This window comes from Camellia sinensis, chromosome 13 (assembly GCF_055761805.1).
Source record: "Camellia sinensis isolate YWXY chromosome 13, ASM5576180v1, whole genome shotgun sequence".
Lineage (NCBI taxonomy): Eukaryota > Viridiplantae > Streptophyta > Magnoliopsida > Ericales > Theaceae > Camellia > Camellia sinensis.
This window is the reverse complement of record NC_138973.1, coordinates 20,157,528-20,229,616: the sequence shown is the minus strand read 5'-3', so window position 1 is coordinate 20,229,616 and position 72,089 is coordinate 20,157,528. Positions and strand designations below refer to the sequence as shown.

The 72,089-nt window shown below is 36.6% G+C and overlaps 3 protein-coding genes and 1 long non-coding RNA gene across 4 annotated transcripts; 2 read left to right on the top strand and 2 right to left on the bottom strand.

Annotated features, from left to right (window-relative positions):
• Nucleotides 1-32,345: 32,345 nt before the first annotated feature.
• On the top strand, nucleotides 32,346-43,494 carry ASP3 (aspartate aminotransferase 3). The gene is made up of 12 exons (XM_028269008.2): nucleotides 32,346-32,895; nucleotides 34,146-34,217; nucleotides 34,759-34,820; nucleotides 34,898-34,981; nucleotides 36,056-36,155; nucleotides 36,253-36,373; nucleotides 36,901-37,064; nucleotides 37,207-37,344; nucleotides 37,983-38,104; nucleotides 38,530-38,624; nucleotides 42,799-42,919; nucleotides 43,210-43,494. The coding sequence occupies exons 1-12, from the start codon at nucleotides 32,698-32,700 to the stop codon at nucleotides 43,289-43,291; spliced, it is 1,359 nt and encodes a 452-aa protein (XP_028124809.2). The 5' UTR covers nucleotides 32,346-32,697; the 3' UTR covers nucleotides 43,292-43,494.
• A 3,407-nt stretch (nucleotides 43,495-46,901) lies between these two features.
• LOC145806042 (putative disease resistance protein At3g14460) lies at nucleotides 46,902-49,173 on the bottom strand. Its single transcript, XM_082901681.1, has 2 exons — nucleotides 47,157-49,173; nucleotides 46,902-47,037 (listed from the first exon to the last, which is right to left on the bottom strand). The coding sequence occupies exon 1, from the start codon at nucleotides 49,128-49,130 to the stop codon at nucleotides 47,187-47,189; it is 1,944 nt and encodes a 647-aa protein (XP_082757807.1). The 5' UTR covers nucleotides 49,131-49,173; the 3' UTR covers nucleotides 46,902-47,037; nucleotides 47,157-47,186.
• A 763-nt stretch (nucleotides 49,174-49,936) lies between these two features.
• Nucleotides 49,937-57,254, bottom strand: LOC114321792 (putative disease resistance protein RGA3). The gene is made up of 3 exons (XM_082900329.1): nucleotides 56,751-57,254; nucleotides 52,653-53,770; nucleotides 49,937-50,111 (listed from the first exon to the last, which is right to left on the bottom strand). The coding sequence occupies exons 1-3, from the start codon at nucleotides 57,027-57,029 to the stop codon at nucleotides 49,937-49,939; spliced, it is 1,572 nt and encodes a 523-aa protein (XP_082756455.1). The 5' UTR covers nucleotides 57,030-57,254.
• A 1,635-nt stretch (nucleotides 57,255-58,889) lies between these two features.
• LOC145806043 (uncharacterized) lies at nucleotides 58,890-61,578 on the top strand. The gene is made up of 2 exons (XR_014348472.1): nucleotides 58,890-59,274; nucleotides 61,148-61,578. It is a non-coding gene; the product is annotated as an uncharacterized LOC145806043 (long non-coding RNA).
• The last annotated feature ends 10,511 nt before the right edge of the window (nucleotides 61,579-72,089 follow it).

Here is a 72,089-nt window from a genome sequence, read left to right as displayed (position 1 = left end):
AGTCTTATTTTGAGCTCCTCTTCATGTTTGATTAAGGATACTTTTCTGTTTGAGGTCTCTTACATCCTTGTATGCTTTATCTCTCTTTTAGGGCTTATTTTGCATAATATATTAACCTTATTTGTGAGCATTTTTGGACCTCGGCTTAAACTGAAGAAAGTCTTTTTTTGACCTCCTCTTTAAGTTTGATTATGTCACTTTTCTGTTTGGAGTCATCTTCTTCCTTGCATGCTTCACTTCCTCATGCTTTGAGCCATGCATTTGAGCATTTGCATTGGTCTTGTTTTGACATCTTGGCCACTGAAATCCAGTGGATTTTTAGTGGCCTTGATGTGTCTTTGAGCTCCAAAATCATAGAGGAGTGACCTTCTCACCCATCATTCTCTTTACTAGCATGGTTGGCCTTCCAAAGGGACCCTATTTTGCATACATTGAAGTCATGTTTCAGGCCTCATTCTGAGGGTTTTAAGGTCTGCCTAAGCTCTATCAAGAGCCCATTTTGCTATATTTTATGTCTATGATGCATGTATAGAGCAATCCCATTTAAGGCCTTTCAAAGGGGCCTTTCTTTGCATGTTCCCGAGACTGATTACAGGGCCTATTTGGTAGGTTTTAGGGCTGTCATAACTCATTTCCAGAGGTGGTTTTTCCATGTTACATGTCTATCTTGTATGTGCTTAATAACCCCTTGTATGGCCCTCTAAAGGAACTCATCATTTTTGCATGCATTGGTTGCATTTCAGTGGTTATTTGGGCATATTTTGACATGTTTTATTTACTGTTTTTGGCTGGTTTGATGAGTTCTCATACGCTTCATATACATGCCATGTAAACCATGCTTGCTAGCCAAATTTGCATGCTATTTTAGTCCATCATGTTAGCACTTTTTGGCCATGCTTTAAACTAGAAATGTGTATTTTTTGGGACTGCCTTGGCTCTGTCTTTGTACCTCATGGCCAAATAATGCTTGCTTTGCATAGTTATAATTCAATACATGTGCCTAGCTTTGAGTTTCGGGGCTTATTTCATGCATCGGGTGCCTTATTTCCATGTTTCGGGATCATTTAGCATCATGTTTCAGTGCTGGAGATTACATGTTTGTATGCCATCTTTCATCCCTTGCCATGCTTTGGTAGAGTGGCATTTTATGCCTTAGGTTCGGTCCTCGGTATGCGTGCACGTGTACACGCATTTCAGTTGTCTCTTTTCCATCTAATGGCCACCGATGTGAGTGTAGCTAAGGTCCACTCATGTTGGTGTAAGTCTATCATGCATTGTGCATGTCATTTCAGTCCATAGCATTGCGTATGCTAGGTTGCATTTTAGAGCATTGTATATGCCATGTTACATCACGCGCATTGTGTATGCCATTTTAGTACATAGCATTGCGTATGCTAGGTTGCATGTTAGTCACATTGTGCATGCCATCCCATTTGCATGGTGCTTGGAATAGGGTTTAGTCCAAGCACGGGAAACGAGGAGCGCTTCGTACTCCAAGTAACGAAACGTGCCTCGATTCCCGGTCCCCGACGTTCTTGATTATCTATGATAGAATTGTTGACTTCATATGTTCATACTTGCATTCATGTCTTATTAAAACGTGCAATTCGGTCTCTCGGCCATCATGCATTGAGATGTGTGATTAGTGGCTCGAGAATCGAGGGCCACACTCCCTAGAGCTTGTGCAAGGACGGGAAGGAGTGGTTGCGCACACATATGTTGAAAATACATTACTTTCTCTCCTTCTTGCCTTTGTTGCAGAAAAACCAGAGTCCAAGGGCAGAAAGTGGTCGGCCGACCAGGTTTTCTGGTAGGCCGACTACCTTTTTTGGTTTTCACCATGAAGGGTGGTCGGCAGGGGGTTTCCTAGCCAATACCTGGTCGGTGGCTTTCCCAAGGTGGAGTTTCAGCCTCCTGGAGCTTTGTGTAAGTTCCTGAAATCAGCTGCAAACAACGGTGAGACAAGGCATCGCGATGGAATTTACCGACAAAACGCATCGAGCATGCATGCATCCATTACCGTCCAAAACAGAGCCGGGGCAGTCCATTTGCATGCCAGTTTATAGCTTACTTAGCTAATTTGTTAGTTAGTTAGTGGATGTGTAATAATTAGCTGTATTATTATTCAAACTGTATTATTTATTCGGACCCTCTGAGCGAGGGCGCAATTGTAATAAGTGTGCATGCGTGTGATGTATGTCTTCCAACCTCACGTCTTTCTCCCTTTTATTTACCAGCTTATGATGGTTAGATTAGGGCATGTTTCAATTAGCCTACAGTATGATAGTGTCACGACCCAAACCTGGCCCTACGGGTTTAGCACCGTAACCGGCCAGTAATCCGAGATTACCGAAGGCCTGCTTAACAGTAATACAGTAAAACAGAGTACAGGGCCTGGCGGAAGCCAATACAGTAAATAAACAATGTCCAATGAGCTGTGACAGTCTGTATGCAAAAAGGACTTTTCATACATATACACGTAAACAGTACAGAACAGTATGTACAATATTTACATTCATTCAGAATAGGGACTCAACCCCTTATAGAGCAGTACAGTACAGTGCTATCAGTCTATACAGTTCACAAAACAGATACAGAGACAGAAGGGGGAAATAAAAGACCCCTAAGCCATAGCATGGCAGGCTCGGAACCTCGCAGTGAGGCACATAGGTTGGCTTGACAAAACAGGAGTCTACTCCGACGCTTCTAGCCGCGTTCTGGTGCCTGTACACCTACATATATATATGAGCAGTGAGCCAGAGCCCAGTGAATAACACAATGCGTAAAGGGGTTAAGAATGAATGTCCTTACAGTAATGAAAACAGTTCATTAAATCAGTATTTCAGTCGTTCAGTCAATACAGTCACATGTGGTACATCCATTAGCATAACAGTACAGTAAACAGTAGGTCTTAAAGACCGAACAGTACATGATGGCCATCAATCAGTAACAGTAGTGGTTCCAATGAGGGAATCGACAGAGACCTCTGTAACAGTAACAGTAAACAGTAGATGCCAAGGATGCCACAATACAGTTCAATATACAGGACATACATTCATTCAATTAACAGTACTCAATTCAGAAACAGTACAATTCAGTTGTTCAGAAAATAATCATTTTTGAACATATCTTTACACAATCGTTACTCACAGAGTTCTGGGCAACAGTAAGCTAGAGCGCATCCTCTCGGAAAGCCAACCCTACACAGTTAACAGATTGAACACACACTAAGCTACACAGTTGGGAAAGATAATAACTTAACCCCTAATATGCCTCGGTGTGTTCTACATCTATATCCTCAACAAGATGTCTTAAACTAGGCCTAAGAATGCCTAGAACGGGGATGAGGATGCAAGGATGTAATCAGAAAACAGCTTCAGGATTTTCAGAAAAACAGAGTCCCGCTCGAGCGCAGGTTTACCCGCTCAAGCGGACATGCAACAAAGGTACACGCTCGAGCGGAAAATACCCCGCTCGAGCGTACTGCAAAAGTACTGGATGGGTGAAATCTCTGCTCGACGGACGCTCGACGCCCGCTCGAGCTTGAGACACATGACTCCGCTCGAGCGCCCAATCCTCCGCTCGAGCGGACCGTAAAACAGTGCAGAGATACTGGATGCTCGGATTCCACGCTCGAGCGTCATTTTCCCCGCTCGAGCGGGAGTGCAAAATCTGGAAATTCCAGATTGCCCCTCCAAGCTCAAACTCAAGTTTAAATGCATCAAAACCGATCCTCTTGGGCCCATTTTCTGGAAAACTCTTATAAACTCATAGTTAAACATGATTCAAAACTCAATTTGAGAAATCAAAGCCCAAGGGTGTTTAATTCAAACCCAATTTCAAATCAATTTCATGAATATGAAGAACATGCAAACATGCATGAATTCAAACCAATTCAAAGCTTCAATTTCATGCTCTAGTGAGCCAAATCTTTCAAAAACATGATGAGTTCATGGTCTTTTGTAAAAATATGAGCATGCATGTACAATTTTATGAAAGACAACTTCAAAACTTCAAAATAAAGGCATGCATACATGAACTAGGCTCCAATTCAACATATATGGGCCAAAACAAGGCTCAAATCACTAGAGGCTCAAGAACTAAGCATGAACAAGTTCAAATACATTAATAGAAGGTTAAATTCTTATACCTAAGTCTTGAATTCTAGGCAAGGAAGCTCAATTATGCAAATTTATACTTCAATCCCTTCAATTTCCAAGCAAATCTACAAGTGAACTCAATTCTCACTCTCACTCTCTCTATGGTCGGTTGAGCTCTCAAAGTGTGGCTGATGAAATGTGTTAATTGAATGTATACAAGTCTCCAAAGGTGTAAGGTAGTGGCCACTAAGTGGTGAGATTGTAAATAAGTCCAACTCTGTGCAATTATCAATATTTAATCTAATTTAATCATACCTAACCAGTTTTCAGATAATTATACCATAAAATCACATAAATTACGATGGTCACAAATCATCAATCAATTTCGGATTCGGCCGCCGATAAGGCCTTCAATTAGCAGTTTAACACAAAGGCGCGAACAGATAATCAATTAACCCAACAGATAGAATTACAATTAAACAGGTATACTTAGTCAATTCGGTTTCAATTTCAGTCAGTCAGTTCAGTAGTTTAATCAGATCAATCATCAGTCATAATCAGTTCAGTTTAACGGTAATCAGTGGTTATTCGGTAAACAGCGACGAGGGTTGTTACAGATAGCATGTTTGCATTCATTCATCTGTCTAGCATGCACTGGACTCGGCGCATCATGCTAACTGCATTTGTATTTCAATTCCAAATTAAATACGCGTTAGCTATAGTATCATCATATGCCATGTTTAGAATAGCCGAGCCTATTATAGTTGCATTTTTGCATGTGTTGCATTAGGCATTTCTGTATAGTTAGGATCATGCATGGATTTCTAACATAGCTTCTGTTTTGGCTTAGAGTACTCGGTAAGTACTTATGCTTTAGCATCCTTGCATGCGTGTGAGTGACTGCCATGATAGCATGCTTACCATGAGGCTAATTGCTTATGTGATATACCTGCCTGAATGCCTGTGGGTGAAGGTTGGATTATCTGAATTGGAATAATGCGTTGACTGTGAGTTTTAAGCCCACTAGATAGTGGTAAAACCATGTTTTCTAAGCCCACCCGAGGGTGCCAAAATCTGCATTTTTAGCCTACTTGCGAATAGCAAACCGTTTTAAAAAACAAACAAGAAATGTTTTGTTCCAATTCAGGGGACCCAGTCTATACTTATATGTTGTGCGCATCACATAGTAAATCTAGGCTAATAATCGGAATAAGAACGCATAATGTTTTCAAAACTAGATATCATGGTTAGTAGAGGCCGATCTTTGATCGGGCGAGCGGGGGTGCTCACGAAGTGACCTTCCCCAATCGTACCCAAGTTCCCGAGCCGAGGCAACTTTGGTGATGATGAACACGTGGCCTTAGGCATTGAGTCAGGGTTTCCTAAATTTTTCAAAATAAAATATTTAAGTGGCGACTCTGTCTCTGACAAAGCAGTTCATGTTTGGCACTTCTTTCAAAAAAATCTGTTTTCAAAAATGATTTGCCGAATTTGGACTCTTTGATGATTCATCGGTCTTGCATTGCACTCTGCGAGATTAGATATTGGACCGTGACTTTGAGTCCTGAACTGTAGTGAGCCCAATGAACAAAACGGGGGGATTTCCTCCCGGGACGTTCGGGGACGTCTACAGTTTCTGGCGACTCTGCTGGGGAGTTAGAGAACTTGACTCGAACTCATGATATCTTGTTTTGATTACACTTATGTGTTTCTTTGCATTGCATTTTGCATTGGTGCGCCTAGGACACCGTGTTTGCCGTATGCTATTCCTGAACGGTTTGCCGGAGGCTTACTTCGAGAAGCGTGCCATAAGGCTGACCAGTTGCGGGCTCTGCCACGACGGGAACACAAATTTCGGTTTTTACCAGGGCACCCTTTTGACCATTCGACCTAGTGCATATTCGAAATCCATAGTGACCATTCCAAGATAGGACAGGTTGCTTACCTGATTATAGGTTGTTTGAAACCGCTGCGTGCGTAGTGAAACCCTAGCTCCTGACAAAATATGACAGGGAAACCCTACCCCAACATAGGGGTGTTTTGGCTCTCACTTGTTTGTTATGTGCTTTTAAAGTGCGTCTCTACAGGAATGCATGTATCAGTTTGCAAGTTTGGGCATCCGGCCTGCGGGCACCAATATCGGTATTTTGGGAATCAGTTATCTGCGGGTATCAGATTCAGTTTTGGGACAGTAATTTGGGGAACAGTGATCAGTGGTCGAATACAGTTATTTAGCTATGTATTGATTGGGTTGAGATGCTGCCTGTTTTCTCTTTCAGTTCAGAGATTCAGTTCAGAGCAACCAGTGTTCTCCTTTGCTGGGGCAAGGCAGGAAAAGACTCACCGGTTCATCAGATCCGTCAGTCACCAATCACCTCACCTCCGTTCAGTTCAGCGGATTTATGATGACACAAAATTTAGAGGAAATTGTGGTTATGGCAGCCGCATTCGATTAAGGAATCATCTTGCAGGGTGAAATCGACGCTGAAATACCACACCTGCCCAGGTCGCCTGCCGCGCGCCCGATTCGGGAACCCCAGTTGTTTCAAGCTCGTGAACCCACAACATTTGAGTTGATGGGAATGGTTGGTGACCTTCAGAGGTCTGTGGCTGATCTCGCCTATGGGATGTCGGCTTCACCACTAACTACACCGTATGCCGGGAATTTCATACCACAGGAGCCCCCACTGCTGGGGCGAATTGTGATCGAGCTCAGTCAACCTGAAGTTGTCTCCAACTCTGACAATGACATGCCGACAACAAGGCTCCACTCTGACCAAGTAACCCAAACCTTTTGCCAAGCTGAGGCTAATGGAAAGAACAAGATGAAGGTGGACATTGATCCCTATGAACAACTCCAGCAAGCTGTTGAGGCTCTGAAAGCCAGGGGGTTGAATAAGCAGCAAATACTTGAGGTTGTGGCTAAGACTGTAGATGACGTCTTTCCCACTCAGGCCGAGAGCAGTTCAGGCTGGGGGGAAAATCAGGATAGGGAGCGTCGCACCAGAACTTTTCCTGCCAATCCTAACCCTGCACCTGGAAAAGATCGGAGAGCTAAGGCAGCACCTGTCGATCCTTTTTCAAGTGCGTCCAGCAAAAGCACGCAGACCTCGAAGTATCTGTCCCGAGGTCGCAGGGTCTTTCACGCCCTCTACATGCCTTTGTCTAAGGCACTTCAAATCCTCGCTAAAAAGGGGTATCTCAAACCCCTCGAGCCTCGACCTCTCCCAAGTAATCTCCATCTCTCACATGATGCTACCCTGTACTGTGCGTACCACCAATAGACTGGTCACGCCACCGACAACTGTTTCCGTCTTCGTCATGAAGTACAGGATCTGTTTGACAACGGAGTTGCCCTCCCGCCAAGCTCGGCGAAGTCCACCATCACTGGGTCAGCAAATTTTGAGGATAATACAAGAATGTGATCAGGGGATGAACCACCTGCGGGTGGTGTTCAGTTTACTTCACATGTGGCGTTTGGCACGCACTGTTTTGGGGTATTTGCGAATGCTAGTTTTGTAGTTTTTGACTTGGGTGTTGAGTCAGTTCTGTAGTTTTGTTTTGAGTCTGTCTCATTGTCCTGAGTCAGTCCTTTTGTTTCAGGTCTGTCTTGTTGTATCGAGTCAGTCTTGTTGTATAGGAGTCGGGTGATTCCGGGGGTGCTACCTCGGACGTCAATATTTTTGTTTTGTGTTTGTTTTTTTGCTTTCTTTTGAGTCTATTTCTGTCGAGGAGCCAGTTGTGCCAACAGATCTCAATGAAACAGCAGTAGTTTTCATACTCTTGTGTTTGTTTCCACCTTGTGCCAATTATGCCAGAAGCTTGAATGAAACGGCAGTGCATTCTACCTGCTCTTTTGTGCTCTGAAATTATTGCATTGACCTAAGTTTTTGAAAACTTTTTCTAACACTGTGGTGAAAACGAAGAGGAAGGAATTCCTCGGGTTTTGCAAAAATTTGATCCATTGAGAGAAAGAGAGGCATGCTAGGCCCTTAATGAATGAGATCATGCTTGTTAATGTGAGTACTGAGAAGGATCCTGGCTTGATCCAGATTAGCTCCACACTATCTTCAGCGCGAGCGATTTGTCATTTTCTTAAAAGATTTCAAAAAATATTTTGCGCGATCCTGCGAAGACCTGTATGGAGTTGCTCTTGAGATTGTGCAGCCTAGGATCGCTCTCAGCCTCAAGACTCGGCCCCTTGCTTTCAAACCTTGAACTTGCATTCAGAATGTTTAACGGTCAACCACAATGTGAGGCCTGCGCGGCCAGATTTGAAGCAGCCCTCGAACAAGAGGCCAGGAAAGTCGGATCAAGAAGATCAGAAGGTCAAAAAAAGCTTGCGAAGCTAGATCAGAAGCACCCCTCGAACTAGGGGCAAAAATGTCAGATGTGCTCGAAGAGTCAAAGACAAAGACTGGCAAGAATGCCAAATCCCAGAAGGAAAGAAAGAAGAAGGTATCGCTGAAGGACAACTGAGTTCCGATCCACAACACTAGGGGCAAATTCAGCCCTCCCATTGGATGGACTCCTACATCATCAGCGAATAGCAGCCATTCTCCTGGATTCAGATGACTTCAGAATCTCAAAACCATTTGACATGGATCAGCTACACTTTTACCCTTGAAAGGCTCGCTGGGCCGAAAGTCCGGAAGGGCGACCCAGGCAAAAGTTAGAGCAAGAAAAAGAACAAAAAAGAAAAAAAAAAGAAAAATGCAAAGAATGAAAAAAAAATGAAGAAAATGAAAAGAAAGGATGAAAAAGAAAAAAGAAGAAAAGAAACGAAAAGAATTGAAAAGAAAAGAAAAACAAAGCTCGCAAGCTTGAAAACCCAGAAGGGGCGGCCTTGGCAAAAGTTAGAGCGTAAAAGGAGAGGTTAATACCCGAGTGTACCTTAACCCCGAACTACGTAAAGCTTGATTCCAATTTTTGGGATACGTAGGCAACTTCATTCTGAAGTTCATCCGTAAAACACTCCAAATTGATTGTGCCCATGTAATGGTTTTGATCATCTTTGCCTTCTCTGTAACCGAGAGTTTGGTTGTGTTCGTCACTCTGAGGATTGACTACAATGCGCTGCGGTGCCATTCAAACAAGGGGCAACTTTTCGTAAGGGGCAACTTTCCGTTGCCATGCAGCTCTTTTCAAGTAAAGGGCAATTTTCCTTCAGATCTGAGGTTGTGCAGCTCAAAAGTAAGTTTTCTGCTCGTTAAGCAGTGGCCGTTTGCAAAAATAGTTTTTGAGAATTTTTACTGAAGTTGACTAATTTTATCGAAAATTGTTCTATCTTTTCCAAAAACTGGACCATTTCTTGGACCCAAAAAAAGAAATTTTTCAGTGCTCATAGCCTAACTTGCATGAGTTTGAATCAAAAAGTGAACGAGCATGTTAATCTAACTCTCATGTTGGTCAAACTTGTTTCAGTAGAAAACCAAAACAAAAATGGTCAAAAATGATGAACTAGGGGCACAGTTGAGTCAGGTGTTCTGTCTTTTCCCCATTGTCAACATACTTGCCAGAAAGGGCACAACTGAGGTTAATAACAAAAGGATGAAAGCTCTCTTACCCTCCGAGCAACGAGGTATCAAGCCAAATGCGAGGCACGAATTGGAATGGATCAATATATTCCACTCCCTTATCCGAGGCATCGACTAAACGTCATCGGAGGAAATAGCCGTGAGCTGATAGTGTTGGGCATGAACCCACAACTTCCTGTTTATCCATCAACCACCCAAGGGAGGGATAAAAAAAAAAAAAAAAATTTGAGAGATTGAAGAATAGAGAGATGTGCGTGGAGAGAAAAAGTGAGAAAAGGGTTTTCAGAGAAAAACAGAGCCTGAGGGTCGAGTGATGTGAGAATCATAAATGAGAAAGGGTGGGAAATAATACCAGAAGAAACTGGCTCCTCGCAAACTAAGAGGTCTCTCGCCATTGGAACATGTCTGAGTGTCGTGTCTCTTGTTTTTTTTATTTTGTCTCGATTCTTGTTGAGTCGTTTCAAGTGTCTGTGTTTGCGTTTAGGTTGTTTTACCTTTGTTTTCCTTTGTCGAGTCGTGGTGCACTGTGTTCAGTCATAGGTTCAATACCCAGTTGAGAACTTACTCTCACTCTCAATTTCAAAAAACCATTTTGTGCTCAGAGTGCCGTGTCGTTCTCCACATTTGTGCAAAACAAGATTTTGTTCTTTCAAAAACCGCAGGGTTCAACCTAGGTCATGTGAGAACAGTAAAAGCAGGACCTATCTGAAGCTATATAGGTTCCAGACTTCGAAGCAAAAGAAAAAGGAAAAAATGTCGGGCATCTGAGTTTGTTTCAACTTCTGCAAGTTCCGTCGTCGCGTCCTATATGTTCAGAATGAGCTGTGTGTTCAAAATTCAAAGAATACTGCGTTATGAGCCGTGTGTTCAGATCGAGTAGAGTTGTGATATGAGCTGCGTGTTCAAAATTGAAATGAATGAGCTGTGTGTTCAGAAATGAACAAAGAAGCTGCGTGGAAATGAGATGAATGAGCTGTGTGTTCAGAAGTGAAGTGTATGAACTGTGTGTTCAATATGACCTGCATGTTCAAAAATTGAAATGAATGAGCTGCGTGTTCATAAATGAACAAAGAAGCTGCGTGGAAATAAGATGAATGAGCTGTGTGTTCAGAAGTGAAGTGTATGAACTGTGTGTTCAGTATGAGCTGCATGTTCAAAATTGAAATGAATGAGTTGCGTGTTCAGAATGAAATATATAAGCTGCGTGCAAATGAGATGAATGAGCTGTATGTTCAGAAGTAATGTGTATGAACTGTGTGTCCAGTATAAGCTGCGTGCAAATGAAATGAATGAGCTGCGTGTTTAGAAGAGAAATGTGTGGGCTGCGTGTTCACTAGAAGAGTGTGGGTTGTGTGTTCACCATCAAGAGTTTGGGCTGCGTGTTCAACTTTCAAAAACTGTGAGCTGCGTGTTCAACTTTAAAAAACTGTGGGCTGTGTGTTCACGACAACAAGTTTGAGTCGTGTGTTCAACATTAAGTATTTGGGCTGTGTGTTCAGATTTCAAAATCAGTGAGCCGTGTGTTCATCTCAAAGTTCGAGCTGTGTGTTCAGAATAGAAGTGTTTGAGCTGTGTGTTCAAATTTCAAGATCAGTGGGCTGTGTGTTCACTTCAAAGTTTGAGCCGTGTGTTCAACATCAAGTATTTGGGCTGTGTGTTCAGATTTTAAGATCAGTGGGCTGTGTGTTCACCTCAAAGTTTGAACCGTGTGTTCAACATCAAATACTTGGGCTGTGTGGTCAGATTTCAAAAGCATTGGGCTGCGTGTTCGACTTTCAACAAGTGTGTGCTGCGTGTTCACAATCAAAATGGGCTACGTGTTCAGAAATTCAAAAGCATTGGGCTGCGTGTTCGACTTTTAACAAATGTGTGCTGCATGTTCACAATTAAAATGGGCTGCGTGTTCAGAAATTCAAAAGTTTATGTTGCGTGTTCGACTTTCAACAAGTGTGTGCTGCGTGTTCACAATCAAAATGGGCTGCCTGTTCAGAAATTCAAAAGCATTGGGCTGCGTGTTCGACTTTCAACAAATGTGTGCTGCATGTTCACAATCAAAATGGGCTGCGTGTTCGGAAATTCAAAAGTTTGGGCTACGTGTTCGACTTTCAACAAGTGTGTGCTGCGTGTTCACAATCAAAATGGGCTGTGTGTTCAGAGATTCAAAAGTTTGGGCTGCGTGTTCGACTTTCAACAAGTGTGTGCTGCGTGTTCACAATCAAAATGGGCTGCGTGTTCAGAGATTCAAAAGTTTGGGCTGCGTGTTCAACTACTTTCAACAAGTGTGTGCTGCGTGTTCACAATCAAAATGGGTTGCGTGTTCAGAAATTCAAAAGTTTGGGCTGCGTGTTCGACTTTCAACAAGTGTATGCTGCGTGTTCACATTCAAAATATGAGCTGCATGTTCAGAAATTCAAAAGTTTGGGTTGCGTGTTCAACTTCTTTCAACAAATGTGTGCTGCGTGTTCACAATCAAAATGGGCTGCGTGTTCAACTTCTTTCAACAAATGTGTGCTGCGTGTTCACAATCAAAATGGGCTGCGTGTTCAGAAATTCAAGAGTTTGGGCTGTGTGTTCGACTTTCAGAAACAGTGGACTGTGTGTTCACCTCAAGAGTTTGGGCTGTGTGTTCAACTTTCAGAAACAATGGGCTGTGTGTTCACCTCAAGAGTTTGGGCCGTGTGTTCAACTTTCAAAAACTATGGGCTGTGTGTTCACATCAAAAGTTTGGGCAGTGTGTTCAACTTTCAAAAACTGTGGGCTGTGTGTTCACCTCAAAAGTTTGGACTGCATGTTCAGATTTCAAAAACTGTGGGCAGTGTGTTCACCTCAAGAGTTTGCGCTGCGTGTTCAGATTTCAAAAACTGTGAGCTGTGTGTTCAGATTACAAAAAGTTTGGGCTGTGTGTTCAACTTTCGAAACAGTGGGCTGTGTGTTCACCTCAAGAGTTTGGGCCGTGTGTTCAACTTTCAAAAAACTGTGGGCTGTGTGTTCACCATCAAAATGTGGGCTGTGTGTTCACAACAAAAGGTTTGAGCTGTGTGTTCAGATTTCAAAAATTTAAGTGCTAGAGCTGTGTGTTCAAAATGCGAACAGAATGCTGTGTTATAGACTGAGTGTTCAGAACAAGCTGTGTGCCAACTCAACAGAATTCTGTGTTGCGAGCTGTGTGCCCCGAAGAATGAGTTGTGTGCCTAAAGAACGAGCTGTGTGCCCGAAGAATGAGCGATGTGCCCGAAATGAGCTGTGCGCCCGAAAAAATGAGTTGTGTGCCCGAAAAATGAGCCGTGTGCCCAAAAATGAGCTGTGTGCCCCCAAACGAGCTATGTGCCCCGAAGAATGAGCTGTGTGCCTAAAAAATGAGCTGTGTGCCCGAGATCTGCCGTGTGCCCGAAAAATGAGCTGTGTGCCCGAATGAGCTGTGTGCCCAGATCAACAGGGTGCTGTGTATCGAGCTACGTGCCGAATGTACAGAATATTGTGTTGTGAGCTGCGTGCCAAACAAACAAAATGTTGTGTTGTGAGCTGCGCGCCAAATGAATGGAATGTTATGTTGTAAGCTGTGTACCAAGTCTTGCATTGTGCATGCATTTTATCACTCGCCCTTTCTTGCGCATTGCACTGTTTTGTGTAGTTTACACTCGCACTGTTTAGCGTATCGCACTGTTTTGTGCAATTTACTTTCGCGCTTTCTTGCGCATCGCATTGTTTTGTGCACTCTTCTTGCATTGTGCATGCATTTTATCAAGCTATCTTACGTACCTTACCTGCACTTGTTAGTGCATTGCATCATTCGCGCTATTTTGTGCATCGCACTGTCCTGTGTATTACATTCATTCGCGTTATCTTGTGCACCTTATCTGTATCGCACTGTTTTATGCATCTGTTTAGCACTGTTTTGTACATTCACTCTGCATCGCACTGTCTTGTGCACCCTTTGGTCCAAGAGACCTTAAATCCTCTAAAGGTGCAATTCCTTTGGTGTTTGTCGTACCCGAACGACTTCTAGTGGTCTGGTATAGCCACCTGCCTGTGTTTGCGGTGAGTTCCTAGGAGACCAACTGAGACGGTGGAAACTAGAGTTCGAATGGCTCATGCCTAGAACGCAAAGGTTCAGGATTTCCGAGACTAAAATCTGGTTTAAATACCCAGGGGTCTATCCTCGGCTTGAAATCTGTATGGCAGCCCTATAGATTGAGATAGCATGTGTATGTGCCTCAATTCTGGATACCGAATCAACCTAGTCTGTCACCCTGTTGGAGAATAGGGAAAGCTGCGACCATAGTTAGGGAGAAAAGTAGTACCTGCGGTTCAACTGAGAAGAAGGGGAAGATTCCTATATCAGCATGAGGTAGGACATTGCTGAGGTAGGTCATTGCCAAATGCCCCTGTAAGGTACCTTCGCTTCCTAACTACTACATCGTCTAGTATGTCCATTACATTGCATATAGAATACATTACATTATAGTTTGCATGCATTTACTGCATTATCCATCTATGGCTTGCGCCTTTCCATGTTGAGCTTGGTCTGGTATGTGCCCATACTTTTCACGTCGAAGCATGGTTATGGGATTTTGTGTACGCAACTATTCCACTAAAGGGATTGTGGTTTGAGGGTGACGGCACCATTTCTGTGTTAGGCATGGTTTGTTTGTGTCCATGCCTTTCCTAGGCAAGATACGGTTTGGCCGCGTGCCTTATCCATTGCATTCATTTCATTGTAGTGTAGTGTGTTGCATCCAGCATTTAGAATCATAATCTTTCCTCAACAGATCATTCCTCACTTATATCATACCACCCAATTACTTGTATCTTGTGTCCCGTCTACACACACATAGTTCTGCATGTGTACGAGCCTATTCCACTGATGGGATTATGGTTTGAGGGTGCCGGCACCTTTTCTATGGTAGACGGATTTTGCATCTCCATCATCCTTATGATATTTGTGTGGTTTTATATTGCTTGTGGTTTGATCATCTCAAAAGCATTGCATATCATTTGCATTGTTTACTACATTGTTTTGTAATATCACATATCATTTTGCATTTTTCACCCCGCCTGCAGGCATGCCTGTGGGCACATCTTTGTTATCTTGCCTGTTTGTTTAAGTCTTCGGCCTTGTCAAAAATGGGTCGTCTTTGGGCTTTGACATTCACTCCCGTCAATTACGACTTTCGAGTTCTGTCAAAGAGGGGCAACTGTAGACACTCAATTTTTGTGCTCGTTTTGAGGTTGCGGAGTCTCGGCTGCGAGCCTTGCCTCTAGACATCGGGGCTCTTTTGTGCTTTGCCTCAATTTACGAACCAGGTCCTGCTTTCTCTGTTTTCTCTTCCAGAAGGAAGGGAGAGGTCTCGTAGACCATCTCTCAATGGCCGTAGGCTACGTTTCGTGGTCGTAGGCCATTTTTCCCGTTTGGAGCCCAGTTTCCGGTTTTCGGAGCCGTCGGCCGTGTGCCTCGGTTCGGGACCGCTTAATTACTTCCGTTTTCTCTGGTTTTTGGCACACACCTTGTTTACTCCCTTTAGAGGGACACTGTGGCCCGGGAGACCACTTTCGTGGTCATACGCCACTCCCGGTACCTAACAGCCTGCTTTCGGGGCCCCGAACTGCGCGTTTTGGCCCTCGAACCCTCGTTTTGCATCCGTCTTGGTCCATTTTTGGTAGGGACCCTATTTTCATTGTTAGGGAGGTGGTAGGATGGTGAGAGGCCACCGTTTTCCCTGAAAAACCAATTTTCTCTTTTTCTCTCTCAAAAAGTCGATTTTTCTGACAGAAAGTTGGTTTTTCTCACTTTTGAGCCACAATTTCTGGTTTTTCACACCATCATTGTGTTGTGCTCATCTGGGAGGCCACCAATATGGGTAGGCCGACTAGTAATTCTTCTTGACCCTTTTGAACCCCTCTAAAAAGCTGATTTTTCTCTTTCTTAGGTCACATTTTCTGGTTTTTCACCACACAGCTGTATTTTACTCATCTGGGAGGCCACCTTTCTGGGGAGGCCGACCAGCTTTTTTGCTTGACCCTTTTGACCCCTGGTCGGCCGACCAGGGGGAGTGGCCGGCCGGCCACCTTAGCTGGTCGGCCAGCTTTTTGCTTTTTGCTCTTCTCAGGTGTGTTCCAGCTGTTTTGCACTTGACTCACTGTCCGAGGGTTTTGTCCCTGTTTTGGTCCTTAAAAGGGGGTTTTGACCCCTTTGCTTGATTAGTAGGAGGAGTTTGAAAGGTCAAGCTTCTTTTAGAAGCTTTGAACCTCTCTCTTGGCTTCTCCAAGAAGCCTTACTTCTCTCCCTCTATATAACCAACCCTCCATCTTATTTTGCAAGGGTTATACATTTGGTTAAGGCATACAAACTCCATCCTCCATAGCCTTCTTTTCCAAGCTCCAAACCCTAATATTCTTGGCCATTTTACACTACACCTCATAGCCTACCACCCCCACCATCCACTCCAGCATCTTGGAGGTCATTTGCAGAGCTTAAGGAGTCACATTCTTGGTCCAGAAGTTGCTGAGGGTCGGCTCTACAAGGGTAAGTCTTCATTTACCCATTTTTTGCACTATTTTGCTCTATACTTTAGCTCCATTTTCAAGCATTTTCGAGCCTTGGTGTAAATTGAAAATAGTCTTATTTTGAGCTCCTCTTCATGTTTGATTAAGGATACTTTTCTGTTTGAGGTCTCTTACATCCTTGTATGCTTTATCTCTCTTTTAGGGCTTATTTTGCATGATATATTAACCTTATTTGTGAGCATTTTTGGACCTCATCTTAAACTAAAGAAAGTCTTGTTTTGACCTCCTCTTTAAGTTTGATTGAGGTCACTTTTCTGTTTGGAGTCATCTTCTTCCTTGCATGCTTTACTTCCTCATGCTTTGGGCCATGCATTTGAGCATTTGCATTGGTCTTGTTTTGGCATCTTGGCCACTGAAATCCAGTGGATTTTCAGTGGCCTTGATGTGTCTTTGAGCTCCAAAATCATAGAGGAGTGACCTTCTCACCCCTCATTCTCTTTACTAGCATGGTTGGCCTTCCCAAGGGACCCTATTTTGCATGCATTGAAGTCATGTTTCTGGCCTCATTATGAGGGTTTTAAGGTCTGCCTAAACTCTATCAAGAACCCATTTTTCCATATTTTATGTCTATGATGCATGTATAGAGCAATCCCATTCAAGGCCTTTCAAAGGGGCCTTTCTTTGCATGTTCCCGAGACTGATTTCAGGGCCTATTTGGTGGGTTTTAGGGCTTTCATAACTCATTTCCAGAGGTGGTTTTTCCATGTTACATGTCTATCTTGTATGTGCTTAATAATCCCTTGTATGGCCCTCTAAAGGAACTCATCATTTTTGCATGCATTGGTTGCATTTCAGTGGTTATTTGGGCATATTTTGACATGTTTTATTCACTGTTTTTGGCTGGTTTGATGAATTCTCATACGCTTCATATACATGCCATGTAAACCATGCTTGCTAGCCAAATTTGCATGCTATTTTAGTCCATCATGTTAGCACTTTTTGGCCATGCTTTAAACTAGAAATGTGCATGTTTTGGGACTGCCTTGGCTCTGTCTTTGTACCTCATGGCCAAATAATGCTTGCTTTGCATAGTTATAATTCAATACATGTGCCTAGCTTTGAGTTTCGGGGCTTATTTCATGCATCGGGTGCCTTATTTCCATGTTTCAGGATCATTTAGCATCATGTTTCAATGCTGGAGATTACATGTTTGTATGCCATCTTTCATCCCTTGCCATGCTTTGGTAGAGTGGCATTTTATGCCTTAGGTTCGGTCCTCGGTATGCGTGCACGTGTACACGCATTTCGGTTGTCTCTTTTCCATCTAATGGCCACCGATGTGAGTGTGGCTGAGGTCCACTCATGTTGGCGTAAGTCCATCGTGCATTGTGCATGCCATTTCAGTCCATAGCATTGCGTATGCTAGGTTGTATTTTAGAGCATTGTGTATGCCAGGTTACATCACGCGCATTGTGTATGCCATTTTAGTACATAGCATTTCGTATGCTAGGTTGCATGTTAGTCGCATTGTGCATGCCATCCCATTTGCATGGTGCTTGGAATAGGGTTTAGTCTAAGCACGGGAAACGAGGGGCGCTTCGTACTCCAAGTGACGAAACGTGCCTCGATTCCCTGTCCCCGACGTTCTTGATTATCTATGATAGAATTGTTGGCTTCATATGTTCATACTTGCATTCATGTCTTATTAAAACGTGCAATTCGGTCTCTCGGCCATCATGCATCGAGATGCGTGATTGGTGGCTCGAGAACTGAGGGCCACACTCCCTAGAGCTTGTGCAAGGACGGGGAGGAGTGGTCGCGCACACATTTGTTGAAAATACATTGCTTTCTCTCCTTCTTGCCTTTGTTGCAGAAAAACCAGAGTCCAGGGGCAGAAAGTGGTCGGCCGACCAAGTTTTCTGGTAGGCCGACCACCTTTTTTGGTTTTCACCATGAGGGGTGGTCGGCAGGGGGTTTCCAAGCCAATACCTGGTCGGTGGCTTTCCCAAGGTGGAGTTTCAGCCTCCTGGAGCTTTGTGTAAGTTCCTGAAATCAGCTGCAAATAATGGCGAGACAAGGCATCGCGATGGAATTTACCGACAAAGCGCATCGAGCATGCATGCATCCATTATCACCCAAAACAGAGCCAGGGCAGTCCATTTGCATGCCAGTTTATAGCTTACTTAGCTAATTTGTTAGTTAGTTAGTGGATGTGTAATAATTAGCTGTATTATTATTCGGACTGTATTATTTATTCGGACCCTCTGAGCGAGGGCACAATTGTAATAAGTGTGCGTGCGTGTGATGTATGTCTTCCAACCCCACGTCTTTCTCCCTTTTATTTACCAGCTTATGATGGTTAGATTAGGGCATGTTTCAATTAGCATACAGTATGATAGCATGTTTGCTTTCATTCATCTGTCTAGCATACACCGGGCTCGGCGCATCATGCTAACTGCATTTGTGTTTCGATTCCAAATTGAATACGCGTTAGCTGTAGCATCATCATATGCCATGTTTAGAATAGCCGAGCCTATTGTAGTTGCATTTTTGCATGTGTTGCATTAGGCATTTCTGTATAGTTAGGATCATGCATGGATTTCTAACATAGCTTCTGTTTTGGCTTGGAGTACTCGGTAAGTACTTATGCTTTAGCATCCTTGTATGCGTGTGAGTGACTGCCATGATAGTATGCTTACCATGAGGCTAATTGCTTATGTGATATACCTGCCTGAATGCCTGTGGGTGAATGTTGGATTATCTAAATTGGAATAATGCATTGACTGTGAGTTTTAAGCCCACTAGATAGTGGCAAAATCATGTTTTTTAAGCCCACTCGAGAGCGGCAAAATCTGCATTTTTAGCCTACTTGCGAGTAGCAAACCGCTTTAAAAAACAAACATGAAATGTTTTGTTCCAATTCAGGCGACCCAGTCTGCTCTTATATGATGTGCGCATCACATAGTAAATCTAGGCTAATAACCGGAATAAAAATGCATAATGTTTTCAAAACTAGATATCATGGTTAGTAGAGGCCGATCTTTGATCGAGCGAGCGGGGGTGCTCACGAAGTGACCTTCCCCAATCGTACCCAAGTCCCCGAGTCGAGGCAACTTTGGTGATGACGGACACGTGGCCTTAGGCAACGAGTCAGGGTTTCCTAAATTTCCCAAAATAAAATATTTAGGTGGCGACTCTGTCTCTGGCAAAGCAGTCCATGTTTGGCACTTCTTTCAAAAAATCTGTTTTCACAAACGATTTGCCGGATTTGGACTCTTTGATGATTCATCGGTCTTGCATTGCACTCTGCGAGATTAGATACTGGACCGTGACTTTGAGTCCTGAACTGTAGTGAGCCCAATGAACAAAACGGGGAGATTTCCTCCCAGGACGTTCGGGGACGTCTACACACACCACCCTTAAACTAGTGGCCAAGTAGAAGTCTCAAATAGGGAGGTAAAGCACATAATAGAGAAAACAGTGAGGCCAGATAGGAAAGATTGGCCACAATGGTTGATTGATGCATTTTGGGCCTACCGCACTACTTATAAGACACCCATTGAGATGTCACCATATAGGGCGGTGTTTGGCAAAGCTTGCCATCTCCCAGTTGAACTTGAGCACCGAGCATTGTGGGCCATAAAGAAGTTTAACTTCGATATGGCTACCGCTAGGCTTAACAGGAAATTGCAACTCAATGAGTTGGAGGAAATCCGAAATGATGCACATGAGAGTTCGAGAATTTTTAAAGCTCGGACTAAAGAATTCCATGACAAGCACATTAATAGAAAATCTTTTGAACCCGGCCAAAAAGTGTGGCTTTTTAACTCAAAATTGAGACTCTTTCCGGGTAAGCTTAGATCAAGATGGGATGGTCTATTTGTCGTTGTTGAGGCATTTATTCATGGCGCTGTTGAGGTGCAAGATCCAAAGACTAGCCACACTTTCAAAGTGAATGGCCAAAGACTAAAACCATATATAGAGGGAATTGGGAATGGGGAAATGATTGGGTCCATTACTTTGATGGACCCTTTTTAATATGATTGATAGATTTTTTTTTTTCGTTTCCCTTATATTCTATTCTGTTTTTCTTTGTTCATGTTGTGCTTTATTTGCGTCTAGAAGACTTTAAATCCTCTAAAGGTATAATTCCTTTGGTGTTAGCCGTGCCCGAACAGCATTTGACGGTCTGGTATAGCCACCTAACCGTGTTTGTAGTGAGTTCCTAGGAAACCAACTGAGACGGTGGAAATTAGAGTTCGAATGGCAAAGCCTAGAACACAAAGGTTTGGAATTTCCGAGACTAGAGTCTGGTTTAAATACCCAGGGGTGTGGACACCCCGGCTTGAACTCTGTATGGCAGCCCCATAGATCGAGTTAGCTTTATTCGCCTCGATTCTGGATACTGAATCAACCTAGTCTATTACCCTATTGGAGAATAGGGAAAGTTACACACACTGTTAGGGAGAAAAGTAGTACCCGCATTTTTCGCGTGAAAATTATATCTTTGTTAGGCATTTCGATATTTTCTAAAGTGCTATACTTATTTCAGATGTCAAATGAAGGTAGAAATGGTTTAGCATGCTTTGGGTTGTACTCGGTTTTTAATTTCTTGTCTTTAATCTTTCAAAAAAAATATATATATATATACATATAGTTATACTAAAAAAAAAATGTTGTTTTTGGTCTCTGAAAAAAAAATAAAAAAATCCTGCACGTGCGGCAAAATCTCATCCCTCAACTGGTGCACACTGCTTTAAATGCAGATGCGGCGGAAGAGTGCGGCTTGCACACCGCACGTGCGGCCTGGGCCCCGCACGTGTGGAACGTCATTCTTTCAAAAAAAAAAGAAGAAGAAAAGAAAAGAAAAGAAAAAGGAGCGAGAGAGGAAATCGCCGCACGTGCCAAAAATTTTGTGAATATGCATTCCGCACACTGTTTTATATGCAGGTGCGGGGCACGTCTGCACGTGCATGACGATGATCAATTAAAAAAAAAAAAAAACCCTGCTAATTTTGTTTTGTTTACTTATGAGTATTATTTTTTTTTAATTTATTTACTTATGTCAAAAAAAAAAATAAAAAAATAAAAATAAATTAAATTAAATTAAAAAAAATAAAAAATAAAAACTTTATAATTGTACAAATTTTATTTCTTTATTTACTTTTTTTTTCCTTATTTTATTTACATATAAAAAAATAATAAATAACAAATAAAAAATAAAAAAATAAAAATCTGTTTTCTTTGTTCAACTTATTTCATTGATTTTATTCTATTTATTTTATTTTATTTTCATTTATTTATTTCTTTTAGTTTATATATATATATATATAATACAAAAGAAAAAAATTTATTATCAAAACCAAACCCACTTCTCTCACAATCACTCACAGATTTTGTCTCTCTCTCTCTGTACATCTCATCTACCTCTACCTCTATCTCTCTCTCTCTCTCTCTCTCTCTCTCTCAACCCCATAATTCACAAACTCATCCACCCCCACCATCACCATCTTCTTCTTCCTTCTCAACCCTCCTTCCTTTTTCCTCACCACCATCTCACCGCCGGCATCATTATTTCCTCTCCGTCCGTCGAATCTCCGGCGACCACTATTTTTTCCGGCAAATCATCCTTCTTTCTCCCTCTTTTTCCACTATTTTAAGGTAACTCTTTTTTTTTTTTTTTTTTTTTTTAAGATTTGTGGGTGTAGGAGTAAATTTGTAGGTTTTTTGAAACGTCAAAAGATTTAAAGAACAATAACTTGCTAGATAAAATTTTAACTACTAGTTAGGAAGTTTTAAATTCTTACATAGTCAAAGTCCAAAAATAAAACTACAAGTTCACACACAACGTCATAACATTGTTAAATACTATTGCAAGATATAACATCATTTTATTTAGATAAAATCTTGACTCTAAGTTAGCCAAGGTTCGATATTAGCAGTAGCTCCGATTTCAGCCTCAGTCTCTTCTTCGACATAATCTGGCATGAAACGCCAGGGTAACAAAATATATGCCATGAGATTTGCAACACAGTAAGAAAACATAATCAACCTATCATTCTTTTTGAGAGAAAATAATGAGATTATAAACATGAGGTAATAATATAATCGTAAACATAAATTACAACTATTAAAATAATTCAAATAATTTTAATAACTTAGGTGACCCTTGAAATCTCACCAAAGAGGTTTAACTTACCAACCACTAATCCATGGCCACGGTTAATTTGGAAACCCCCCTTGGTCAAATATTCAAGAACTACCAAAGACGCCCACGCGCGGAGTTATATACCCAAGCCGTGACATCCGCGGTCTGCCCTAAGGGAACGGTCTACCAGGGGTACATAACTTTCCTGTGTGCCACCTGCACATCCGCTCTTATTCCAAAACCAAATACCGATAAGGGTTCAAATGATCCTCGTGCCATCTTAGGGTTTCGCGACACAATTTACTTAAAAATTATTAAAAACCAGGGCTCACCCTGAATACCCGGTATTAACCTTTTATCATTTCGGTTAATTTATATATTAAACACAAATTATTCAAATCTCAATCACCAATAATGTTATACCAACTAAAAAAAAAAAAACTTACAACATTATACATGTCACACAAAAATAATTCAATGTACAAAATTTAATAGGCAATTAATTTAAACCATGGTATCAACATAATAACTTAGATACAAGAAATAAACCATAATTACACACATGCACAAATTTTTGATTTACAAAATTAGACTAGCACAATATTAAATAAATCACAACACACCCATACATGGATTACTAGTTTATAATAGTTGATGGATTAGACCAACACAATATTGAAGTGATGATTTTATCCTGTCCAGAAAATTTCAGATTGTAACTTAGGTATTAAAAATTATAAATAAATTATTTACACAATCCTAAAATTCATGCAATTGAACAAAATACTCAATAGGGATGTTTAGGTCACTTTTCAGAAAGAATTTCAGAAAAAGAAAATGTAAATAATCCTGTAAAATTTCCAGCAATTTTTATGACACAGATTTGTCACATTTCCTTACATTAATTCCATGCTTAAATTTATAGATCAAATCCATAATCTCAAAATCTATCATGAAACTAGACTTCTCAAATTTCATCTTTTAGTTAGAAATTACCAGATTTGGCTTGGTATAGAATTTTACATAAATTTTCAAATACATAGTACAATATGTCTCATAGTTTTAGATTTAGTTAAATTTTTTATAAATTCGTAGAAAGCTCAAAAATTGTTGCCAAAATTCATGGATGAACTAGACATTATTATAAACAACTTTGTAGAAGAATTTTGAGTATAAAATTGTTTAAAAATTCGGGCAAATATTCTGGCAGATTCAAAATAGATTATTTTCAACATAGTTTCAGATTTAGTTAAAATTTTGTATAAATTCGTAGAAAGCTCAACAATTGTTTCCAAAATTCTTGGATGACTAGACATTATTATCAATAACTTTGTAGGAGAAATCATCTCAAAATTTTGAGTATAAAATTGTCTAAAAATTCGGGCAACATTCTGACAGATTCAAAACAGACAGATTATTTTCAATCTTCTCTTTAAATGTATAAACTACACATGCAAGCTTATTTCTTTACAATAATAAGATGATTTTAAGGCTATCAACATCTTCAAACACTTGATATACACATCACAAAATTCCTACACATATATATATAATTTCTATTTATAAGTAGTCATCTTAATCACAAGAACATAATCTGAAAACTTCACTAATAAAAAGAAATGAGAGGGTTTTCTTACTTAACAGTAGGATTCAAATGGGTGATGAAATAGTAGAAAAATTTTGCTTCCTTAACCCTCCTCTCTTCTTTTTCTACTGAATCTCTCCTCACCCGTCCAAAGGCATGCACGTATATACGTTTGCCTTTTTTTGTTTGTATATGAGAATAAGCTCAGTCCTTCTTGGGCATATATATATATATATATATATAAATCAGGCAGAGCTTACTCTCTCTCTCTCTTTTTCTTTTTGTTATTCTCTGCCACAAATCTACTCCACCCAAGAATCATGATGTGATGAAATTTTCCAAGCTTACATGCAAGTAAGCAGGTGGCACATCCTGTCACCGGGAATCTAATTCTTCCTCTTTTTTTTTTTCTTTTTTTTTTAATTTATAGCAATAATTATTGAACATCCACAACATTTTTATTCTTAATAAGGTCTTTGTTAGTGATAGAATTGGGTTAATTTAAAACTAATTTTTACACTATTATATATTTTAGGTAGATTCTGAATAACATTAATTAATTTATTTTCTTCTAAGAATAATTTAAATATGGGTTTCCACAAGTTTAGTTTATTTTATTCTATAGTTTAGTTTATTTTATAGTTTAGTTATTTTATAGTTTAGTTTAGTTTAGTTTATTTTATTTTATAGTTTAGTTTATTTTGTTTTATAGTTTAGTTTATCTTATTTTTCTGTTATTTTATTTTCTTACTTCATTTTTTTTACTTGATAGTTTAAGTTATTTAAATAGTTTAGTTCTGTTAGTTTAATTATTTAGTCATTAGTTACTTCAAAAAAAATAAAAAAATAAAATTGTACTGTTGTTCAGTAGTTAATTTCATTTAATGTCATTTTTATTCATTTATTTATTTCTTTTAGTTTATATATATATATATATATATAATACAAAAAAATAAAATAAAATCTAATATCTAGTTTTTTTCTAATTCATTGTATTTTCCATCTATTTAGTTGTTTAGATATATTCTATTATTTTAGGTTAATTTAAAAATTAAAAAAAAACTGAGAATTGCATGTGGTATATTGGTGGGCAGACTTGTGCTTTCATATTTTGCTTTATTCTCATGATTGGTTCCATGGGTCTGTGTCTATTTGCTGTTGGTGTGTACAAGATATGAGTAGACGGCTATCCACTCGGGCCTCCAAAAAGGCCAGAGGTTCCATCTCCTTGGCGCCATCGTCGCCACCATCCTCACCACCACCATCAGGTGACTTGCCACGGCCGGAGTGGGCTTCACAAGCTCACGCAGTTCAACATTTTATATTTTCAGCGTGACCTGACCACTTTGTAGGCCATTGAACAACTCGAACTTCGGCAACAGTTGGGTCTTTGCACTGTGACAACGCCAACTTATCCTCGTCTGGTACGGCTTTTTTACTAGAACCTGTATGAGTCACTCACCGAGCCCGGGCTGCTGTCCACCATTGATGGCCATCTCGTCAGCATCAGCAAATCCATGATTGCTGATGCGTTAGGGTTCTTCTCTAAACCGGAATACCAGCCCCTCCCAGAAGTTGAGGATCAACAACCCATACATAGCCTCATCCAGCAGTACTTCACGGGGGCCTACGGTGACACCAGTTTCACATGCTTACAGCGGAGCAATCTGCCTGGCCGTTTGCTACTCATTGATTCCGTGGTCCATAAGAATGCTCTTCCACTTGGGCATAAAGTTGAGCGCCGATTGGAGTTTGTTCGGGTCTTACACGGTTATCAGCATGGCTATCAGGTTTCGCTTGCGTACATCATCTTGAACCATTTGAGGAAATTTCTACAAAGGGCAGTTCGGCCTAAACCTATGCAGAACCTAACTTGGCCACTACCATTTGCCAATTTCCTGACACTTGTCTTCGAGCTGAATGGCCTCCCCATTGATTCAAATGAGGAGATTGATAGAGCTTATCCGACTTTCGGCCAGCAGGAATGGTAGCATAACATATTTCACATCCCGCAACAAGTCGGTGCCCCGGTTGATGAGGCCTAGGACCCTGCCTATGACCAACCACCTCATCCTGCCCCCCTGTGCCTCCCCAAGGGGACCCATTCTACATGACTTGCGATGAGTACTTACAGCTTCAGCACTTTGTGGATCAGGTCCACAGTACAATTCGTGATCACCACCAAAGTCTCATGGGTTTGTGCACGGATTTTCAGGCGCATCGAGACTATTCTCATGCGGCCTTCGACCAGCTACACGCCCGCCAGCTCGACATTCAGCAGTCAGTTGTATCACTGCAAACTGACTTTTATACATATCGAGAGTCGAGCCAGCAGCGTTTTGATCAGCTTGGCCAACGGGTTCAAGATGAAGCCTTTGAGACGCGATCTTTGTTGCACACCTTATTTGCCCAACATTTCCTATCACCATCGCCACCGGATTCTCTCTAGTACCGGCTTATATTCTGCTTTGTCTCTTTTCTTTTTATTTTTCTTTTTAGTTATTTCTTCTTTTCAAAAAAATAAAAATAAAAATATATACATTTATATATTGTGAAGCGTGTGTGTGTGTGTTACTATATGCCTACCTGAATGTACACCTACAATCTCTGGTAATCTTCTCTTATTTCTCTTTACTTTTCCATTGAGGACAATATCATATTCAAGTTGGGGGATGAGGGTTGTATTTTCTTTTGTGCATTTCTATTTGGCTCATAATTCATGCTTATACCTGTTTCACTTGATTGCATTACTTCACTTGATGTGATTTGTTGTTAGTAGGGTGATGATATTTGCATATGTTAATTGGAGAACATAGTAGACTTGTATGAAAAGGGTTTATTGGGTAGATACTTGCATGTGATGCTTGCACGAGAAGAGTTGTTTGTGGTTGTGGTATTAGTACACTTGTCATGAGTATGCCTTAATTCACATGAACACACTATCATAGCAGTGATCTTTTTATTATAATCCCTGGTGTACATCATTAATAATAGCTAGAGTTGCAGAAAAGAATAAATGAGGAGCCAAGATTCTTAAACGAAAAAAAAAAACACCTTAACTTGTTTCGGTTCGTAGCCTTTTTAACTTGAGTTATTAAGCCCGTAGGTGTGTCTCTACACCTAGTGCCCCACAACCGTCTGGTTTGAGAGTCATTGGCCCAATACTTGCTATATGGGTTAATTAGAAAGCTTAAGGGACTTAGACATTGCACAGTTAAGGAAAAATAAGAAGAATGACTTGTTCGGATTCGTAACCTTTTTAACTCGAGTTATTAAGCCCGTAGGGGTGTCTTCACACCTAGTGCCATAAAACCGTCTGGTTTAGGAGTCATTGGCCCAATGCTTGCTATATGGGTTGATTAGAAAACTTAATGGATCAAGACATTGCACAATCATTAAAAAAAAAAAACTTTTGAGAATCTTGGCTGCAACAGTTTAGTTTTTCTGTATATGTTGGATGTTATTATGAGTTACACTGGGCTATTATAGTGGACAGTTAACTAATATGGAGATGGCACCTTACACCGAGGGTACTGATGATTTGTCTACTAGCATGCACAAGTATAGGAGACTTTACTTTTGTATTATCTGAATTGTGGTTTTGACTCAATAAGTTCCTTCATGCTTGCCCACTGTGTCTTTAATGACTCATTATGTCTCAATATCACACTGTAGTGGCACATAAGTTGATTGTTAGGTGGAGTAGTGTGGTCAATTGTTGTTAAGTATATATGAATATATTAATGTTTGTGGGTATCATTTCTGGAAACCCTCACGAGACTTTACTCGTTCACTTGGGGTAACTTTGTGGTTTAAAGACTTGTTGCATATGCTAAATGCAACCGTTTTCCCACAAAAGAGGAAATAACTAGATTTTGCTTAATTTAATTTTATTTTTATTACTTGCTTGAGGACTAGTAAGTTGTAAGTTGGGGGATGTGATTAAGGCCGAATTGTGCAACATTAAGGCTGTTAATTAGGATCTCTTAACTTTACTTGCTTGTCAAACTGTATAATTTATGTATGTTTAATGTCAATCAGGTTGTACATTGTCGGAGCATAAAATGGTCAAAAAGACAGAATTCGGAGAGAAAACAGATTCCCGCACGTGCGTTGACTTTTCTACACATGCGTTGACTTTTTTGGGAAAACGGGCCCGATGTTTTAAACCTGTTTGCAAGACATCAGAAGTATAAATAGGCAAGCAAAGGGCTGGATTAGGGTTTTGAAATTGTTTTTGCAAGGAAAGAGAGGCTAGGGTTCCAAGAGGTGATTTTCTCCAAAAAGCTTGAAGAATACTTCCATGGGGTCTTCTTCCTCATCTTCTTCTTCTTCTCACTCCTCCATGAGTGGCTAGTCTTCTTTTCTAGTGTTTTGATGAAACCCTAGCCATGTAATTAGGTTTTTCTTTTTGATTTTCAATTATGTAAAGGTTTGAACAATTGTATGGTGTTTTAGAAGTTTTATATATATATATTTTCTATTACTTCTTCAAATATTCGACTTTCTGTGATTGTTGAATGTTTTCCATACAAGAGTTTTTTATTCTTTCACATTCAAGGTATGAAACCAACCATACTACGAGGGACGAGTTGTGTCACTACCCTAGTTTAGAGTGAACGATTCGTACTACTTAAGATGGTTCATGCTCATACATTGAACATGATGATTTTCTTATTAAATGCTTTGAACTTGTAGTTACAAAGCATTATCTCGTTCGAACCATAACATAATTGATTTCAATTGGAAACCCTATTTACGTGACTAGTGGACTGTTTGCCCTAGGTTTTTCCTCAAATCAGTAAATCCAATTTTATTTATAATTGATAATTTAATTACTTAGTTTAATTTATTTGTTATTAAATTAGGTTATGAACAATCAATATTTTCATCAAAATTAATTTAGGAATTTAACAATTAAATTAGTTTAATTTCACAATTGTCCATGTAGATTGATACATAGACTTGCCATTATTCTAAAAGAATTTGGTGTAGTTTTGTGTTTAATTTTGGTGTGTGTAACGACCTATCAATATAATTATGTAAAAACTATAAAAGTTGCTATATATATATATTGTTCCCCAAACATCATATTTAATTTATTTTCACATGCATATAAACTAAGGGGTCAATTTGAGGCTTTACATTTTATAGTAAAAGCTTATGTGTAAAAAATTTGATCAAAACTCCTTCATTGGGCTATTCTTTGGTGAAAATGACAATTCATAAATTTTTATTTCATAAACCCCCTCACTTGGAAACACATACTTGATGGAGAACACAAGAACAATTTTTTTAAATTTTTTTTTGGGACAAATCTTGCCCTTCTAGTCCTTCAATAACACTAACTCGCCCAACTCTCTCTCTCTCTGTCTCTCCACTCATTGAAATTGCTTTTGGAATTGAAATAGAGCTTTGAATAAACATATCGATTCTTTGCCGCCTTATGTTACGATGTTACTAGCTGAGATTCCAGAGCAACAGAGCTTGATGAATACGTATGAAATTACAATGAAAAAATTGCAATCTGAATTGGAAATAAAAGAGAATAATATTTATGCTCTTGAAGAAGAGCTTAATGAATTAATTTCCAATAACAAGTCCATCGAGAAAAGACAATTTTCGATGCTTGATGGTATATATATCCTTCTTGTTGATTTGAATTGTTGTTGATTTATTTGTGAATTTATAGTGATAGAACTTGTACAGTTTCTTTCAGTTCATACTCTGTTTTTTTTGTTGCTGATATTTTGTTTAAGTAGATAGTAAAGTGTTACTCTAGTAATTAGTAACATGTTACCGTGAAACAGAATAATATGTTACTGTTTATTTCAATTTCAACGGTAATTTTTATTTATTTATTTATTTCTTACAAATTTAATTTATTATATCTTGATGAGAGGAATGTAAAAATATTAATTTTATTAAAAACCGACTTCTAGATTAAAAGGTATATTATTTTAAAATTTAAAATATTAAGGTTGCGTTTGGTAAAGCTTTGTAACTATGATTGAGAGTATGAGTTGTATTTTGAGTTTATGAGGTTTGGAATTATGATTTGAGTGTGGAAAATTTGTTTGGTGAAAGAGTTTTGAAAAGAGTTTTGAATTGAGTGGGGAATTGTTGATGTGACATTTGATATTTGATACAAAAATTTACAACTCATAGCCAAACATATAACTCAAAATTATTTTCAAGCACATAAAAAATTTTAAAAAATTCAAAAAATATTTTTTTCGAATATATAAATATTAACACATCAATTGCAAAAAAAAAAAAAAATCACTGTTCCGGTCAACCAGTCGGACGACCGATTAGGCCAAATTTCGAAAAAAAAATTGAAAATCGCGCTCTGTTTCACAGAGGTTTTTGCAGAGTTGTGAAAAATTAATTCCACAACTCTATCCAAACATCATACTCAAACTAACAAGTGGAAAACTAGTTTGAAAACGGTTCCAAATAGAGCCTAAATTACTCACTAAGAATATTTTTGTAATAGTGATATGTGTTGAACTTTTTAAGATTTTTTTTTTTTTTTTTTTGTATTTGTATTTGTCCTTAATGTATTAAAATTTTATTATGAAGGGGTTTTGACCAAATCTCCCTTTAAATTTGGCTTTAAAAGAATTTTTAAATTTTAAATCCACTCACTTAATTCAGTAGATACGAATTATTATTTTTTAGTTTTATATTATTTGTGAATTTGATTATCATAAATATCATAACTCAATTGTATGGAAACATAATTACAAAAAAATAATAATAATAATAAAATAAAATTATGAGCTGTTGTAACAATATGGGGTCTTTTGGGAAGTGGGTTATAATCTACTTCCCAGATTATAACCCACTTCACTCTCTCACAAAAAACTGATTATAATTAGCTTTTAATCAAATTTTAACAAAAAAACTGATTATAACCATCTTTTGTTTGGCTTTTGGTAATAACATAAATAAATTATTTATTCGCTTATTGATTTATTTCGATTACATTATTTTTCTATTTGTCTTTACGTTTTTTCGTAATAGGTAAAAAAAATCAACTTATAAGTCATATCCAAAACAACCTTTAGCCCATAAAAGATAAAATAGATTAAAAAGTCAAAATAAGATAAAATGTTACGTTCAACCAATAATCATTTTACTTTTTCTCTCACAAATATCACATTTAAAAAAAAAAAACCAAAAGTTTATCCGAAATAAAACTTCTTTAGCTAGACTAAAATAATCAAAAAAAAAAAAAAGGCGGGCTAAAATAGTTTATCCCAAGCAAAACCTTAAGGTATAAGTAGAAATCTCTTAAATTATAACTAAAATAATGTTATAATTAATATCATAGTAAATCATAACTAATAACACAATAAATCATAAGGGCATCTCCAACGGTGCATTAATTTTTTCATCAAATTTGAGAAAAAAATTTCTTTTATATCGTCTATTCCAACGGAAGGATTTGACTTTTCATCAAACCATTGGTTGACCGGCTAATGTAAAATTTTCATAGTAGGACAAGGAACAATATCAGTGACCAAAATGATAATGAGTTATCCAGGGGGTCGACCTTCTAGTGTAAATTTTTTACAAAATTTTTCTTTAATGTGGTCATCCGGGAGGACATTCGGTGGTGAAAATACAATGGTAATGAGCAGTGATTTGATGAAAGACACAAAACATCTTTAGTTTGGTGAAACATTTGTTATATTCTCAATTTGATACAAGTTTATAAAACCTTGGAGTATAAAAAGAGGGACTTTTTGGAAAAATTATTTATAAGTCCTATTAGGGAGACTTATGCTACATATGGTCATACTAAAAAACTTATGTTCCCATAAGTCCTGTGAGAAATTTGTTTACACATTTACCCTCAATATTAATTGTTAATATCATAAATAATAGTAAAACCATATATAGGAAATTGAATGTTACCATAAATTATATCTATATAAACGAAACGTAACGTAACGTGACACTTATACGTAACGTAACACTTATATAAACGTAACGTGACACTTGTGATCTATGATAACATACAATTTCTTATACTGGTGCATGTTACCATAGATCATATCTATATAAATGTAACGTAATGTGACACCTACATAAACGTAACGTAATGTAACGTAATGTGAAATTAAATTGAATGTTGCCATAGATCATATTTATATGAAACGTAACATGACACCAACATAAATCAGTAACATTTTCACATTCAATTTAAAAAAATAAAAACTCATTAAGTTTGCGAAATGTAACGTGACACGTTACGTTACGTTTATGTAGGTATCACGTTACGTTACGTTTATATAGGTGTCACATTACGTTTATGTAAATGTCACGTCACGTTACGTTTATATAAAATCTTATAAGATACATTCTTATTTAAATAAGATTTAAAATTATATAAGAAATTACACAAAATTTAATATCTAAAAAATAACTTATAAATAACATGCCATAATTTCTCTACTTGGAATTAAATTGATGGTTATGATCAGGTGACGCGAACAATAACCTTATTGCATCCAGTTACGTGCCGAGCAATCTCTCTGTACACCTACAACACTTATCGCCACGTGTACCCCAATAATCATACAGTTAATATGGGCCCCACCTCATACACGTGACACGTCTCCCTAGACAGACTACCTCTCCATGACTCCACGGCGTCATCCAATACTCTCCCGCATTATAAAGAAAAAAGAGACCGTCACCGTCTAAAACGACTTTTTTTTTTTTTTTTTTTTTTTTTGATCTGGTCTAAAACGACCCTCGATACCGCGAAAAAGCGCACAATACTTGGGTAAAACGCACCCACGGGAATCGATGTCAGTCATCAGCGCCCACAGTTCAGTGACCGATCGGAGGTTAAGTTCTCTCCTCAGACATCTCAACCCCTCCTCCTCCTCTTCTTCCTCCTCTTCCTCAGAAATGGATTCGATCTCTGCTTCTCCGACTTCGGGCTTCGATGCCAACTCTGTGTTCGCTCACGTTGTTCGCGCTCCTGAAGATCCAATTCTCGGGGTACTCCCTCTCTCTCTCTCTCTCTCTCTCTCTCTCTCTCTCTCTCCTGTTTCTCTCTTCGTTTTCGCGTTGATATGCAAATTCTGGTCTTTTTTATGCACTTTGTGAATCAAATTTTATTGATCCTCAAATTTCCTCTCTAATTTCTTCAGATTCTGATCTTTTTTTCTTTTTTCTTTTTTTTTGTATATTCGTGTTTTAATCCTCTCTCCCTCAACCTTGTGCTTCTTTTTTTTATCAGTGACGAATCGATTTTGTTAGTTCGTTGGGTTGATTCGAGTTTGATCGTCATTTCTCTCTCTCTCTCTCTCTCTCTCTCTCTCTCATTCCTGATATATATATATATATATATATACGTAAGCTATGGATCAACTTACAATTTTTGCGATTAGTTATTGTGCTACGACTCTCTCTCTCTCTAAACTTAATGATTTTTGGTGTTGTTCGAGGTTCCTGGATCGCGATCGGTTTTTAATGTTTGTTGTGGCTCAGTTTTTTGGTTGTTGTTTCATGGATCATGATGGTTACAGACTTTAGAGAGAGAACAAAATCAATGCAATGAAGAGAAGTTTAGATCATTTTTAATTTTTATTTATTTATTTATGGTTACAGATTTTAGAGAAAACAAAAAAGCGCACTTCGCTGTTTCATGGATCACTATGGCTCAGCGTATGCCTTTAGATCGTTTTTGTTGCTCATCGAATTGATGAAATGAAGAGAAGTTTAATTTGGATTTTGCTTCCCGAAAATGAAAAACTTCCAATTGAGCAAGACTGGCGGGTGGAAGTTTGTAAATTTGTTTGTTTGTTTGTTTTGGTTTTTGTTTTTGTTTTTGCTTTTTTTTTTTGTCACATCCAAATTAGGGAGCAGCCATACAGAGCATAAAGGAAACGAGTTTAGTGGAAAGTACCCACCTTTTAGAATTCTACCTTCAATTTTGTAGAATTAAATCTCAGGCATCCAAAAACGAACTTTATGATCACTCTAGGAAAAATCACTCTAAAAAAGATCCAGACTCTTCTATTTCATCTCAGGATCTTGGCCATTACCATGTCTATGCGTGAGATACAAAGCCTACTTAAAGAACACACAGATTACTAATTTTTAATTTATTAAACTATTAAGAATTTTAAATTGGCATGTGTTGAAATCTTGGTACTGCTCTATTATCTCTTTGTACCATATCTTTGCTTGGATTCAGTTTTGTCAGGTGGTCTTGATAGCTTGCTAACATCATCTATAATGAACAGGTGACTGTTGCATATAATAAAGATCCCAGCCCAATAAAGTTAAATTTGGGTGTTGGTGCTTATAGAACAGAGGTGAGTTTCTTGATTGTGTCATATGAATTTTATTGAATGTTTGAAAAATTAAAGGCATCACTGCAAATAAATATCTTGCTGCATTGTTTTAGAAATGTGCATGTATCTAGATACCCTCATGCTCATGCTCATGCTCATGCTCATGCTCATGCTCATGCTCATGCTCAGGGACTCTGCGTATCTTGAGCATGCAGGGCTTAGCACCTTGAAGATTGTGTTTTTAGCTTTTCGCTCATCATATCATGCCACATGATGGTATTTAGGTGCAGCTATCATCCGTATAGTGCCGCTCTTGTACAGCAAAGAGTGCAGCTCCTCCATACTATTGTGTTGGTGATATTTACGGCTTTGCCATTTACAATATTTTGGGATATGAAATTGTGATTTAAAATGGATTGTTTATTGTGATGGTTATCTACGAAGCAAGAAGTACAATTCCTTGGGAGCTGAATATGAGCTAGTGTGCCTTTATAGTTTGCACACTACGCAATTTTCATTCTAATGCAATTTTTTTTTGGCTGTTGGATTCATCGCATAACAGGAAGGTAAACCTCTTGTTTTGAATGTGGTGAGAAAAGCAGAGCAGATCCTTGTTAATGACAGGTGATTTATCATGTCATTGTAATCATGATAGGAACTTTTATGAGTGGTGATTTAGCTTAAATTTGCATGATATGCAGCTCCCGTGTTAAGGAATATCTTCCCATTGTTGGACTGGCAGATTTCAATAAACTGAGTGCTAAGCTCATATTTGGTGCTGACAGGTACAAAATTCAATGCTCTGATGTAATATTGTTAATCACATGTCATATTAAGTTGTGATAGCATATGAGATTGGTTTTTATAATAAGTTGATCATAAATCTGTTTCAATTTGTATATTTTTAAAGAAATTATGGTACAATAAAAGACTACTAAGCAAACAACATTTCATAGAATGATTTCCATATGCAAACCATATAGAGAATAATGTATTGCCCACTGAAAAAGACAATGGCAATAGAAAATATTGTCAGCAAGCGTAACGGAAATGCATTATATGCCCTCCACAGACTCCGATTTAGCGGGAGCTTCGTGCCCTGGGTTGCCCTTTGTATTTATGTGAGAGGAGTTAGTTTGAAAAGCTATTTAATGAAACCACATAGGAAACTTGAGGTTATGAGATCTTATAAATCTAGTAGTAATATTAAATTATTAATAAGATCCAAGCAGCAGAGGTGAACTAGGCTATGAGGAAGATGATAATAGGAAAACCTGAGAACTGGATGGACTTCCTATTGATATTTGGATGTGTTTGGGTGATGAAGGGGAAGTTTGGTTGACTAATTTGTTTAACAAGTTCTTGAATGCTTGATGAATGGAGGGAAAGTATGTTAGTTTCAATAGATAAAAACAAAGATTAGCAAATTATCGTGGTATTGAAAACTTATAAAATTAAACCTCTAGGATCGGATGGAATTTCTATTAAACAGGATATAAACAGGAATGAAGGTAGAGTAGAACTTCATGGACTGAGATATGTATGAGTGATAATTTCCAATACCTTGAATCAATTATTCACAAAGATGAAGAGATTGAAGAGGATGTGGCCGGTATTGATGAAATGAAGAAGTGCATCAAGATGTTATATGATTAAATTCATAAGTGTGGTGAATTGTTTGCCACAGTGGCATAGACTTCAGACTCTCTTTGGAACGTTGATTCAATGTTTGGCTGTTGGAAGTGTTCCTACAAATCTACCTGTATTTTCTTTCAGTTATTTGTCTACTTCTCTTGTACTTGCTGCATCATGTATATTTTCCTTTGACAATATTGCTTGTTGTGATGGGTTGAAAATAGCCCTGCTATTCAAGAGAACAGGGTTACTACTGTCCAGTGCTTGTCTGGTACTGGCTCATTGAGAGTTGGAGCTGAGTTTCTGGCAAAACATTATCACCAGGTTAATGGTTCTTTCATTTTCTTCATCTTATTTTTCCTCTTTTTTGTATAGAGGATTATTATTTATTTGAACCTACCGAACTTGTTTTATGTTGCAGCGCACAATATACATTCCCCAGCCAACATGGGGAAACCACCCAAAAATTTTCACTATAGGAGGGTTATTTGTGAAGACTTATAGCTATTATGATCCAGCAACACGTGGGCTCAATTTCCAAGGTTCGGTATAACCCTCTATGTATAGGTGTGATCTCTTTGGTATTAGCTTGCACATTGCAGTTTCATGTTTGACCATGTTTAGATGCGACTCTATTTATTGTTTTGTGTCAGAACTAGGATTAATTGCTACTGACCATTAGAGTTGGCCCAGTGGCCAGAGTTTTTTTTTTTGTTTTTTTGGGTGAATAAAAGGGAGTGGCCAGAGTTGTGTCCCTCAATAGGAGGTCATAGGTATGACTACCGCTCCCCCTCCAATGTTCCAGGAAAAAAAGAGATTAATTGCTACTCATATATCTTTGGTGACATTGATACTTGAGTTTATCCGATGTTTTTTTTTCTTTAATTGATAAATAGTTTCAGTTGGTGATTTACTAGAATATGTTTTTTTTGGGTGTTGTACCTGAGAATGTGAGTTTCCCCTCTTTGGGTATTTGTTGTGTATTTGTAAACATACATATATTATTATTGTTTGTAGATGTATATTTGTTTCTTATCATGTTATGATGATTTCTTTTTTGGGGTAATAGGCTTGTTAGATGACCTCAGTTCTGCTCCATCGGGAGCAATTGTGCTTCTTCATGCATGTGCTCATAACCCAACTGGTGTTGATCCAACACTTGAGCAGTGGGAGCAGATCAGGAAGTTGATGAGATCAAAGGGCTTGTTACCTTTCTTTGATAGTGCCTATCAGGTGGGCTACTGCAGAATGCATGAAGTAGTTTGAGTTCCATAATACTGTGGGGCCTAAAATGTATTCACAAGGGTAGTTATCATTCTTTGTTCAGTATGATTTTGTCTTCAAGACTTCGGTTGATGTAATTTTGACATTCTAGGGTTTTGCAAGTGGAAGTTTGGACGCAGATGCACAGTCTGTTCGCATGTTTGTTGCTGATGGTGGTGAATGCCTAGTAGCTCAGAGCTATGCGAAGAACATGGGGCTCTATGGGGAACGTGTTGGTGCCCTGAGCATTGTAAGAAAATTTATACTTTCTGAAACTCAATGTTCATTACTTCAAATTCTCGAAAACTTTTTTTCATAATTCTGCAATTCATACTGCTTTTTAAAAATTTGTTCCATATTCCTTTCATAACTGAATGATGCTTAAAATTCAACACTAATGTGCCTGGATATAGTGCTAGTGTCTCCTTCCAGAGAAATGATCAAATTTTCTTTTCCCTTTTTTTTTTTTTTTCCTTTTAAATTGGATCTCCTCACAATTTTCCATCATCTGAAAAACTTCACTCTTTACCTCAATTATAGCTTCTTCAAATATGCCTAAGAAATAAAAAAATGAGCTCAAAATGTCAGGCAATGGTTTATTGAAATTGTCTTTTGATCTGTCATTATTTAGTTGTCAAATCCATCCTTTTTTAAAGGATACAAATGTGGCTTCAGACGCAGAATAAGGGCACATAATAGGACCTATGCTAAAGTTAGTAAAAGTTTTGTTAGACTTGGATGAGATGCAATACTGAAATAATTTAGTGTGATTTTTTATTTTCTAACGCAACATTGCCATCCTTTACTCTCTTGGTTGTTTGTCATAGATTTCTTAACCTTCATGTTTATTCTATGATTGTAATGTCTAGCGAAATTTTCATTCTATAGGTTTGCAAGAATGCTGATGTTGCTAGCAGAGTTGAGAGCCAGTTGAAACTTGTGATCAGGCCCATGTTTTCAAACCCACCCATTCATGGTCCATCTATTGTAGCTACCATTCTCAAGGACAGGTACTATTTACACTAAAAGGTTTGGAATGCGAGTTGTTTTTTCATTGTCTTCTTCCTTTTTTATTAATTAAGAAAAGACACATTTAATAGGACCACATTGAGGGTGGTAATCTATCTTTTGATGTGGCTTCTCAGACATGTACAATGTCAGAAAACATAACTGACCTAATACTTCTCACTCTGTCCAAATCCAAAAGAAGACTCATATGGCAGATATCGATGTGGTTCTCAGACATGTACAATGTCAAAAAACACAACTGACCTAATACTTTTCACACTCTATCCAAATCCAAAAGAAAACTCATATGGCAGATATCTCATTTAATGACTGGTTCTCTGCTGATTTCATATTTCCTTTATCATTATTATTTTTATTTTATTTTTTATAATTATGTCAATTATGTCTGTCTTTGCTTTACCTGTAGCAATATGTACAACGAATGGACCATTGAGTTGAAGGCAATGGCTGATCGTATTATCAGCATGCGCCACAAACTGTTTGAAGCTTTACGTGCTAGAGGTAATCCAATCTAAAGTTTCCTTCCATAGGTTTTGTGGGCGTAAGATTACCTTTTCTATTCTAGTTTCAGTGGTGGTATTTCAAGCTTTGTTTTTAGATTTTAGTGGGAAAAGGGTTCTGTGATAATTTTGTCTTGAAGATTCAGAATACAAAAAGAAAAATAAAAGAATTGGGAAAAGTAACCTACTCTCTCAGAGCTTGGGGCAGATCTGCACTGAAATCGGGGAAGAGTTCTATGTTCAATCTTTAAATGGGAATACTGATGTAGAAATTTAATGTATAAAGAGAAATAGAGAATTGTATTATTGATTGATTTATGTTTATTGATATTACAAATGGTGAGTGGCTCATTATATAGGAGAGGGTGAGTGTAGTAGGTGAGGAGTAGGTGAAGTGGAGGTGGTAGTGGTGTAGTGGGTTAGGTTTAGTGGAGTAGGTGAGGTGGTAGTGGTGTAGTGGGTTAGGTTTAGTGGAGTAGGTTTAAGTGGGTGAAGTAGGTGATAGGTTTTAACAGCCCCCCGCAAACTCAAGGGGGATAGGAACTAACCAACTTGAGTTTGGAGAGAGTTACAAAACAAGAAAATACATAAAAATAAAAGAGGATAGGAGACACTGTATGGTCGTGTCAGACCATTGGTGAAGACACTGGATGGTGGTGTCATAACGTTGTAGAAGACACTGTATGGTGGTGTCATAACGTTGTAGAGGACACTGTATGGGGGTGTCATAACGTTGTAGAGGACACTGTATGGTGGTGTCATAACGGTGTAGAGGACACTGGATGGCGGTGTCAAACCGATGTAGAAGACAGTTTATGGGGTCATGTCGGACCGTTGTAGAAGACAGTTTATGGGGTCATGTCGGACCGTTGTAGAAGACAGTTTATGGGGTCATGTCGGACCCTTGTAGAAACTAACCGGAATCAATGTCGGGACAGTTTACAAAGTCTTGTCGGACCCATGAAGGAGTTAACCGGAATCAATGTCGGGACAGTTTACAGAGTCTTGTCGGACCTTTGTAGAAACTAACCGGAATCAATGTCGGGACAGTTTACAGAGTCTTGTCGGACCCTTGTAGAAACTAACCGGAATCTATGTCGGGACAGTTTACAGAGTCTTGTCGGACCCCTAAAAAGTCGCACCCTCAAAAGGTGTGCCTAATCTTTCAAAAGGCGTGCCATCAAAAGGCGTGCCCAATCCATAAAAAGGCGTGCCAGATATGATGGCGAGGCACGTGAGGGCCTTGGCTGGCGCGCTCGTTTGTCGGCAAGTGGCGCGCGATACGCGTGGCTGCCTTGGCTATTTAACCAAGGTTGATGCTGAGGCTGAAGCAGACAAAAAACTTCTGAAAATCCTCTGAAAAAAACTCTTCCTTTGCTGAGAGAGAAACTCTGTAATACTCCCTAACCAACCCGTCTCTGAAACACTTAGCAACATGGCCTCTTCTTCCCGTCCAGCTACCCAGAACCTGGCCTCCTCTTCCCGTGGTCTGCTCACGCTCTTTCCAGAACTGAACGAGTCCACAAGAGAAATAACTGGTGCGGTGGCCAGTGAACCTCAACCAAACACCTCTGGTTTTGCTCCGTTGAACTTTCCGATGCGGTCGGCAGAACAAAAAATGGCGGTGCAAACTGATATTGAGGCCAATCAGTATACTCTGAAGTCATGTGTGGAAACCATGACTGCGGTCACAAACTTGTCGCACCGGCTGCAGAGCAGGACAAATGAGGTGCAACAGTTAAACTCCCAGCTGGCTCTGCTCCAACGTATGTATAAGGATGCGCGAGCAGAGATAAGTGTGCTAAAGACAGAAAACAAGGAGCTGAAGCGGAAGGCCACCGTTATGTTCCGATTTGGAGGGCTGCCATATGCTGCAGTGGAGGAGCAGGATGGAGTGATCGTGCCCAGTGGAGTGGGAAACACGGAGGCAACACCGTCAAGGGCCGCCCAGGACGGAGGCAAGAAGAAAAGACCGGCGGAATAGGCGAAAAAGTGAGGTCGGTGGGTGGCCGTCTGCAGAAAAGAAAACAAATCTTGTGGTGTTGTGGTTGGTGTTGTTGTGGTTGTTTTTTTTTTTTTTTTTTTTTTGTTAAAATTGTGATCGGGGTTGATCCCTGAGATGAATAAAAGATGGTTTGGTGTGCAAAGCTATATGGTATGAATGGAATTTGAAAAAGATTAAAAAATAATGTGAAAGAAAAATAAAGAAAGAAATAATAAAAATATATTTGAAATCAAAATGAAAGATGGGGGAAATAAGGAAAGTGGTTTGGAGAAAATAAATAAAAATAATGGATTTTGAAATCAAACGGAGGAGAGAGAGGGGACAAGCCCATGTGAGAGAAAGAAGGGAAAAATGATAGCCGATGCACCTAAAAATAATCTAGCTGCTATCCACAGGCGCTTAGGGGAAGGAAATGGTAGCAAGAGACGGCCAACACCATATATGGCTATAGCAAAGAAATGGAGTATCAAGCTCAATGGGCTAGGATTTAGACCAGAGAGTAAAGCCACTGGTCCTGTTGAACACACACCTCCAAGGCTCAAATAATCAAAACATGCTTCACGCATTTCCTTCCTTGCTTGATCAGGAGATGCACAAAACACCTTATACAGGGCTCCAGTCATTCCTCCACCAGTTAAAGGATGACGCATGTTGAAAGCATCACCTATTAATAGTGCTCCAGGAGTAGGGTAAGGAGCAGCTGGCATACTTCTATTGGGCATTGTTCTAATACTTCCCTTATCAATTGCAGCTATAAATGAATCATGCAGCTCAGGTGGAACCTGGGGAGCCACCAGAGGGAAGCAAAGCCGAAGGCTGTAAAAGCGAAAAAGGAAAAGAAAGCTCCGGCTAAGACAAAAGCTGCTGCGCCAAAAAAGCCGCTGTGAAGCCCAAGCCAGCGGCAAAGGCCAAGCCAGCTGCGAAGCCAAAAGCTGCTGTGAAACCGAAGGCTGCCGTGAAGCTGAAAGCTGCAGTGAAGCTCAAGGCTGTGGCGAAGCCCAAACCAAAGCCGAAGGCGAAGGATCCTAACAAGAGGCAAATGAGCATGGAGGAGAAGCATAGATTGAGTGTTGGGTTGCAGAGTTTGCCCCAGGAAAAGATGCCACAGTTAGTGCAGATTATGAAGAAGAGGAATTCACATTGGCCTCAAGAGAGAGGATTTAGGCAGTGATGGGAAGGTATGTGTAGAAAATAAGCGGAATAGGTTGAGGTCCGGCGGGCGACCAAGGCGAGGTTGCCGCCCGCCGGTGAAACGAAAAATACTAAGTGCTTAACCTTGCTCTGATACTATGTAGAAATTTAATGTATAAAGAGAAATAGAGAATTGTATTATTGATTGATTTATGTTTATTGATATTAGAAATGGTGAGTGGCTCATTATATAGGAGAGGGTGAGTGTAGTAGGTGAGGAGTAGGTGAAGTGGAGGTGGTAGTGGTGTAGTGGGTTAGGTTTAGTGGAGTAGGTGAGGTGGTAGTGGTGTAGTGGGTTAGGTTTAGTGGAGTAGGTTTAAGTGGGTGAAGTAGGTGATAGGTTTTAACAACTGATCTCATTTTACAGGGAATCATATTCAGAGGAAATTATCATGAATGCTGAAGAACTCTTAAGAAAAAATAGCTTCATGTTATGTTGACTTTGAAGGTCCTTGAACCAATGCAATAGTGGATTCCATCCAAATTAAAAGGCCTTGTTTGGTTTGTTTTTGAGAGAATAATTTTGGAGACATTTTTTTAAAATTTTGTTTGGTTTTAGTGATTTTGGAAATTTTTTTCTAAAATTACTCTCTCATACACATCAATCAATCACTTTTTCTCTCTCCTCTCTCCTTCTCAATCACTTTTTCTCTTGCAAGCATCTACTCAACTACAACAAAATATCAAATCATCCCAACCTCCCATACTCCAAAACTATTTCCAAAATATACAACCAACCAAATCAAAAAAATTTCTAAACTCTCTCCCTTATCTCTCAAAACCAAACCAAACCAAACACAACAAAAGTCTCTCATGTTTTGATCTTTTGACTTGTGATTAGAAAATACTGCTGTGTCCTGGATCTCTCTTCTGATTCCTGACCAAAGTCATCACTCTTGGTGGCATAAATGAGTATCTGCATTCGATTCTATGATTGTGAAATTCTTATGTTTACATGTGTATTTTTCTTTCACGGCAGGTACACCTGGTGACTGGAGTCACATTATCAAACAGATTGGGATGTTTACTTTCACAGGGCTGAACTCGGAGCAAGTCGTATTCATGACCAAAGAGTACCATATCTACATGACATCTGACGGGTAGCAAGATTTATTCCACGACTTAATTATATTGAAAAAGAAAAGGAAAAAAAATCACATGCAAGTTAATATATGAGCGTATATGGAGTTTTTAAATGACTTGTCTGGAAATTTCTTACATCATATCTAGTGCTGGTGAATACAATAATTTCATATCCATACAATGCTTTAGAATACTCGAATTTCATCTTGTGTTTCAACAATTGAACGGCATCTGAATGCATTCTCGTGATAGAAAGCAAATGCATCCCTGAATGTTTTTTTAACAAGCTCGTATTTGAATCCTGCAGGAGGATTAGCATGGCTGGCCTGAGCACCAAGACGGTCCCACACCTTGCAGATGCAATACATGCGGCTGTTACCCGTGTTTAAATATTTCATATGGTAAGTCTGTTCCCGTCTTATTAATTCTGATGGAGTTCAGCACCTTTTTTTGTGATAGTTTTGTTGTAATAATGACCATCTCAATGGCTTGGGGTAGAAAAGAAATGTATGATTCAGGTGACTTGGAGTTTCTGAACTCATGTTGGAGGAATTTTGAACAACTTAATTTATGGCATTTCCATTCAATATTAGTTTTTATCCCTTAATTTGTGCGAAAGTAGAAATACATCTCTCTTTTGTTGTGGTTGCATATTTATGGATTATAAATTTAGATAAATTAAATATTGTGGGAGCCGAATATAAATATTCAATTTCAAACTGAACCTGCCAATTGAGCCGTATGAGGCCAAAGCCCATTGGGCTATGGATCATTGCCGAATAGGCATTGAGGCCCACATGGGAAGTCGAGTTAGAGATATTCAGGCCATGTGCCGAAGTTGAGTAGTCCAAGATAATCGGAAGGGTCTTGTTGGACCAAAATGCTGGCTCATTCCATAAAAGCAGGATAAGAAGGTTGGACCAAGGGGGGAGAAGAAAAGAGACTATTAAAGAGGAAAGGACCTGAGGAAAGAGTATGTGTAAATACCTTGGATTCCAAGAAATATAAAAACATCAGCTACTCAAACCTAGAACTGACTAGACTGTCGGAGTGTTAATTTTGGCACCACCAATCAGAGTTGTTTATCTGTTTTAGGTGACATTGCAAGGATCTTTCAGGCTTGTCTAGATCCGAGGAGTATTTTTAAAATCCACTTCCTCACAAATATAAAAATGAAAGCTATGCACAAACCCATTTATTTATGGGTGAAATGCTATTAATTTCAAAATGTGATATTGTGAACTATTTAGTCTTTTTTTTTGTACTCTTTTTGGAATGATTTGAAGAATTTTACATCCTTTTGAAATGTTTTGAAGAATCTCACATCTTTTTTTTAGAGTATTATGTTAGAATATTACGTTTGAAAAAAATACACTAAGAAATTTTTTGTGTTACATTAGAGTATTGCACCAAAGATTTTTTTTTTTTTTTTAGTGTTATATTGGAATGTTACGTTTGTAAGAAAATATAATAAGAAGTTTTTTTAAAGTGCTATATTGGAGTGTTACGTTTGAGTGATACATATTGAAATTCGAGAAAATTGTTAAAAAGTCCAAGTTAAAGAGCGTATAAGCCATTAGATTTAATGAATATTTTTTGTTGGTGAGGAGAATACCTTCTGTGAAATAGTTTGATGAGAAATTATTTTGTTAGTTTTGGAATATATTTTGTTTCTAATTTTACCCTTGTTGACTTTTTTTATCTGTTGACTTTTCATTGACTATTTGTTTAAATTATTTTCTATCTGTTCAATTTTTTTTACCTTATCTGTTCAAATTTTGTGAGTTTCTCTCTCTATCTGTTCAAATTCTGTGGGTTTCTCTCTAATTTTTCATATTCATTGAAATTATTGAGCTAATTTTTCTTTTATGTTGAAATTTATTTTTATCTATTCAATTTTTTGAATGAACAGATCGGGGTATAACCTACCTTAGTCAGCTTATTTATCTGTTAATTTTTTATTTTTTTCTTATCTGTTCAAACATTCATAGCCACTGCTCTCTCTTTCTTCTTCTTTTTTCTTCTTTATCTGTCTCTTTCTGTCTCTTGTAATACACACATTACAATCACAAACAACATATACAAAAGTGGGAATGGAGTTTCAAGAACACTGATTGGATTAACATTCACAATCACTGTTCTTCTACTTTTTCGCACTTGCTTTTTCTGTATCTCATCTTTGGCTTCTTTGTTACCTATTACATACACATAATCCATATTGCTCACTCAAACAAAAAAAATTTATCAAAATCAAAAACGATTTTACAACAAAAAATTGAGAGAACATAGCAACAAACTCATCAATAGATCAATTTAAGAACATAACAACACTATTCAAATGAAAAATCTCTCTTATACACCCACGCACACACACACACATGTGAAAAATCTGAAGAACTGTGTTCGAATATGAAAATTTTGAAAAATCTGGAAAGCATATATTTATATCGAAGAACAGTGATTGAATCTAAAAAATAAAGCTAGAGAGAAAAAGAGATAGATATAGAGAGAGAGATATTGTGATCTAAGGCCACTTCAGATTTGTGATCTCCACAGTTTTAGATCTTTGAGCTTTTGAGTTCGAATCAAATGATCTGCCTAGCTCGATCTATGCTTTGATCTACGGTGGCGACGTTGGAATTGCCATTGTTGTGGTAAATAGGCTGTGGTGCATTGTCGTCGATGGCGACAAATGAGGAGTGACTGCGGTGGATGAGGAGTCATCGACGGGGAGGTTGAAGTCGTAACATCGTCATCGAAGGGTCGCGATGTTGCCTTAATCGATTTGTAAAGAGAAGAGGAGGAGAGAGAGAGAGGGCGGCGACAGTGGTGGTGGTGGTAGAGAAGGGGATGACATCGGCGCCTTTGCGAGAGGCACAGGAGAGGGGGAGAGAGAGAGAGAGAGAGAGTGTATGTGTGAGATTGTTTGGTTTTGGAATGATTTATATGATATATATAAATAAGGACATTTTGGTCATTTTGCTTGAGTTTGTCCTTTTGGACAAACAATTTCAGCGCCTAAACTGTTCACCAAATAAAATTAGAATTTGGATTTATGGACCGAGTGCTCTTAAAATTATATATTTGCTCAAAGCTTGGTAACAATTTTTGTACTTATTTTGAAATATTTGAAGAATTTCACATCCTTTTAGAATGTTTAAAAAATCTCATATTTCACGTTATTCCAAATAAAAAGATTCCCATATAAAAATTCATCCGAAATTTGATTCTTATATATTGTGTATCTTATCTTTCTAGCAAAAAAAAAAAAAAAAACATAATAGAAATAAAGGTATAACCGTAAATTTAATTTTTAAATAATATATTAAATCTACTTTTCCAAAATTGATGAAACTAATTGGTATATAAGAAAACTCTTGGGACTAATCGGATCACTAATTTTTCTTTATTTATTTGTAATTTTGACTTAAATTAATGAATTGAAGCATTATCAAGAAAATAGTGATTAAATAATGGTGGTTGATGGTAGAAGATTAAAAAAATAGCAGCACAAAAAATACTACACTATTTAACCAAAATTCAACCAAAAAAATACATTGCCACTAGAGCTGCTCTAATAGGATCAATAATTTTTTACAGGCATTTCATTATGTTTCTTGTTAACCACTGCCCGTAGGGCGTTGGTTAAATTGTAAATAATAACAAAAAATAATTTAAAATTTCAATTCACATTTTTCATATTTTATATATTTCAATACATTTTATATATATTTTTTAAGGAAAATGAGTGAGAGCACTAATTAGTGCTATGGCAGTGGGTCCCACCAGGAATGATTTGATGTTTTGGTCTTGGTGTTGTATTTTTTTTCTTTTTTTATTGAGTCCCATGTCATTAGTGGTCGTTTTAGAGCTCCAAAATTAGTGGTCTCTATCATTGTTGATTTTTTAAATACATTTTTTACACACATAATAAGATTATCCAACAGTCTGCGCGGCTTTTAGCATTTCCCTTTCATCAAAGCCAACGATTTTCCCACTTTCTAAGGCTTCTTCACAAGCATTGAAGTACAGTTTCTGAATTGAAGTGCAGACATGAACATATTTCTTGGTTCAACCTGCAATGACTTCAACATATTTCTTCTAGCAATGATGGTTCCAAAAGCTGCCTTCCAATCTAACAGACATGAACAGTATAAACTTTGGTTTTAAGACTGGATCAAATAACAAATGGATAAAAAATTAAAAATTAAAAAAAGATGAAAAAGATAGAATCTAAGATGAGCCATTCCATACCTAAATAGTCCACTCTGATGACAAACATATTCAATTCTGTTGAATCCATTCCAAATCAATCCTTATGTTGGGAATATGCGATATTTTCGGCCAATCTTCACCTTCATCTTGACAGCGTGCCTTCAAAACAGGACATCTCGTTACCCAGAAAAGTTGAAGTGCAGCTGGCATCTCTCTTTCAGGCAACTTAGAGAGTTGTGGGCAATTACATATTTCCAAAATTTCGAGGGCACTGAGGTTCTGGATCTCATCGGGAAGCGATGTGAAAGATGGACACGATACAATACGCAATGATTTGAGCGTGTTCGGCAAATTCTCATCCTTCAATGACGTAACCTTGGGACAACAGCAAATTTCCAAATATTCAAGTGAACTGAGCTTGCCCAAACTTTGATCCTGAGTCAAAAAGGCGAGTTCATCACAGTCGATAAACTTAAGTTCTCTGAGTGATGTTAGGTTTTGCAGTGGCCCATCGGGAAGATTTCTTAGCTGGGTAAATGTAGAAACAGTTAAAGAGGAAATAAATGTGAAGCAGCAAGTCAATGAATTCAGTATCACCTCAGCACATTGGCCAAATATCAAGTTTTGGATAGAATGGAGCATTGGAAAAGATTTCAATCCCCTGCAGTTGACTATTTCTAAAGTTGTAAGCGTACATGGGAGGTTTGGAAGCTCGATCATCATTGGACAATCCCAAATGGTAAGTTCACGAAGGCAAGGGATTTCACCTGCCTCGGCTCCAGCCCAGTAGGCCAGATTAGGGATGTCCTTCATTTCCAGAATTTCTAGCGATGGGAATCCAACTCCACCTTCCCCATAAAACTCGCGCCCTATATGTTTCAGACCATGAATTCCATGGATTTTGACATCTTTCAGGAATGGAAGCTGCCACAATTTGGGGAGGGTTTGACACTTTTGACAATTAATGATGCAAATAGAAACTAAATTAGATAGTGAACCATTCTCTATCCAACTTGGGAACTTTTTACCTCCAAAATTTTCAATCCTCAGAACATTGATTTTCTTGTTAGGATGAAGACACTCGATTACCGCCTCCTCCTTTACCCCATTCCTCAAATCCAAGATATTCTCTTCACTCCACCGTAATGTCAACTCCTGCAGGCGATGCTTGCTCTTCAAATCAGCCTCCTTGGCCTTTTCCGCACACATTACATTCTCCAGTTTCGAAATACAAAGTGATCCTTGGAGATTTGCCATACCCTTTAACTCCTCAACTCCACATCCAGTCCTCTTGGTTACAACGAAATTGGACAGTGTTTGGAGCTTTGTTAGTTTCCCCAACCCTGGAGGGGTGGAAATTAGTCGAGAGAGGGAATTCGAATGAGATTCTCTTTCCACAAAGGGAAGAATATACTGCAAACTCATGCTGAAAGTAGTGTCAATATCACGAAGGTTGATAAGGTTCTTGATGCATTTTGGCAAGTCGAGAAGTCTTCTATCAGCAAAGGGAAGGATCTTCAGCAGAGCTGTACTGAAGGAAATGTTTAGATGGCGTAGGTTCTCTAGATTGCTCATCTTCTCTGGAAGTGCATGAAGCTCGAGGCATTTCATCAGTTTCAGTGTTTGTAGGTTGCATAGGTCACTTGTAGATTCAGGCAGCCTCCTTATGTGGCTCCATGAGAGATCCAGATACCGCAAATGCTTTAGCTCTCCAATAGTATTTGGCAACTCAGTAATGCTAGTATGGCTGAGATCCAACTCGCGTAAGCATTTCAACTGAAGGAATAAGTCCAGAGGAATTTGCTTAATATGGTATCTGTATCTACCCAACAGCAGCAAAGTTCTCAGAGTTTTGCATCCATTGAAGATTTCAAAATCTACCGGCTCTGGATGATCACATTGCAAGGAGACATGACGAGCTTTCCTGGGGATGAGTCCTATCTTACCACTGCTTGTAGCATAATATTCACCTCCATTGACAAATCGAGACAAATCGTGAATAAGACCGTGCATTTTGTACTTGGGTTGACCATCCAACGGATCACTGTGCGAGAAATAAAAGTGTTAATGTAAATGTAAATCACCTACTACACTCCACCAAACCTACCTCCACCACTCACTCCTATCACCTACTACACTCCACCAAACCTACCTCCACCACTCACTCCTCACCTACTCCAGAATCATCTCCTATATAATAGGAATTCTTGTACAAAATAGATACACAACAATCAATAATACTACAATTTATCATGGTATCAGAGCAGGTTTAGAACCTAATATTTTCGCTTCACCGGCGGACGGCAACCTCACCCTAGCCGTCCGCCGGATCTCAACCTATTCCGTTTATTTTCTACGCATACCTTCCCGCCATTGCCCTACCTCATCTTCGACGACATCGACAAATACTCCGTACCTGGATTTGGCCTTGAAATGGTCCTGTAATTCAGACCTCGCCATGCGAATCTCATCGAGAAGACCCGGAATCAAGAACTCCTCGGAATCGGACTGTACCTTCGTTGTGAGTAGCGGACGAGCCCAAGCCACAAGATTTTCTTGACCTGGTGGCTGTGACAAGTCCACGGGCTTTCTTCCCGTTAGGAGCTCAAGGAGGACTACACCGTCAGCGAGGTCGACAGTCCATGGGAAGAACATGGGAAGAACATGTCGGAGACTATGCAGTCAGGCGGATTGTCCCTAATGAATTCTTCGATCTGATTTTGGAGCAAAACGATGGCGTAACCGAGTTTGGCCATGAGTTTGGTCGCAGTCCCTCCATCGTCGCCGATGTCGTCTTCGATCTCCCTCCTCCGCCGTTGTCACTCTGACACGCCGGTCGCCTCTCTCACCTCCTCCACCACCCGCAGAGCTCTCACACATACAGCTTTCTCTTCCTTGGCTATCCGGCCGCACCACCCACCAAAGCTTCGGGCAGCTGAAACCTCTCCCTCGTTCTGGTTATCTATCTCTCTACATATGGCATATATCTGGCTCCTGAATGGGAAGGGACACATACTCACCAGAAACGAGAAAAGAAAACAAAGTTTTCTAATTATTATACACACTGTTTTGAGGGAAACATACTCTCTCTCTCTCTCTCAACCGACACACACTCTCTCTCTCGGCCACCCCATTCACTTTTCTAATTATTATATACCTTTTTTCCATTCTCCAATATCATCACACCCAGACATTAACTTTTGTCCCCTCTCTTTTCCTTTCTTTATTTTTTTTTTCTTTTACAACCCATGTGACCCACGATTCTTTTCATTCCACTCTTGTTCCTCACTTTTTTTTTATTATATCTATATATATATATATATTAATATATCAAAAAAAAAAAAAAAAAAAAAAAAAAAAAAAAAAACACCACATCATCTCTCCGATTTCCAACTCCATTATTTTTATTTATTTTCTCCCCACCACTTTCCTTATTTCCCCCATCTTTCATTTTTTGATTTCAAATATATTTTTATTATTTTTTTTTCTTTATTTTTCTTTCACATTATTTTTAATCTTTTTTTTTCAATTCCATTCATACCATATAGCTTTGCACACCAAACTATCTTTTATTCATCTCAGGGATCCTCCCCGATCACCATTTTACACAAAACACAAAACAAAAAAAAAAAAAAAATAAACAAAAAAAAATAAAAATAAACAAAAAAAAAAAAATAAAAACAAAAATAATAACCAACACAACAACGGCTTTGTTTTCTTTTCTGCAGACGGCCACACACCGACATCCCTTCTCTACTCTGCTGCAGGTCTCTTCTTCTTGCCTCCGTCCTGGACGGCCCTTGCCGGTGTTGCCTCCGTGTTTCCCACTCCACTGGGCATGACCACTACTCCCTGCTCCTCCACTACAGCATATGGCGGCCCTCCAAATCGGAACATCACGGTGGCCTTCCGCTTCAGCTCCTTGTTTTCTGCCCTTAGCACGCTTATCTCTGCTCGCGCATCCTTATACATGCGTTGGAGCAGAGCCAGCTGGGAGTTTAATTGTTGCACCTCATTTGTCCTACTCTGCAGCCGGTGCGACAAGTTTGTGACCGCCGTCATGGACTCCACACATGCCTTCAAAGTGTACTGATTAGCCTCCACATCCGTTTGCACTGCCATTTTTTGCTCCACCGACTGCATCGGAAAGTTCAACGGAGCAAACCCCGTGGTGTTTGGTTGAGGTTCACGGGACACCGCACCCGCTATATCTCTTGTTGACTCGTTGAGGTCGGGAAAGAGAGTCAGCAGACTACGGGACGACGAAGCCATTTTCTCTCGCAACAGAGTGTTACAGACTCTCTCTCTCAGCACAACAGTGTTACAGCCTCTCTCTCTCAGCACAACGCAGAATTCTTCAGAGGTTTCTCTCAGTTTCTTGTCTCAGCCTCTGCCTCGGCCTCAGCTCCGTCTTGGTTAAATAGCCGAGGCAGCCACGCGCATCGCGCGCCTCTTCTCGCCGACAAACTGGCACGCCTTTTCACGGCACGCCTTTTGATGCATTCGGGCACGCCTTTTGATGGCACGCCTTTTGAGGGTGCGGGCACACCTTTTGAGGGCACGACTTTTGAGGGCTCGATATATATCTACATGTATATTTTTTGGGCAGCCTATCTACACACTCATACAGTGTCTTCTACACCGGTCAGCTTTATCAATCCCTTTGTTTCAACCTCAAATAGGTTTCTCTCTTCACACCTATTTGAGTTTGAGGGGGGGTTATACACAGTATCATGTTCAAGTCACCTCATGGCGCACTCCCTAAGTCGCCCCCTTGGTACACCACCACAACCTTCTACATCGGTCCGACATGACCCCATAAACTGTCCCGACATTGATTCCGGTCAGCTATTACATCGGTCCGACATGACCCCGTAAACTGTCCTGCTCCAACGGTCCGACATGACCCCATAAACTGTCTTCTACAACGGTCTGACACGACCACACAGTGTCTGCTACATCGGTCCGACATGACCCCGTAAACTGTCTTCTACAACGGTCCGACATGACCCCGTAAACTGTCCTGCTACATCGGTCCGACATGACCCCGTAAACTGTCTGCTACAACGGTCCGACATGACCCCGTAAACTGTCCTGCTACATCGGTCCGACATGACCCCATAAACTGTCTTCTACATCGGTCTGACACGACCACACAGTGTCTGCTTCAACGGTCCGACATGACCCCGTAAACTGTCTGCTACAACGGTCTGACACGACCATACCGTGTCTCCTATCCTGTTTTATTTTATTTATCAGTTTATTTTTCTGTTTTGTTACTCTCTCCAAACTCAAGTTGGCTAGTACCTATCCTCCTTGAGTTTGAGGGGGGCTGTTAATGTAAATGTAAATCACCTACTACACTCCACCAAACCTACCTCCACCACTCACTCCTATCACCTACTACACTCCACCAAACCTACCTCCACCACTCACTCCTCACCTACTCCAGAATCATCTCCTATATAATAGGAATTCTTGTACAAAATAGATACACAACAATCAATAATACTACAATTTATCAAAAAGAATGACCTTAACTGAAGCTCATGGAAATGATCCCTGCCAACCTCTTCCATTTGTTTCAGTCCTCTAGTCTGAAGAAACCCCTCTCCCATCCATAACTGAATTAAACTCTCTTTCTCGTATATGTGATCCCTATGAAAAAGCGAGCAATAGACAAAGCACTGCTTCAAATGACTCGGCAAATGATTATAACTCAATTTCAAAGTAGGCAAAATGCTATCCTTGTCTTTTGGTAAGTCCGACAATTCACTTTTCAAGACAATATCCCATTCGTTTTCATCAGTGACGGAGTTCAGATGACTACCAAGTGCCTTAACAGCTAAAGGCAACCCTTGATACTTGTGAACAATTTTCTTCCCTATTTTCACTAAATTCTGAGGCGCATCTGAGACCGTGCACTGGAATGCACATTTTTGGAAAAGTGACCAGCAATCCTTATTTGATAAATCCTTCAAATGATATGCTGGGGTCGTGCCCATCATCGATGAAACTATTTTACTTCTGGTGGTTACAATAATTTTACTTCCATTTGCCCCAATACTAAAAGGAACCTGCAGAACTTCCCAATCATTGCGGTTCTCATTCCAAACATCATCCAACACAAGAAAGTATTTTTTGTCCTTAATCACCTCTTGGAGGCGCCGCTGCATTGGATCCATGTCTAGGAGATCACATCTAGCCCCAGTTGCGGACTCTATGATTGCTTTCGTAATAACTCTTGGATTGAAATCTTGGGGCGCACACACCCACATTCTTAGTTCAAAATGCTTCTCAACTCTCCAATCATTGTAAACGAGTTGGGCAAGTGTTGTTTTCCCTAATCCTCCAATTCCAACAATGGGAATAATTGACAATTTACAACCTCTAGAATCATCCAACATCAGCAGCGAAACGATTTCCTCTTTGTCATCACTTCTTCCAAACACAGAGAACTCATCAATCAAAGAACTTGTCTGCAACCTCTCTTTATTATTATAGTTCCCAGATACAATTCCTTCCTTCAGATGGAGATCCTCTCTCTCTTGTGCTATGTCTTCCAACTTCCCAATTACCTCATCTATCCTCAGTGCAAGATCAATTTGAAGGAAGACTTGTTTTGGATTGATGGAAGAGAAGAATCCAGGTACCTTGTAGTGCAAAAAATAGCATGATTAAATTAAATTGACTAAAATGGAAAGAAAGTGGTGTCATAATTTACATGATTACAACATTTACAACATAATACTAACGAATTAAACAAAAAAAAACAAAAAAATTTAGCCAAAATTCCTCCATTAGACCTTTGTTTAGTGAAAAGGACAGTCTAATTTATTTTGTTTCATAAACCCTTTAAGAAAGAAGTGCATAATTGAGTAAAGGTGAAGTAAAATATATATATATATATATATATATTTTTCTTAAACAATATTACCAGAATAACATGTTACTGTGAACCAAAGTAACATGTTACTGTCTACATTAATTTTGACAGTAATACTTTTTTTTTTAAAAAGAATTTCATAATCAACATGGATCTTTTTTGATAGATCTTGATGAAATAATTCTAAAAATATTAATTTTATTAAAAATCGGCATTTACATGAAAAGTTATATTGTTTTAAAGTTTAATATTTTGGTAATAGTAGTATGTATTCAACTTTTTTAGGAAAACTTTTTGTACTTGTTCTTAATATATTAAAGTTTTATTATGAGAGAGTTTTGATCCAACATATTTGTTTGGGATGCGCTATATAAGTGCACTTTTTGACTTTTTGGCTAAAAAAGTAGATAAAAAAAGATGTATGTTTAGGATAACTTTTTGACTTGTTACGAAAATATGCGTAATAAAATATTGTAATAAAATCAAAATGACCATTCTATCCTTTTTGGCTTTTGGGTAGTTGAATTCAAAGGGCAAAATTATTATTTTGCCCTCTAGGCTTCCCTACAAAAGTCAAAAAATCTATACTATTTGGGGAAGCTCGTGGGGCTAGAGATGAATTCAACTACCAAAAAGTCAAAAAGTCAACAAGGGTAGAATAGCCATTTTGATTTTAGGGCAAATTACAAACACCTCTCTCGAGGTTTGGTGAAAATACAGATTCTCCCCTAAGGTTTGAGAAATTACATCCCGTCCCCTGAGGTTGATATTTCCATAACAAATTGTCCCTGAGGTTTTTATTTTCATACAGATTCCCTTATAATTTCTCCTAATTTGTTATGAAAATTTGACCCTCACGGGGCAATTTGTAATTTCTCAAACCTCAGGGGGAATCTGTATTTTTATCAAACCTCGAGGGAGTGTTTGTAATTTGCCCTTGATCTTACTACAATATTTTGTTACACATCATTACGTAAAAAGTCAAAAAGTTTTTTCAAACATACATTTTTTTCTCTACTTTTTTAGCCAAAAAGTGTACTTATATAGCACATCCCAAACAACTCCTAATGAAAAGGAGACAAAAAAGTATAAAATGTGAAGGAAATATAATTATGAGCTCATTTGGAAAGCTGGTTAAAAACAACCCATTTTGGGTCACATCACTTTTTACATTTTATACTCACTAAAAGACAAAAAAGTTAAAAAAGCCAAAGATCAGCTTTTAACTAATTTCCAAAAGCACCCATAAACATTTCATATACATTTTCTCTTTTCCTTTGGCAACATTTTGTTTTAGTCAAAAAGTTATTATAAATTATCACATCACTCTTTTTACTTTTCTATACATCTTTTCGTAAAAAGTTAAAAAATTACTAAAATAACATATTTCAAACCAGTCTTAATTATGATCCTAACAAAGTCTTACATTTTACTTTACTAGGAAAAATCTCCAAACTATACCATACTGACCGTTGCAATTCAAATAAATAAAATTAAAACAAAATGGCAATTAATATTCCCGATATCTAAATTTTTATTTTGAATAGAAATCAACTGCTTGAGTAATTTTACACCAACTAGCATGTCGTAACCCACGTTGGTTGGTATGAGAAGAAGATTTTCAAATTCAAAAAGAGTTAAATTACACTTGACACCTAGATTTTTGTTTAATACAAATCTCTTTTCACATTTGAAAAATTAATACAAATTCTCTCTCATTACAAATTGCCTCATACATTATTGATATTATGTCCTAAAATTTATTAAATGATCATCTTGTCATTTTTTTTACTATTTCTTCTTTCTATCATTATCATTACATTTTATAATTTTTCATCATTAAATTCTATTTAAATATATTCTTATTGAGTGATGATATACAAATATAAATTTTATATACTGTAAAATTTTCAAACACAATGATATAGTTTAATGGTGACATTTCACTTTAAAACAAAATACCCACAAACATGATTTATATTTACAACAATATTACTATCACAACATTTTTATGATATTTTTTTATATAAATTTTTATATATGAATATAATTTTTTATTTTTATTTCCACCATTATCGTTAGATTAAATCAATTTAATCTAGATATATTTTAAAAATATAAAATTTGTACAATTTAAAAAAAAAAAAACCATTGAATGCAACAAAATAAAATAATGTATTGAATTTTTTTATTTTTTTATATTTGATGAATTTAAAAAAAAAAAACACAAAATATTATACTTCTTAACTATATCTATCTAGATTAGATATATCTAAAATATTTTTAAAAAAAAATCGGTTAAAAAAAAGAGTAATGATTCATCCCCCTTTTTTCCCCACCCCCTTTGACCCCCTCTCTCTCTCATTGGTCACCTTTTCTTTTTCTTTTTCTTTTTTTTCCTGCTCCACCAATCACCCCCTGACACGTGGCAAAGGGGGTGAGGGGGTGACCCCCAAAAGGGGGTCCCAAGCATTATTCTAAAAAAAACATGAAAAAAAAAACTCAATTTTTTTTGTGTAAGTTAAACTAAGAAAAATGATTATTATTTTTCTTAAAATGGCATGAACAAAACATATATATTATTTTATTATTTTATATGTATAAAAATTAACAGATAAATATATCATTTTAATCTAATAACAAATAAGTATAATTTTTTAAATATGAAGTGATCTGCATTAAACAGAACCTTACGTAATTTCCCTTGAACAAAATATATTTTGGAAACATAGTTTGGATCTAGACACCTGGAATTTGGAGAGGAGGACTTGAGTGGACATCTCGTCAAGGATGTTATCGGCGTCGTAAGCGACGTCTTTGAGATCGGTTAACCAAATCGCGACTGCCTGCTCTGTTGATTGCCTCTGCTCGGCATCGCAAATCACAGCTCGAGCTCTGGTCAGCAATCTGGAGAGCTTCTTGAGGTGTCTCTCCATGTTGTAGAGGAGTCCGAATTCCTCCACCAACGGAGATGCCAACTGTTGGAACACCACCTGCATGAACGCCGACAGAACTGCGTCCCCCATTGAGAGAGAGAAGGGAGTTGACTGAGAGGCAAACAAGCTTCCAAGTCAATAGATTAAACAAAAATGGTTAATGACTTTCAACCGTTTAATGAGTATCTTCACTGTTTTTGTTTTGGGCAAATTCCCTACGCCTCCCTTGACATTTATTTGAATATTTTCTTTGATTTTAGAAATTATATTTCGCCCAAAGTTTATATTTATATAAAAATTTAATTTTTATTGTGAACTAAATGTTAAGAATGATTGGCTAACTGTACCAAAATATAAATTGATAGATAATATTGTCCCTGTTGAAATCACTTTGATAAACTAACAAAATTTACAAAAGAATTACGTTAGTTGAAAAAAAAAAATTAAAAGTTTTTTTGATTTATTGTTTAGAAAAAAAATTCAAAATTTTTAAAAAAATAAAAATAATTTAATAAAAATAAATATAAAAAAATATATTTAATTTGTAAAAATTATTTCTAACCACTCAAAAGATAGAATTATACAAAAATAATTTTTATTTTTTATTTTTTATTTCTTAACCAAATTAATTTTAATTTTTTTTAAAAAAATTAAAAATAAATTTCTAAAAATCAAATCAAACATATTCTAAAAAATTTTAGACAAGTCATTTCTTTTGTTTTTAACTTATTTAATTATTTATTAATTTTATGATATTTTCACCATCTAATACTACAACATATACTCACTCCGTCCCAACATATTAGTCCCTTATTTTATTTTTCATTGTCCCAAAATATTAGTCCATCTTAAAAAATCAAGTACAAAAATAATATAAATTTCCTTTTTTACACTTCTTTTAAATTAATAAACAATATAAAAAGTACAATTATGACATTGATATTCCCAAAAAATGTACTATCAAAAAGGTAATTTTGGAAAATCAACTTTTTTTCAAATGCAGTAATTGCACTATCAAAAAAAGTTGAATTCCCTAAAAGAGACCATTATTTTGGGACAGAGGGAGTAAGAGTTTTGGAGACTAATTTTGTTGATCTCTAAAAGTGAAAATTTTGTTGCAAAAGACATTTAGAGACTAATTTCTATCGTCGTGAGGATAATAGCTAAAAGGTTGTCTTGAAAAGTCCAAAATAAAGCTTTTAGCGATAAAATTTTGAAAATGTCAATAATAAATAGTCTTTTAGGGACAAAATAATTTGGTTTCAAAATGATTTTTTTTTTTAGACAAAAAATTTGATACCAAAAAGATAATAATTAATCACTAATATTCAATTTTGTTGCTAAAAATAAAATGACACTTTTTGCAACAAATATATTTGGTTCCCTAAAAATAATTTTGTCCATAAATTTTGGCATCTAAAACCTTAATTTGTTGTAGTGCAATGTTTTTCCATTTTAATTTTACATTTCATAACTTATTTAAAAATGATAATTTAGCTAAACCTCAAGGGGAATCTGTAATTTAGCTAAATCTCATGAAGAAATCTATAATTTAGCTAAACCTCAAGGGAGTGTAGGTAATTTGCCCTTATTTGTCAAAAGGGCATTTCAGTCAATTTATGATATCCGTTAACAACGTTAATTGCGATGGGACGAGATGTAATTTTTAAAACCTCAGGAGTCTGTAATTTCGTTAAATCTCAAGGGAGATGTAGGTAATTTGCCTTTTTATTTTTAGTTGAGTTGTCATCTATTTTTAGTATTTTTTTATATTTTAATTATTATTATTATTTTTTTTAACTTTTTAATATACCTAATCAATATGTATTTAAAGTACTCGGTCCATAAATTTAATTTTAAATTTTCTTTGTTTAAAAGTTCAGATTTTAAAATATTTTGTTTTTAAGGATATATTTTCACAAAATGACCAAATTACCCCTATATATATATAGTTTCCAAACCCTAACCAAATCAAACCGTGTTCTCTCTCTCTCTCTTCTCCCACCGCTCCTCTCTCTCTCTCTCTCAAATTACTTCATCTCACTCCGTCAATCTTCGGTGACTCTCATCGCTTCATTGAAGCGAACACAACCTTTCATAGTGACTTCGGCAAAGATCAAGCAAAGAGGTCTGTATCTAATTAGAAGGCTTACTTGAAGGTCTATCTTAGATCACGAAGGTCAAAGACAAATCTCGCACATTGTGTTGTCGCTGAGCCGGTGAGTAACGCTTGGCGGAGCGACCACCGCTGGAATATTAGGTACACCTTCGATTTCAACGACTGCATCAATGATATGAGTGACACTTGGCGGAGCCACCACCGCTGGAATGTTAGGTACACCTTCGATTTCAACGACTACATCAACGATACACAAGGAAGAGGAAGATACACTTAAAATCCTTTTGATTTTTGTTTGAATATGATCTTCACACAGTATTGTCGAATCAGATCTGTAGTTGAAAATCAATTCAATTTTGCTTATTGTTTTATATAAATTTTGCTTATCATTTCATATAAATTTAAGCATTTCAGGTTTAGAGAGAATCACTAGTGGCTGACACAATTGAGAGAGAGAATCGACATAGGCCGACACAGTTGGGCAGTTACCAATCAATTGAAACCTGAAAGACATTTTTGTTTAACATGCATTAATTAGTATATAAATACTAGTTATGATATTATTATTGATCTCACTTATTATATAAATTAGCTGTGATTGACGCCTCGAAATTGAGGCTCAAAATTGCCTCAAATGTAATTTTTTTTTTTTTTTCTGGGCTAATACATTACAAAAATAAATAAATAAAAATAATAATAATAATAACAAGCAAAGCATCAACCCAAAAAAAAAAAAAAAAAAAAAAAAAAGAGGGAAATTCGAGCCAAATTTGAGCCAAAAATTTGAGGCCTCAATCTTTTTCCTATATAAATTACAAATATAAAAAATATCTTAAATTATGTCACATCAATAATTGATAACTAATGATGCATTAATTAGTTTATTAATTAATACATGTAGAAATTATTCTAGTAAAAAAGGTCATTAGAGTAAAGGACCTAAATTATAGTATTTTTTTTATTTTTCACTATTTCATCCTCTTTGACTTTGTTTGAAATAAAATAATTCAAGATTACAGAAGCAATCTGGTATATACATATACATTAAGGACATGAAATCAATATTTTTTATGATGGAACTTTCGAACAGATAGTCAACAAAAGTCAACAAATAAAAAAAAAAGTCAACAGATAAATTATGAGGTAAAATTGAAAATAAAATATTTTTTAAAACAAGAAAAATGACTTCTCACTAAATTATTTCACAAATAATAGATCTCTCACTAATAAAAAAAAGGGCAAATTACATATACCCCCTCGAGGTATGGTTAAATTACAGATACCCCCCTGAGGTTTCGGAAATTACATCCCGCCCCCTGAGGTTTGTATTTTCATAACAATTTGCCCCCTGAGGTTTATATTTCATAACAAATTACCCCCTAATTTCTTATGCAAATATAGCATTCAGGGGGGAATTCGTAATTTCTCAAACCTCAGGGGGTATCTGTAATTTAGCCAAACCTCGAGGGGTGTATATGTAATTTGCCCTAAAAAAAAATCTACTAGACCTCATGTCTTACAACCTCCTTATAGATTAGATTTATCACTAAGTTACTAGCATCTAAAACGTACAATAAATTGAATTAAAATATTTAAAAAAAATTACTAAAAACAAATAATAATTAAATCAAAAATCTGTGTACATTTTTGTTCAAATTTTCGTTTGTTTTTAGTGAATTTTTTTTAGTAGTTTAGTTAAAACTTTTTACTTTATAGATTCTTCTAATCTTGATTTATCTAAAAAACATAAATAGAAAAAAGATTAAAATAAAAATAAAAAAAATTAAATAAAGACAAACGAAAATCTATCCAAAAATAATTTATAAAAACCCTTACTATCATTCTGTCGTTTGCTCCAAGTACTTGTCTGTTTTCACGGCGATGGTGAGAAAAATATATTCCTCCAATTCATCCAAGCAATGTGGTAACTTATGATTGGTCACTTGATTGTAAACTTCAATAACTCTCTTTGTCTACCCTCTCCGGTTTTCAAAGAGATAGACTGTTGTAGATAAGCTTTGGCTGAGCTGCTCTGTCATGTAGTGTCGGCTGAAATGATTTGGCTGATCACTTTCGCCTAATAATGCAGGTTGCTCCACGTACCCTAGATAAGGTTGGAGTCGATCAGGAGACAATTGCATTTGATAGTGGGGTCCACTATGCTTCCATCCTGTTGATGAGATTGTGATATTCTTCATCAGTCTTTGATGGAGGGGAATCCGGATCTTGGCTGTATTGCTCATTCCGGAAATGTTCTACATCATCCGCGGTCATGGCTAGTTCCAACGGAAGATCCAAATTATTTCTTTTTTTGAGATTTATTAACATGTCAAGAGCCTCATTAATTTGTGTAGGAGATCTTTGATATGTTATGGGAAAATGGGTTACAAATAATATTCGACCATTTGTAACCATGAATGGTAATTTTGCTGAGCCATGAATGTTGAACGTTGCTTATGAAACAGATATTAGACTGTCTATCCAATATTCTGTCAAAGAAAGTTTTTGGATATTTTCCAATCGCTCTCTCCGGTGATCTTCATCTAAATAATCATCTTCAAATTTAAAATCTTTAGTTTCTTTAAGATACCAAATCTGGTATGGTTGGAAAAAATGTTCTCGTTCTCGCCAACCAACAGTGCTGGAGATCCAGAAAGTAAAATATTTGCTCCATCGAAAGCCTTTTACTATCCATGAGAGCATTGTGGACCCCAGAAAGCAATGCTTTGATGATCATTAGATAATCTATCCATTGGATTGGATCTAAAATTTGGAAAATAACTTGTAGTTATTCCCCAATCTATATCCTCAAAAAATCATATGTCATGGTTTGCCATGATGGTTATTTTGGAAATTCCATCTTTCAAATTTAATTTATCATAAGATCGTTCTAAGATTTGTCTAATCTTATCATGATGATCTTCAACTCGATTTTTGATTAACATAAAAATTTCTTTTGGAAGCAAAGTTCTTGTTTTTTCAAAAGACAAATTCTTTTTATTTGTTCAAAAACTGGATCAGAAAACTCATCTGATATGAGGTCTGATAGTTGAAAATTGTTTATTTTTTCAAAATTAAAATCTTCATTCCAATTCATTTGTTTAAGAATATTGAAACAAAGATTTTGCAAATCTTTTAATTTAGTTGTTTGCTCAGCTAATTTGTTGGCCAGAACTCCCATGTGTTTTTGAAATTTCACTTTGTTGTCTACAATATGAGTTTTCCAAACTCCATTGAGTTCTGTATAAATTTCTCTAGATATACCAAGATTGAAAAAATCTTTTATTTCAGATTCATCTGGTCTAGATGTCTGAATATTAGTTGGAACTGGGTTAGTTCTCATTTGACAAAAATTCTTTTGATAAACAGGCATAGCTGGTGCACTATAAAAAGCTTTTTTAGCTTTGGTTATGCTATCATATGCTTTAAAGCTTGCTCCTGAATATCCACAAACTTGTGTTTTGTAATCATTCCATTCTGTGTAAATTCCAGGTTGTCTTCCTGCAAACACAACAGAAACTTTTTCCTCTTTGGGGATTGCTTTTTTAGCAATTGTCACTTTATCTCCTTGAGCGGGTTGTTTATCCTTGTCCATTGTTTCCTCTTGGTCTAGAGGTCTTCTACAAAAATTAAATTTACTTGTTCAGCAATTTAATTTTCTGAAACAATTTCTGCTAAGAAAATTTGCAAGAAAATTATTAGTACCTTTAAGATGTTCTACTTCAAAGGTATATTTATAAATTTTATTATACCAGGGTAATCGTCTTCCTTGCTCAATAGATTTTTTATTGATCAAGAAATCTCTTACTGCCTTATTATTAGTGCGTATAATAAAATTTTATGGGGCTAAATAAATATGAAAGCTCTTTATTGCCAATTTTATTGCAAGTAATTCTTTTTCAAAGATAATATATTTCTGTTCATTTGGTTTAAATGTTCCAGAATTATATCCACAAATTAACTCTTTTTTTTTGTAATTTTATGGGTATTGGATTTTTTCTTGGTCTAATCCCATTTTTTGATAAATGTATCTCTTTATCATACCATAAATTACTTGGTATTGCTTTAAAAACACATCCCCAGCACGCTTCTGAGGCATCTATTTCTAAAATTAATTTATCACCTGTTTTAGGAAGATAAACATCTGGTAAAGTTTTAACATTTTCTTTAATTTGTTTAATTAAAGCAACATCTTCTACTGTCCATTCAAAAATAACATTTTTTCTTAATTTGGTTAACTAAGGAATTTCTATTTTTGAAAGATTTTTGATAAAATTTCGTCCATAATTTAAAATGCCTAATAAATTCTGTAATTGTGTTATATTTTCAAGAGTATCAGGAAAATCTCGTATTTTGGACAAAATATGTTCTTGTAATTTTAAACCTTTCTGGTCTAAAATTATTCCCAAAAATTCAATTGATTCTTTTTCTAGTTCAATCTTTTTTGGAGACAAAATGATTCCATGTTTTTTGAATTTTTCACAAAGTAATTTTAAATGTTTCTTATGCTCTTCCTTGGTTTTAGAAAAGATAAATATATCATCAATATAAACTATACAACAATCTTTAAGAACTTTAAAAATTGTATCCATCCACCATTGAAATACCTGTGGTGCTATATTTAATCCAAAAGGCATAACATTCTAGTGGTAATGTCCTCTAGGTGTACTGAAGGCTGTCAATTTTTTTGACTCTTCAGTCAATTGAATTTGTCAAAATCCACTTTTACAATCAAATTTGCTAAAGATTTTTGATCCTTTGGTTAAGTTAATCAAAACATCTTTTCGTGGAATAAAATATCCATCAAATTCTAAATTTTCATTTAGCCGTTTATAGTTGACTACCATTCGTGCTTTTCCTCTTTTAATTTCAGCATGGTTTCTTACCATAAAAGTTCATGGAGTTGAATATCAAATTCATCTATATCTTGTCTAGTATAGATCATTGGTCTTACTCTAATGATAACATTAAGGTCTTTCAATTTTAAACTACAATAACGTGGACTACGTTGCCATAGTTTTAATGGATGTTCACCAAAATTTTCTTCTAAAATTTTATAAATCCAATGTGATTCATCAGTAGTTTTGATGATGGGAGTTAAATCATCACGCGGCACGGGCGCAAACTCTTTATCACAAATGTATTTATGTTGTTCTAATAAGGGAATATGAATTAAGACATTGTTTATGCTTAATGAAATAGTTTTTTTTTCTGTATTTGCATTGGAAGGCATTTATATATAAAATTATTGCCAATAAGGAAATCTCCATGCATGTACGGAAAATATAAAATTTTTGGTATAATGAATTTGCTATCATTTAACCAAATAGCTATATTTTTAGCCTTGAATTGTATGGAAGTATGGTTGCCATCTATTCCAGTAACCAAAATTGGATGTTTCATTAATGTCCATTTTTCTTTTGGTATGGCATTCCATTTACATGAGCTAACTGTAGCTCCTGTGTCTATGAGAACACTGAAGGTATAGGGTTTGTAACCTGCAAAATTAAATGTTCCCAATACATATGTATATCTTCTTTTTCCTTGGCTAGGAGAAAAAATAATGTCATCATTTTTTGTTTGAAAATGATACATATATGCAGACTTAATATGTTCAAGTTTCCTTGTTCCTGAAAAAATAGGAATTTGAACATTGTTTGAAGTAATAGATTCTTGATTAGAATTATTACTTGATTCTCCAATGCTTAACTTTGAAAATGATTTGTTAGAATTTTTTTTTTCAAATACAGAAGTTGATCTTTTAATTTTTGGAATTATATTTTCAATATATAAATTTTTTCCTGATGCCTGCATTTGTAATTGTGCAGGTTTTTTTGTTTTAAAAGATTCTCTTTGTCCCACTAGGTCTTGGATTAACCATTGTCAAGGGACTTCTAAATCGCTCCAATTCATTAGACGAGGTTGTATTACGGTGTCAAATGGTCTTGGTTCAAAGATCTCAACGATTTTATTATCGTTTGATCTTGTTTTTGTTTCAGGAAATTTGGTTAATTCTTGAATTGTTTTCCAATGAATAGCCAAATCATGAGAATTTGATTTCATTTTTAATCCTTGTGTTTTAATTCTTATTCTGACTGTATCTTCAAGATTAGGATCATTTATGAAAATAAAGAAATTTGGTCTAACATTAAACCAAACTACTCCATTAGCCAAATTAGACTGAATTCCTCCAATGATTGCTTTCATTGGGTCGAAAAATCTTTTGTCAAAAATTACTACCAAAATAGGAGTATCTATCCCTTGGCGAAATAAGGCTGTTATGGTTACTTGAATTAATCCAATATGAATATATTGAATTTCAGGATATTTCTTTTTCCATCTTGCAACCTTTTTCTTATCAAAAAAAGAAATATCAATATTTAATTCTTCTGACCATTTTGCTTGAGTGTTACCACTGTATTGTTCAAATACTTTTGCTGAAAAGAAGTTAAATTTTGAAAGTTTGTAAATTTCTGGAATAGTAACTTCTTGTATTTTTTCAAATTTTGCTAATTCTTCGTCGGTAAAAGTTTTTTCTTCTCCGATTACATCTCCAAGTCGAATTGCTTGTAATTCTTCTTGAGATATACTATTTGCTTTTTGAGATATTTCTTGACTATTATTAGTCATCATGAAGATTAGTTCTTCATCTGAACTTTCTTCATCACTAGAAATTTTATATAAGATTTCTTCTTCATCAGAAATTTCTTCTCCATATATTATTTCAAAATCTTGTTCTTCAAGGACTTTGATCATTTTCTTTGCACTTTTTTCCCTTTTTTGGCATTCGAGTGCATAGTGACCTTCTTCGTTACAAATGTAACATTTACAAGTTTTCTTTTTTGAAACACTTGTTGGTTTCTTTTTTCGAATATACTTTTTCTTTTTTGAAAAAGTTTTATTCTTTTTCCAAGGTTTCCATTTATATCTTCTACGTTTTTTGGAAAATCATTTTCTTTTAGGAAATGTATTACAACCAATTTTTCAATTTTTTTTTTTTAAATTTTATCACAACATTTTTGACCATACGATGAGTTAGAAATTTGATTTTTTATTTGTTTTTTCGCCTTTGCTTCTAGACACCGATCTGCTATCAGCATTAGAACATAAGTAATGCGAAAACCAAGATTATCATATTCTTCCTTCCCCATTTTTTTGAGAAAATCAGGATATGTTTTAATACATAACTTATCCCCATGGATTAGGGAGTTTATGAAAAAATTGATCTAACCAGGGTTGATTTGCTGGTGGATCAATAAGATAATAATATTTTTTAAAAGTTTGAACATAATCTTCAAAAAGACAAATATTACATAATTCTAATTTAGTCAAAATATAATTTACATCTGCTTGCAAATTAGTATCTCATGCAAAACCACATAAATTTTCTTTTATGATTTTTGCAAATTTAGCTAAAATTGTGTCAAGTGTGAGAAAATTTGTTAACAAAGTCGTTTTTTGACTTTTTTCAATTTTAGATTTTTTCCACTGTCTTAACCATTGTAACACATCTCCCTGGAGAGTTGCTGCAATATAATCAAGGAATTTTTCCTTTGACCAACTATTTTTATAATTGGTAATAATGATGGACAAAGATTGTGCCCAATCATTAATTGCTTGTGGTTGATCCTTAAATAGAATATGAGACAAGTCTAAATAAGTATCATTTTGAGCTATTGGATACTTATGATTATTATCTTTTCTAGATATTATTGGCTCAGGTGTAGGATTGGAGGTACTTCCAATGTTAGTATCATTTCTAACTTCATTTGTCTGAATAAAGTCAAAATTTTCTCCATCTCCCCATGTGCCAAATAATTTGGGATCAATTGGCTCTTCTGCCTTTCTTTTCCCTTTATTTATTTCCGATGAAATGTCTTGATCTATTGTTTCTTCAGATGAGGATGATTGGCTGTCATCATCATTAGTTGACATATTAATATCATAATTAAAGTGTTGTAAAAGGGCTTCATTTTCTAGATAAGTTTCTCTTATCTGATCTAGTAGCCTATTTCTTTCATCAATACCTAAGTCTGGGTCTTTATATAATTTTCTCCAATAATCCAACATTTCATCAATATTTTCATATTAAGTTCTATTATAGGTATTGGTTTGAAGTACCATAATATCTTCTGTACCATAAAATAGCCTAGGGATGTAACTATCTCCTGTACTATTCATTCCATCATTGTTTATGAAGGATATAGTTTCTAATTTTGTCACCAAATTATTTATTTGGTTTTTTACTTCTTTATTTAAATCAATATTTATTATAGAACCCAAATTGTCCATTTTAGATTCTATAGACTCAACTTTAGTCTCTAGATAATTTTGATTTATTTTTTGATTTTTATCTAATTTAGAAAACCAAGAACACATAATATCAGTAATATTATTTAAACTAGAACACACACTATTTATATTTGCAGATTTTTTAGTAATATACAAACTATGATCATATATATTATTAACATTATTTTTTTTGTATTTCCAAAGCATATTATATCATCAGAATTAATTGTCATTTTAGATTGTTGTTGGTACCTAAGACCCTCCTAGTGTATTATCTGGTGCCTAAAACCTCTCTTTATGATCTTAAAGACTTAATTATGGCCAATAGTCAAAAGATCTTAACGAGTATATGGGTTTTGACATACACTAAGCATATAGGTTTTACAAGAACTATAAATGAAACAAATAATTATGAAGATATAAAACACACAAAAAACTTAGACGGAATTTTTAATTAAATTTTTTTTATAACAAAAAACACACCATACAAACTTATACATATATCAAAAATTTATACATAGATAGAAATACTTACATAGCTTGATCTTGCTTTTAAAAGCTCTTCACCAAGTTCTAATACCAATTACAAAACTAAAAAGGAAATGAGCTTGTTACTATTTTTATTATAGAATTATGGTGGAGTTATGGAATTAAGGTAGAGAAATTAGAGACAAAGAAGGAAGCTCAAAGATGGAGAGAATAGCATAAAGGCAAAGAGCAAATAATTGTAGTCTTTCCTTCAACTATTTTATCTCTTTGTATTTACTTTTTTGAAGGCTTTTCCAAAAGCCTATGACTAGGCTTGCCTAAGGTGTTAGAAATTTTGGCCGTAAAGATAGATATGTTAGATATGCATTAAGTTGTATTTTTGTTTGTATTCACCCTCTTCATGATGACTAATAATAGTCAAGAAATATCTCAAGAAGCAAATAGTATATCTCAAGAAGAATTACAGGCAATTCGACTTGGAGATGTAATCAGAGAAAAAAAAAACTTTTACCGACGAAGAATTAGCAGAATTTGAAAAAATGCAAGAAGTTGCTGTTCTAGAAATTTACAAACTTTCAACATTTAACTTCTTTTCAGCAAGAGTGTTTGAACAATACAGTGATAACACTCACGCAAAATGGTCAGAAGAAGGAAATATTGATATTCCTTTTTTTGATAAGAAAAAGGTTGCAAGATGGAAAAAGAAATATCCTGAAATTCAATATATTCATATTGGATTAATTCAAGTAACCATAACAGTCTTATTTCGCCAAGGGATAGATACTCCTATTTTGGCAGTAATTTTTGACAAAAGATTTTCCGACCCAATGAAAGCAATCATTGGAGGAATTCAGTTTAATTTGGCTAATGGAGTAATTTGGTTTAATGTTAGACCGAATTTCTTTATTTGCATAAATGATCCTAATCTTGAAGATACAGTCAGAATAAGAATTAAAACACAAGGATCAGGAATGAAATCAAATTCTCATGATTTGGCTATTCGTTGGAAAATAATTCACGAATTAACTAAATTTCCTAAAACAAAAACAAGATCAAACGATAATAAAATCGTTGAGATCTTTGAACCAAGACCATTTGACACCGTAATACAACCTCGTCTAATGAATTGGAGCGATTTAGAAGTCCCTTGACAATGGTTAATCCAAGACCTAGTGGGACAAGGAGAATCTTCTAAAACAAAAAAACCTGCACAATTACAAATGCAGGCATCAGGAAAAAATTTATATATTGAAAATACAGTTCCAAAAATTAAAAGATCAACTTCTGTATTTGAAAAAGATTTTTCTAACAAATCATTTTTAAAGTTAAGCATTGGAGAATCAAGTAATAATTCTAATCAAGAATCTATTGCTTCAAACAATGTTCAGATTCCTATTTTTCCAGGAACAAGGAAACTTGAACATATTAATTCTGCATATATGTATCATTTTCAAACAAAAAATGATGACATTATTTTTTTTCCTAGCCAAGGAAAAAGAAGATATATATATATGTATTGGGAACATTTAATTTTGCAGGTTACAAACCCTATAGCTTCAGTGTTCTCATAGACACAGGAGCTACAGTTAGCTCATGTAAATGGAATGCCATACCAAAGGAAAAATGGACATTAATGAAACATCCAATTTTGGTTACTGGAATAGATGGCAACCATACTTCCATACAATTCAAGGCTAAAAATATAGCTATTTGGTTAAATGATAGCAAATTCATCATATCAAAAATTTTATATTTTCCGTACATGCATGGAGATTTCCTTCTTGGCAATAATTTTATATATAAATACCTTCCAATGCAAATACAGGAAAAAAACTATTTCATTAAGCATAAACAATGTCTTAATTCATATTCCCTTGTTAGAACAACATAAATACATTTGTGATAAAGAGTTTGCGCCTGTGCCGCGTGGTGATTTAACTCCCATCATCAAAACTACTGATGAATCACATTGGATTTATAAAATTTTAGAAGAAAATTTAGTGAACATCCATTAAAACTATGGCAACGTAGTCCATGTTATTGTAGTTTAAAATTGAAAGACCCTAATGTTATCATTAGAGTAAGACCAATGATCTATACTAGACAAGATATAGATGAATTTGATATTCAACTCCAGGAACTTTTAGACAAAAAGTTAATTGAAGAAACTAAAAGCCCTCACTCTAGTCCAGCTTTTATGGTAAGAAACCATGCTGAAATTAAAAGAGGAAAAGCCCGAATGGTAGTCAACTATAAACAGCTAAATGAAAATTTAAAATTTGATAGATATTTTATTCCACGAAAAGATGTTTTGATTAACTTAACCAAAGGATCAAAAATCTTTAGCAAATTTGATTGAAAAAGTGGATTTTGGCAAATTCAATTGACTGAAGAGCCAAAAAAATTGACAGTCTTCAGTACACCTAGAGGACATTACCACTGGAATGTTATGCCCTTTGGATTAAATATAGCACCACAGGTATTTCAACGGTGGATTGATACAATTTTTAAAGATCTTAAAGATTGTTGCGTAGTTTATATTGATGATATACTTATCTTCTCTAAAACCAAGGAAGAGCATAAGAAACATTTAAAATTACTTTGTGAAAAATTCCAAAAATATGGAATTATTTTGTCTCCAAAAAAGATTGAACTAGAAAAAGAATCAATTGAATTTTTCTGGTCTAAAATTGCAAAAACATATTTTGTCCAAAATACGAGATTTTCCTGATACTTTAGAAAATATAACATAATTACAGAGTTTATTAGGCATTTTAAATTATGGACGAAATTTTATCAAAAATCTTTCAAAAATAGAAATTCCTTGGTTAACCAAATTAAGGAAAAAGTTATTTTTGAATGGACAGCAGAAGATGTTGCTTTAATTAAACAAATTAAAGAAAATGTTAAAACTTTACCAGATGTTTATCTTCCTAAAACAGGTGATAAGTTAATTTTAGAAACAGATGCCTCAGAAGCATGCTAGGGATGTGTTCTTAAAGCAATACCAAGTAATTTATGGTATGATAAAGAGATACCTTTATCAAAAAATGGGATTAGACCAAGAAAAAATCCAATACCCATAAAATTACAAAAAAAAAGAGTTAATTTATGAATATAATTCTGGAACATTTAAACCAAATGAACAGAAATATATTATCTTTGAAAAAGAATTACTTGTAATAAAATTGGCAATAAAGAGCTTTCATATTTATTTAGCCCCAGAAAATTTTATTGTACGCACTGATAATAAGGCAGTAAGAGATTTCTTGATCAATAAAAAACCTATTGAGCAAGGAAGACGATTAGCCTAGTATAATAAAATTTATGAATATACCTTTGAAGTAGAACATCTTAAAGGTACTAACAATTTTCTTGCAGATTTTCTTAGCAGAAGTTGTTTCAGAAAATTAAATTGCTAAACAAGTAAATTTAATTTTACAGAAGACCTCTAGACCAAGAGGAAACAATGGACAAGGGTAAACAACCCGCTCAAGGAGATTGGGTGACAATTGCTAAAAAAGCAATCCCCAAAGAGGAAAAAGTTTATGTTGTGTTTGCAGGAAGACAACCTGGAATTTACACAGAATAGAATGATTGCAAAGCACAAGTTTGTGGATATTCAGGAGCAAGCTTTAAAGCATATGATAGCATAACCAAAGCTAAAAAACTTTTTATAGTGCACCAGCTATGCCTGTTTATCAAAAGAATTTTTGTCAAATGAGAACTAACCCAGTTCCAACTAATGTTCAGACATCTAGACCAGATGAATCTGAAATAAAAGATTTTTTCAATCTTGGTATATCCAGAGAAATTTATACAGAACTCAATGGAGTTTCGAAAACTCACATTGTAGACAACAAAGTGAAATTTCAAAAACACATGGGAGTTCTGGCCAACAAATTAGTTGAGCAAACAACTAAATTAAAAGATTTGCAAAATCTTTGTTTCAATATTCTTAAACAAATGAATTGGAATGGAGATTTTAATTTTGAAAAAATAAACAATTTTCTTCAACTATCAGACCTCATATCAAATGAGTTTTCTGATCTAGTTTTTGAACAAATAAAAAGAATTTGTCTTTTTAAAAAAGCAAGAACTTTGTTTCCAAAAGAAATTTTTATGTTAATCAAAAATCGAGTTGAAGATCATCATGATAAGATTAGACAAATCTTAGAACGATCTTATGATAAATTAAACTTGAAAGTTGAATTCTCAAAATAACCATCATGGCAAACCATGACATGTGG

Coding starts and splice junctions, on each gene's coding strand:
- ASP3 (XM_028269008.2), top strand. CDS start 32,698: ATGTCAGTCATCAGCGCCCACAGTTCAGTGACCGATCGGAGGTTAAGT. Junction 32,896..34,145: donor CTGAAGATCCAATTCTCGGG/GTACTCCCTCTC, acceptor TATAATGAACAG/GTGACTGTTGCATATAATAA. Junction 34,982..36,055: donor CTCATATTTGGTGCTGACAG/GTACAAAATTCA, acceptor GGTTGAAAATAG/CCCTGCTATTCAAGAGAACA.
- LOC145806042 (XM_082901681.1), bottom strand. CDS start 49,130: ATGCACGGTCTTATTCACGATTTGTCTCGATTTGTCAATGGAGGTGAA.
- LOC114321792 (XM_082900329.1), bottom strand. CDS start 57,029: ATGGGGGACGCAGTTCTGTCGGCGTTCATGCAGGTGGTGTTCCAACAG. Junction 53,771..56,750: donor TCCTCCTCTCCAAATTCCAG/GTGTCTAGATCC, acceptor TTGCACTACAAG/GTACCTGGATTCTTCTCTTC. Junction 50,112..52,652: donor TTCCATGAGCTTCAGTTAAG/GTCATTCTTTTT, acceptor CTTCCCATTCAG/GAGCCAGATATATGCCATAT.